The sequence below is a fragment of the Mesoplodon densirostris genome, chromosome 13, assembly GCF_025265405.1.
Source record: "Mesoplodon densirostris isolate mMesDen1 chromosome 13, mMesDen1 primary haplotype, whole genome shotgun sequence".
In the NCBI taxonomy this organism is placed as follows: Eukaryota; Metazoa; Chordata; class Mammalia; order Artiodactyla; family Ziphiidae; genus Mesoplodon; species Mesoplodon densirostris.
Genome location: NC_082673.1, coordinates 5,422,915 through 5,481,200, shown reverse-complemented (window position 1 = coordinate 5,481,200; position 58,286 = coordinate 5,422,915). Strand labels below are relative to the sequence as shown.

The 58,286-nt window shown below is 41.5% G+C and overlaps 1 non-coding gene across 1 annotated transcript; it reads right to left on the bottom strand.

Annotated features, from left to right (window-relative positions):
- Positions 1-42,661: 42,661 nt before the first annotated feature.
- LOC132501114 (U6 spliceosomal RNA) lies at positions 42,662-42,765 on the bottom strand. Its single transcript, XR_009534154.1, has one exon. It is a non-coding gene; the product is annotated as a U6 spliceosomal RNA (small nuclear RNA).
- Between the last annotated feature and the right edge of the window lie 15,521 nt (positions 42,766-58,286).

Below are 58,286 nucleotides of genomic sequence, written 5' to 3'. Positions count from 1 at the left end.
ATATAATTGCTTTACAATGATGTGTTAGTTTCTGCTGTATAACAAAGTGGATCAGCTATACATATACGTATGTTCCCATATTCCCTCCCTCTTGCGTCTCCCTCCCACCCTCCCTATCCCACCCCTCTATGTAGTCACAAAGCACCGAGCTGATCTCCCTGTGCTATGCGGCTGCTTCCCACTAGCTATCTATATTACATGTGGTGGTGTATATATGTCCATGCCACTCTCTCACTTCATCCCAGCTTACCCTTCCTCCTCCCCGTGTCCTCAAGTCCATTCTCTGCGCCTGCGTCTTTAGTGCTGTCCTGCCCCTACGTTAGTCAGAACCATTTATTTTTTTAGATTCCATATATATGTGTTAGCATACGGTATTTGTTTTTCTGTTTCTGACTTACTTCACTCTGTATGATAGACTCTAGGTCCATCCACCTCACTACAAATAACTCAATTTCGTTCCTTTTTATGGCTGGGTAGTATTCCATTGTATATATGTGACTGGATGGGTTTTAGTGCACCTGCAGTATTATTTGATTTTGCTGATGCTCTACAAGTTCTCTTATCCCCTCAGATGTCAGCCTATTCTCATCCAGAGCCATGTAGAAACAGGAGGTAAGGATTTGTCTGTGGCAAGCGCGTCTCTGGCCTCATAAGTTCACCGTTTTAGGGCAGTGGTTGCCAAGCAGGGCATCAGGATCTGCTGGGAACTTGAGTATGCATCAGAAGCAGTGGTGGTGGAGTGGTCCAGCAATCTGTGTTTCATGCTGATGCCTACTCACATCTGAGAAGCACCGGTTTGGAGTCCACGTTAAATATAAACCCCTAGGTCATCTTTTTTTCTCTTTAATATAACAGCTACATTGAGCTACTATTTACATGCCATACAGACCGCCCATTTAGAGTACATAATGCAGTGGATTTTAGTGTATCCACATAGTCGTACAACCATCAATACAATCGCCTTTAAAACATTACCATCACCCCCAAAAGAAACCCTCTAGTGGATCCTCCCCCATTTTCCCCTTCAACCCCCAGCTCTCAGCTCGAGGCAATGCCACTGATTTTTTAATCTCTGTGGATTTGCCTGTTCTGAACATTTCATATAAATGAGATCATACAATTCGCAGTCTTGTGATTAGCTTTTTTTCACTTAGCATAATGTTTTCAAGATCTATCCATGCTGTGGATGTATCAGTAATTCATTATTCTTATGACTGAATAATATTCCATTGTATGGATATGCCACATTTGCGTTATCCATTCCTCAGCTGATGCATATTTGGGTTTTAATTTGGTTTTATATTAAAACTCTGTAGTGCAAGCTCTTCCTCTCCTCACGGAAAAATATCTACACGTGACAATTTTGTATGTACACACAGTAGTATTCTGAATTAATATTTCAGTACCAAGTGGGCCACAAGTACTTATGAAGGCTCTAACTGCACAGCTTTCTCCCCTGACGGACTTAGAGTTTGTAAGGCTATTCTTAGTGCTACCGTCACTGCCACCAAAACAGAAATGAATTGAATGTGTGGTATTTAATCTGATGCTTGTTTTCTGAGTTTCCCGCTGTGGCCATCAGCAGGGGTAGCCCCATGGGTGCTGGGGGCTGGTGTCCAGCTGGTACTCAGCTCTGGGTCCTGGGCCAGTCTCACGTATGGAGAGCTTGCATGTCACTTTTCCAGGCCTTGGGATTCCTGATCTTTCACGACACACTGGAAGTTCTTGAGACATTGTGGCCCCAAATGTTGGACTCAAATAGTGCAATAAGGTCATGGCCGACTCCCCTGTTCAGTAGCGTGTCAACAAGGGGATTTGAAGATTGTGGGCAGGAGACGTATGTGCCTCACAGGTGGACAGGGAATTCTGAACTAAGACATATATACCTGAAGGGGATGCCAGATGTCAGGGAGAAAATATTCAGAGGACTTTCCTCTCTCAGCATTGCATGGCTGCCCTATGACACTGATACGAAGCCAGGTGACTAGTCTCTCCACAGGTTGACAAAAAAGGCCACAAAGGTATCTCTCCAAATGAAAAAAATATTAATTCCTAAGCAACAGATAATAAAGGATGTCTCCAATAATTTATTGGTTATGGACATGAAACTCAATGTAATATGCTTTTGCATTTTGGAGATTTATGTTCTTAGAAACAGCTGATACAGAAGTCAAAGACATTAAATAAGCAAATTCATAACTAGATTTTTTTAAAATAAATTTATTTATTTATTTTAGGCTGCGTCGGGTCTTCGTTGCTGCACATGGGCTTTCTCTAGTTGCAGAGCATGGGCTCTAGGTACATGGGCTTCAGTAGTTGTGGCACGTGGGATTAGTAGTTGTGGTGCACGGGCTTAGTTGCTCCACAGCATGTGGGATCTTCCCAGACCAGGGCTCGAACCCGTGTCCCCTGCATTGGTAGGTGTATTCTTAACCACTGCGCCACCAGGGAAGTCCTCTTACCTTCTTTTTTTTTTTTTTTTTGAATTTTTGAATTTTATTTTATTTATTTTTTTATACAACAGGTTCTTATTAGTTATTCGTTTTATACATATTAGTGTATATATGTCAATCCTAATCTCCAATTCATCATACCACCACCACCCTTCATAATTGAATTTTTTAAAATGCTTTTTATTTATTCATATAAGTAAATAATAGAGAGCTCTATTCTACATCCTAATTTAAAAATTGAGATGTAGACCATTATTTTTAAAACGACTTCTAGAATTTGAGTATTTTGAAAGCACAGAACCATTTTTAAAAGTCTCAGCACTTAATAACAGCAAGGACTATTTTCTTCCTCCCTTTTAAGTCTTTTGGGTGGCTCTTATCAAGAATATCATTTCAGAGTTTCCAAAGTGCTTCAACATGGATTCAAGTTTTCCTGAAAGAGGGGTGATCCTGTGACCAAGTGACATTTCAGAGGTCACATCTGATTTTTTATTTTTTGCCACTTGCACAAATATGAATTTGTCTTGCTGGAACACTTTGAAGCTTGGAGCAAACGAAGAGGAAACATGATTCACAGTGAATTCACTGGTGGAGTCCAGTACCTCCCGTGGTCTCCATCTACTCTCTAGAACTTCTGGGCCTTCCTCCCAGCCAGTGCTGTTGGCCCGCCAATCATGCCTTGGGGATTAACATGAGAACATCAGGAAACAATGGATCACATCTTGTTGAACAGAGAGCAGAGTGGTTTCTTTCCCAAACCAGATTTCCAATTGTGAAACACGATTTCCACAGCTCTGACGGGAGATCTTCCCAGATACGTCCTGGGTCACGTCTTATTTCACAGCAGGAATGCAAACAGCTCACATTTGAAAGTTTTTCTGTTTTCAGTGAATTCAGTTCTCTAGCTGGATTAAGATCTTTGGTTACATCCAATCTCCAACTGGCAGAGGACCAGACCTAATTTTTCAAAGAGAACATTGTCATGGAAAATGTTTTCAATAGTAGATATAGTTTTTCCCAAAGCTGCTCTTGGTAGGTAAGCAGTGGAGTGCCATGGGACAGGAGGACAAAGGATCTTTCTCCAATACACTTTTTATTCTCTGGGGAGAAGATAAAACATTCTTCAAACAGTTGTTTTGGACCGCAAGCCAAATAGTCTTGGAAAACCTCAGAGGATTAAATACACCAACAAGAGGAAACACTGACAATGGGAAGGTCTGTCAGACAACAAAAGGATACCGCACTAACAGCAAGAAGTGAATTTCCAGTAGTGACAGGTCACCATCAGCCCTGGACTCCTGGAGAGTGGCAGGGTGGATGTACTAAACCAGTGGTCTGTGTTTAACGCAAAAGTTCAAGAATAGTTGACCATCGAGGCAAGTCAGAGACAGGAGTTAGGAATCTCCAGAGAGAAGGGTGATGAGTATGAAAATTTGCCCCCAGAACTCGGGTGCAGCAGTGCCTGCATTTGAATACCCCTCTGCTTATTAGCTGCGTGATTTGGGGCAAGGTACCAACCATGGGGTTGTCATGAGGATGAAATGAGATAAAATATGGGAGGATTTTAGAACAGTCACACAGCGCCTAAGGATTCACATCTCCTCTCTTGAGCCCCTGTTTATGTCTGTCTGATCCGAAGGCTTTTACTCCATGCTGTATTTATTAGACAGGACTTTCTAGAGACAGAAATTAACTCAAATTCACCTAAACAGAAAACAATTCATTGGTTCAAGGGCCCAAGAAAGAAGGTTAGGGCTGAGAAGGTCAGCTGTTGAAATGATGTGGTCATCTCTCTCTCTCTCTCTCTCTCAATCCCTCCCTCTCCCCTTCAACCCCTCTTCCTCTCTGCTGGTGTGCTATTTCCTTCTCTCCTCTGATAGACCTTCTTTCTCCACAAAATGGGGAGCCCAGACTCACATTCTTCCAGCAGTGCCCACATGCATGGAACAATCTTCCATACTCACCGTACAGAAAGTCCCGGAAAGAAATGTGATTGATTTGGTTGGGTCATATGTCCTCACCTGTCCCAAACTCTCCTGTCCAAGGCACAAGACAGGATCTGTGAAGAAAAGAAGGAAGGAGGTTAGGCAGAGGAAAGCATAGCTACTAAAATCCAGTCAATAAGGACTTCCCTGGAGGTCCAGTGGTTAAGACTCTGCACTTCCACTGCAGGGGGCCTGGGTTCGATCCCTGGTCGGGGAACTAGGGTCGACCAAAAAAAAAAAAAAAAAAAATCCAATCAATAAGATTTATCTGTGAGAATGGGGTGAGGGGACCCATCCCAGGTCAGTGCCCGGCTGTCAAGGGCGCTGACAACTGTTGTGTCCTTGGGTTTCTCACTGTTCTCTCCTGGTCGGGGGCCCGGGTCTCAACAAGATGGAGCTCGGCAGACACAGGCACCTCCTCCATTGCCTGAAGCCCAGCCGGCCACTCTTCCCGGCACCTTGCTCTTCTGGGGGTGTTGGGTCGGCGAGGGGCAGGTGGGCCACAGATTGGACTGCACCCTGTTTTGATGCTTAAAACTCATATCCCTATCTAGTTCCCTGATCCTTCTTCTTCTGTAGATTTCCAGGAGTCCAGGCTAAAGCCATCACTACTCTGGTAGCATGAGGGGCAGATGGCCTGCTCCCTACTGGGTGTCCTTGGTATTTGAAAAGCTTCTGTGGACTTCCCTGGTGGCCTGGGAAGAATCTGACTGCTAATGCAGGGGACACGGGTTTGAGCCCTGGTCCGGGAAGATCCCACATGCAGCGGAGCAACTAAGCCTGTGCACCACAACTATTGAGCCTGCGCTATAGAGCTCGCTAGCCACAACTACTGAGCCCACGAGCCACAACTACTGAGCCTGCACGCCACAACTACTGAGCCTGCGTGCCACAACTACTGAAGCCTGAGCGCCTACAGCCCGTGCTGCACAACAAGAGGAGCCACTGCAATGAGAAGCCTGTGAACTGTGATGAAGAGTAGCCCCTGCTCGCTGCAACTAGAGAAAACCTGCCTGCAGCAACAAAGACCCAAAAACAGCCCAAAATAAAAATAAATAAATAAATAAATTTAAAAAATAAAATAAAAAGCTTCTGTGCTTTCAGAGTACTAACATTTAGAAATGATTTTTTTTAAAAATTGTCTAATCCTAAGAATTTTCTATTATAATGAGCAAGTAAAAAAGCATTTTAAAAAACCTGGTGATGAATTTGTTTATTTAACATCCTTGACCTCTGCATCAGCAATTTTTAGGATCACAAAATTATTTCACACCTAGGACCAAAAATTCCAGGGAGGTTCCCCTTATCCTCTGTTGCTTAGAAATGAGTATCTTGTTCAGTTTCCTGGCCTCAGTCATCATAGGCCAACCTGTACCCACAGCCCTGGCTGGTCTGAGTCTTTGCCCTGACTTCTCTGGTTAAAGTGAGTAAAATTACACCTACATTAGTTGGCTTTGGCTGCTGTAACAAAGTGCCACAGACTGGGTGTCTTCATAACAGAAATGTACTGTCTCCCAGTTCCGGAGCAGAGTTCCAAAACCAGTGTGTCATCAGGATTGCTTTCTCCCGAGGGCTGTGAAAAGGACTCTATTTTATGGTTCTCCCTAGTTTCTGGTGTTTTCTGGCAAACTTCAGCTTTCCTTGGCTTGTGGTACATCACTGACCTCTGCCTTCATCTCCAAATGGTGTTCTCTGTGTGTGTCCAAATTTCCCCCTTTATAAGGACATCAGTCATGTTGGATTAGGGGTCCACCCTTCACCACTCTGACCTCATCATAACTAATTACACCTACAAAGACTTTATTTCCAAACAAGGTCACATTATGAGAGACTGCGGGTTAGGACATAGAAATTTGGGGGGAAAACAACGTGACTCAATAATACGCCTAGGAAGAAATAGAATAAAGAGATGAAATGGAATAGAGATCATGAAAAAGTACTTTTGAATCCATGATAGTAGCATTTTCAGTGCAACTAAAGCATTTTTTAAAACTTTTGTAAGACTTAATGAGTGTTTTGTTTGCTTTTTAAGGAATTGCAATTATTTAAGAGCGTCTGATGCGTTTGACTTTTGAAAAGGCTATGTTTTCAATTAGTGTTTAAATGCTCTGAGATAGCCTATTTATTAAATGAATGGACTTTGCTGTATTTTTTGAGGGTAAGTCATACTGGCATATTTAGATGAATATCAATTAATTTAAAATGAGAGATTGAATATTAGAAAAATAGTAGTGAGTGTTCCTCTTTACGAAAGCCCGATGTGAACGCATCTGTGGACAGGAAGCCACAGCAAACACTCAGATCTGCAGGGTCCTTCAACTCTCACATGTTCCTGCCTCTTCCCCCAACTTGTTAGGAAAGACAAGCGCTGCCCCATGGAATTCCGTGTCCTGAGCTGAGCCCGGCAGGAGATGAGTCAGTTTTCAACATCTTTGAACTGCAGGACCTTTCGTGCAAATAGTATCTTACAATGTAAACTCAATCTACAAAACAGATTAAAGCCAACATCCTGCCCTGTCATTGGGAAGTTTTCCTTTGAATATTATCCTTGTACCCCTTGCCTCAGAACCACCCGGAAATCACAGTTTAGGAGGTAGATTCGGGGACCTACAGTAGACTCCCCGATTCAGAGGTTTAGCCTCGAGGCCCATGAATCTGCATGTTCGCACACTCCTAAGGATATTTCGTGTATACACTAAAGTGTAAGCGTTGCTTCGTTAGCTTAACCTATGTCCTGGCACACATTTCTCTACCTCTATCGTTGTTGAATATCCCGTTAAACAATGCACGAAGGCCTCAGCACAGGGCCTGGCGACTCAAAGTGTCACTGGGTTTGTCACCGTCAGAATTTCCATTGTTGTTGTTAGATGGCGGCTGTTCTTAATGGTGACACCTCCAGGTTGCCCTGTGGGGTGCCTCAGGAGCACCAGTGACCACCACTAAGTGACAAAGCCCTGCTTCTACTCCCCGGGAAGTCACCACATTGTCCCTAGGAAACCGACGCAAGCCGCCACCTGCCGTTCGGGTCCCTGTCTCCGGCGCTTCTAGTCTGGGGCTCACGTCGTCCCCACGGTTGCCCCCTCTGACCACCACACCTCCCTCCCAGTTGGCGGGTCCTGGTCATTTCAGTTATTCTAACCTCGTGGGTCTCGAACATTAATGTGCATGAACTCCCCCGGGATGCTGTTAAAATGAAGCCCCTGGCGCCGTAGGGTCCGGGGTGCGGCTGAGACACAGAAGGTCCCAGGGGACTCCTGGTGCAGGAAACACGCTCAGAGGAGCGAGGTCCCAGAAAAGGGTCTATCTCTCTGTGTGGTTCTCCCTGGGTCCCCGCCATGAGTGCTGTTCCAGCCACAGCGCCTGTACCTCAGGTTAGAGCATCCACGAGGCCCTGTCACCCACCCTCGGCCTCGGGGGCTCCAGACAAAGACTTCCCAGGGAGGTGACGCTGTCCCTACACCCAGGATCTTATCTAAACTTCAATTTTCTTCAGGCTGCGTACATCATTTTCTGATGAATAGGAATTTCACTTTATTCACATAGATATTATTATTTTAATTATATCTCTTGTTGCTTCCCACGTCAGTGTTGCATGAACTAAAAAGCAACCTTAAATAATGTTCTCTATTTCTACAGTCGTAGAAGGCTTTTGAAATTTAGAAGAAGGCTTTTGAAAATTTAGAACTAAAAAAAAAATTCTATAAGCATATTATAAAATAGCTGTTTGCTTTTTGACTCTAGCCTTTTGTTCGTAAAAGAAAATCAAGATATGGGTAATTTAAAAAAAAAAAAAAAAAAAAAAAGCCTCTTGGCAGTGCTTGCTTCTTCCTCCTTTTGTTTTGGCTATAAATCTGGTTTCTTTGGGGTGAAATACCGAACTTCGCCACACGAGGGCAGCAGAGCACCGCTGTCTGTGCTCAAGTAGACAAGCGCTGCTTTGAGTTTGGGGGTGAATTTCAAAACCTTGAAGTTAGAATTGAAAATAACAGAATGTAATAAACCTCTGCTGCTGGTTGAAATTCCGCAGGTATAACCTTCTAACTTAAAAGTTCATTTGAAGAATCCTGTTTTGAGTAAGCTGTATTGTTAAAGGAAACTGCTCATCTCTTTTCATCTGGTCCTACAAGCCTTGCAGGAGTGGGTAGTTAAGAGGGTGGAGATGAAGCAACACCAGCGGGGCACTGATTAACTTAACTCCAGTCCAGGATATCACGATGACCACGGCTTCTGGCAGCATATAGAGTAGGCAGGGGAAGAAAAAAGACAAGAAGCCTTTGAGGGAAGAAAACTGATTTGGATGAATGCTGTATCCAAGAGCTAAAGCAGAAGACGGTCTGAAAGAATCACTTTACAAAGAAAAACATTCTCTTGAAGAATCATTTTGGAGACCATTCAGATCATTTGAGCCTGTACCTAGAACACCAGCTGTTCCAGAAGGTGACAGGATTTATTTTCATTCTTTACTTGGTGTTGTGAGGTTAGCCTTTGAAGGCATGCAGTTTGGGACATGCTTCTATTTTGTCTCTGTGCAAACTGACAAAATCTTATTCATCTGTGTTCTCATGTGGAAAATGAGGCAAAAGTGTGACGATTTGAAATTCTGTAAGACACACACGCATGCAGGGTCAGTATTCTGTCCTGCAGCTGTGTAGCCTCACGTCACACGGAAATGGCTAAATGCTAAAGGATGACATGAGTTCTTCCTGCATCTCATTCCTCCTCTCCTTCTTTAGGCTGGAAGGTTGGACACGAGGAGGATTTTTCCAGCAGATGCTATAGTCCCTGAGTTGCTGTGAAGATGCCCTGTGGGTTGAGGGGTATGTTAACTCACCACACCGCCTGACCTGGCCTCAGGATATGGGGCTGGGCAAGGCACCCTCAGCCCTACAACACGGGTGAAAGCGCAGACCCAGCCCACAAGAGCGATCACAGAGACAAAGTCGGGAGGTGCTATGCCACTCGAGGGCCCTGTGGCATGCGGTAGTCAGCAGGTAAATCCATGAATGCCTCGTTTCCTTCCTGGGGTCATTAGTCCAGCCCTGACTCAGCTTCTGAGCTCCGGACCCATAAATGCCACTGCCGACCTGGGACGCCACGAAGGCGCTGCTTCCAGGTTAATGCTGTGGCTATGAGCACAAGGCCGTGTGCCCCACGCACCGTGAGGCCAAACAAAATGAAACGTCAGAGTTTGGAGCAGGGAGATGTTTATTGCAGGGCCACGCAAGGGTCGCTCATGCCCAGAAAACCCCGAGCTCCCCGCAGGGGTTCCTTAAAGCACTTTCAAATGCCGGGTGAGGGAGGAGGGGTCACAGGGTATGTGATCAGTCCGTGCACAGTCCTCTGAATGGCTGACGGTGAGGTCACAGGGGTTCACATGACCAGTCCTTAGGCTCCAGGAGGCCTGGGGGTTGTGTGCTCAGGGTCCTCAAGAGTTAACCTCTTCCATTTGCTGGGGGGTTCACATCTGAACCCTGAAGTCAAGGCTGTGACAACACAACTAAGAGTTACAGTTACGGGAGGTCCTCACAACCGTGGCACCGGGAGGGGTCCCCAGGGAAGCACTCGGGGTGGGGGGGGCAGGAGGCTGAGAACCCAACCTTTGGGGTGAACTGTATAAGGTGGACAAGGAAACAAAACAGGCCAAAGCAAAACAATAACAACAGAGACAAAACGCGGTCAGAAGAAGGAGAGAAATCGGAGGTATTGGTGCCATGAGATCCAAGAATGGAGGAGGAGGAAAGACCAGTGGTGTCCAACGTGGTAGAAAGATCAGGTAGGATAGCGGCCAAGAGGGCACTGGGGTGGCGTCCGTGCCCACCTGGAGCTCCAGGTGAGGAGGGAGCCTGCTTTCACCTCCGCCTCTGTCTCTGGTGTTTGTTGGCTTGAGGCAGCCATCCTCCCTGGGTCTTAGTTTTCTCCCCCGTGAGGGGAGACATTGTGTTAGTTTCCCAGGGCTGCTGAAACAAAGGACCACAAACTGTGTGACTTAAAACAGCACACGTATTCTCCCGTGGCTCTGGAAGCCAGAAGTGGTCGTCAGGGCCACGGTCCCTCGGACGCTCCAGAGGAGAAACTGTTCTTTGCCTCCTCCACCTTCTGGCGGTGGCTGGCTTTCCTTGGCTTGTGTCTGAACCACTGCAGTCTCTGCTTTGTGGTCACATCACCGCCTCCTCCTGTGTCTGTGAAAACTTCCTCTGCCTCCCTCTTGGAAGGACTTTGTCACTAAATTTAGGGACCACTCTGATGATCCAGGATAGACCCCTCTCAAAATCCTTAATCACATAGTTTGGACCCCAGAGGGTAATATTCATGCTTTCACCATATCCAGGAAATATTCACAGTTTCTGGGGACTAGGGCATGGATGGAGCTTTTGAGGTGCAGCCTTCTACCCACTACCAATGGACTGGTGGACACTCAGACCAAATAATCCCCTCAGTCCCTTCCGGTGGTGACCTTTAATGAATCGCCAAAAGACTGACAACATGGGAAACTCTACTATTATTTAACACAAGTTCAAAATAGTTGACAGAATAAACAAGTATTATTTTCAACAATTAGAATAGCTTACCTCTGGGTTGCATTCATTTTTTTACAAACCTCTCACATGCCGTCCTGTGGTTGGCGTGTCTCTAACCCCCACACACAGGAGAGACCTTTGGTGAGCTGTGCACTTTTTCACCTACTCACCTGATATCCATTTTCTCTCTATGGCCTCAACTGAAAATTCTTTGCAGAGTGAAGTTTGGCCACCGTCAGTGTGATAAGGGGAAAAAATTGATTTTGGAAACTTAAGAAATTTTATTCAATTCCTTTGAAATCCGCGACGTGCACCCTGTGAAGATGCCGGCGTGTGGGTGGATAGGGGGAACTCTGGGTAAGTGGATACGTTAATAAGTGGGTAATTTATGAGGATATTTAGTGTTCAGGAGCAAAATTTGCATATAAAGTGGTTTTCTAAATTCCCTAAAATAGTTTCAAGCTTTAAGCGTTACCCTTGCTCACATTTTTAGATTGCTTTGTAAGTTCTTATTTCACGGAGAGTACAAAGGTACAGCCCTGTGAGCTAGAGTTATTTCAAATTCTGATTTAGAGGATTCTCAGAAATAAATGGGGCTTCTGTCATACTTAAGAGAAACAAGGTTGCATTTTTATTTGGATTTGGGGCCAAACCAGGCGGGGATACCTTCTGTCTCTCTGTCAACTACCTCTTCCCCACTTTGAGTACGTTGAGAACGTTTGCTCTTCTCTTTAACCCTCATCTGGTCTAGTCTGCTTTCCCTTTGGCTAATATTGTGTATTTCTCAAGGGAAAGAGATGCGAAGGGAAAACTCCAAACATGCTAAGAGTCTCCAAGCACCTTGAAGCACACACACCACAGTTCATAAGTGTTTGTTTACGAGACGCAAGAACAGGACAAACTTTCCACCAGCACTTTTGACAATTTTCCAACTCATCTCTATTTTAGAGACTAGACATTTCTATCCACTGTGTTTCCAATATGTGGGATCTTTTCCCTACTCTGTAAAGAACGAGCAAGGCAAAACTTTAGAGTCTCAAAACCCCTCCAAGGCTAAGAAGTAGGTTGAAATCATTTAACGCTGAACACTAGATAAAACCAAAAAATACCACCAAATAAAACACACACACACACACCTGCATAATTTTTTCAATATAAATTGTAATCAACTAAATGTTCCTTAAAAAGGCCATTTCCGGGGGTTGCCGGGGAGAAAACAGGAGAGCAAGATCTCTCTGCAAAGAACTCATGCCCAGAGAGGTGAAAGGCAGGGTGGTGAGCGCACATTGGAGGCGGCGCTGCTTGCTGCAGAGGGGATGCTTCCTGCCCAGCCGCAGGGACCCGACGTGGAGCGGAGTGTAAGGGTGCCACTCACTTCCTTCTCGGCACTGCCCAGTGTTTGGCTTTCTCAGCCGCCTACTTAAAGTCTGCATCTCCTAAGACTGCACACTCCGACTTTGCTTCCTGGACCCCGACCCGCCTCTGTCACTCCATCCCAGCCTCCGCTGCTCCTTTGCTGCCTCTCAGTACTGTAAACGCTGGTTCTTCCTTTGGAAATGGGACCCCACTGCTCTTGCATTGGCTGGCTCACTACTAGCTGCCTTCTTTCTCTTCCCCTTCCTCCCGTTCTCTCTATAAAAATTTTTGTTTAAGAAAGCTTTGACAAAAATGGACCTATAACGTTGTCTCTGTTTTACCTACAGCTATATCTGTCCATCATTTGAAATAGTATTTATCGTTTTTCTCTCTTTTCCTTGATAATAGAAGTTCTTCCAGTTTATTTGGGATATTATCTTATTGTCTGTCCTGTATGTTACAAAGATTTTTTTCGAATTTGTCACTCAAGCATCAATTTTGTTTATGCTACTCTTTCATATAGAAGAAGAATTTTAAAATTTATATCTTTGTTTATATTTGTTCATTTTTAAGTGTTCATATATTCTCTAGTACTATTTGTTTATTATTTTCTTTTACTTATTTTGATACTACAAATGTATTTTTTCTTTTTAATTTTTTAATTGTTTTAATTTTTTATTTTTTATACAATTTTTGAAGGTTACACTCCATTTACAGTTATTACAAAATATTGGTTATATTCCCCATACTGTACAATACATCCTTGTATTGTTTAAACATTTAATATGTGCAAAGATTTTTCGATTTCTAGTTTATATTGGAAACTACGTATCTCCAATAACTTTTCCCAAATGTGTTGCCAGTGTTCCAACATTAATTATTGAATTTTTACTCCACTAATTGGAAAAGCTGGTTTATTAATCCCTAAACTCTATTTATGCTTGACTCTATCTATCTGAACTCATACATCTGTCCTACTGCTTTATTCTTTTAGCTAATAAGGGTTTAACTACCCTTTCTTTTGTGCTCAAATCGTACCCTCTTCTGTGGGAACTACCACTGTCCTCTATTTAATCTTCTACTAATCTCATTTCACTGATCTTCTTGAGGACACCAACTATGACACTTATTAGCTGCTCAAGAAATTTTCTTTTTTTTAAATATTTATTTATTTTGGCTGTACTAGGTCTTAGTTTCAGCCCTCGGGCTTCTTAGTTGTGGCATGTGAACTCTTAATTGCAGCATGTGGGATCTATTTTCCCCAACCAGGGATTGAACCCAGCCCCCCTGCATTGGGAGCGCGGATTCTTACCCACTGGACCACCAGGGAAGTCCCTGCTCAAGAAATATCTTGAATGAGGAAATAAAGGAAATAGTTGAGGCTTGCTGTGTGGTTTTGATGAGATAGAAATGCCACGAAAACCTGCTTTACTAAGGAAAGAGCTTTCTTATCTGATAGAGTCAGGTATGATTTCATGGACTAAAAACCTATCAGGGCAAACATAAAGCTTTTGTTGTTTTTTTGTGGCTGAACTTAATCTAACCCAGAAGCTTCCATTTCTTGGATGGCAAAACCTTACCACTTCAACATAACTCAGTCACTTCTGGTTTAAACTGGTGTCTCTTGGATAAATACCCAGTAAGTCCAAAGTCTCCCTCGCCACTTCCCCACCCTTTCGTGGGGGACCCAGGGTTAAAGGAGGACCCCTGGCCTCTGGCCTGTCCACCCCCCTCGGGGAAGGTCGCTGGTCTCTGTCTGGGCTCAGCCGCATGCCTGGCTCACACTGTGTGCTGACTTTCCCTGGCTCTGCTGTGCCCCATACCTGGACCCTGCCTGGGACTCCCAAATCTGTGGCTTCTGCTTCAGGGACTTGGCTTGTATACAAATATCTCTTGGATGAGTTTCTAACTGTCAGCTTCTAGCCACCTCCCCCACTGCCTCAGGCTGGTGGGAAGCATTTAGAACAACCCCTCATGCCTCATCCTTCATCTCTGGGAGCCCAGAGAAACCCAGGAAGTGTGGGCAGCTCTCTTGGGCTCCACCCCCCCAAACCTCTCCTCTCTCCTTGGCTCCCTCCCAAAGGATGCCTTCAGAGTGGGTACTGGCTGTGGAAGGTGAGCATGGGAAGGACTACTGTGCGTGGCCCAGACCTTGGCAGTCTCTGGTCTTGGGTGAGATTATGAGTCCCCACAGCTTTGGGCTTTCCGTGCGGTGGTCCTCAGGCTCCCCATGTGAGCTCAGCCTGCCCCTGGCTTCAATTCAGGGCTCACATCTCAGGGCTTGGCTTCTCTCTTTCGTGTCCAGTATAGCTGTGTTTGAACGAAGACCCTATATGGTTCTATACGGTCTGAAAAGGGGCCATGACTGCTGGACACAGAGTAGAGATTATCTATATACACTGCCCCATCCTCTATTTTAGACTGATTGGTTGCCAGGACCATAAAGGTATCCCATTTCCCTCTTCTTCTCCCCCACCAAGAGCAGGGTATGCGAGTCTCAGATCCTAAAGATCTAGTGAGGAAAGATGTGTTGAAAGGCTCTGGTACACAGAGGTGCTCAGTGATGTTAATTTCCTTCTTCATAGTGACAGAAACGGCGGGTATAAACAGCTGAGTAGACAAAACTTTCTTTTTCGAATAGAGTCACAGATGTAGAGAACAAACTTATGGTTACCAAGGGGAAAAGGGGGGTGGGATGAATTGTGAGATTGGGACTGACATATATACACTGCTATGTGTAAAATAGATAACTAAGGAGAACCTACTGTAGAGCACAGGGAAATCTACTCAGTGCTCTGTGGTGACCTAAATGAGAAGGAAATCTAAAAAAGAGGGGGTGTATGTATACATATAAGTGATTCACTTTGCTGCACAGCAGAAACTAACACAACATTGTAAAGCAACTATACTGCAATAAAAATTAATAATAAAAAAAGAACCTGACAAGGAAAAAACAATAAAACTTTCTTTTTCAAAGCTGGAGAGCTGCCTCCACCCTCAACCCACCAAAACTAAATTATGTAGTCTGACCCTATTCTTCTATGTGCTCCAGTTTTTTTTAATGTTTCAAAATTTCATTAATAATATTTTTAGATATGGAATTGATTAAAAAAATTAAATAACCCTCCCTAACTCAATTTCTTCCATGTTCATGGATTTGTCACTTTAGCTTTATTCTCTCTAAAAGAATGATCAGTTCTTCAAGCCCTTAAAGGTCAGGCTCTAGTGATTCTCATTAAAATATGATACACATGACGCAGTGTTCTTAAAAAATACAGATTCAACTCACATTGATTCTCATTAAAATATGATACATATAAAGCAGTGTTCTTAAAAAAATAGATTCAAATCACATTCACCCGGCAATTAGAGTTGGAGAAAAAAGAGAATACACAAATATAATTTGCCATGTATGAACATAAGACTAGTTCTTATTGAAGACAAACAGACTTTAATGCTTATTTATTCAATAAGCCAGTAGTATAATTGGGAACAGAATGCCAGTTGTTCCGAAGTGACTAAAAGACCTCTTCTTAATGGGCTGGAGCTACATTTTTTAAATTTTTAATTGATGTTCAGTGGCAATATTTGTGCTGCATATTTTCTGAGCACACACTCTAACTTTAAATTCTCTAAATGTAATTCTCTAAATTCACTAACTTTAAATTCCCAAGTTTCTCATGGTAGTAAATCTGCTGCATTAAGCTAGGCTTAACCCCATGTAAGAACTCAGGATACCCTTTATGTTTTCTGTTGGTTCTTTAAAGCAACGGATGAAGTTGCCAAATTATTTCATGTGACAAGAAGTTTGGTCTGACACTGTTACCCCTCCTGAACCAGAGATTGCTCTCCTAAGAGTGATAAAAATGTTTCCAGCTCACAGGACTATTGTTAGGATACGATGACTGCAGACATGGAACCATTAGGAGTAGTACTGGGCACACAGCAGAACTGAATACGAAGCTAGATTTGAACTGAGTGGCTGAAAAAGGATGGGACATCCCCCCAGCCAAGAGCCAAGCTCACCAGGCACCCCAAGACCCACTTAGTAAAGTCACAAAACCACCTGCAAATGAAAAATTGCCATGGCTGAATTTTGGCAATGTGAGATAAAAGATCAATTTCAAGTAATTTAATCAGGTGAGAATATATGTCAATAATTACTTGCAATTTGTTTAAAATTTTCCTTAATGAAAACAAGTACTTGGACCATGTATGAAAATGAGTGAAAACAAACAAACCAGCAAACAAAAGAAACAATTACATTTCCAATAGTTGGGAAAATATCAAATAAATATATATGGATAAATTTTACAGAAAACTTAAATGATATTTATGAAAAAAGCAACGAAACCTTATTAACAAACATAAAAGAGAAAATCTGAATGAATGAAAAAGACATTACTTTCCTGAACGTGAAAACTTAATATTGTAAAAACATTAGTCTGAATACATTTTTAGGTCAATATATTTGATGCAAATTAGATTAAGTTCTAAAAAGTTGGTTGGAATATAAAAATGATTATGAGGTGAGTCTGAATAAAAGACAACACGATGTTAAAAAAAGAAGAAAATAGGGCAGGGGGTCATTTTCCTTTCACTCATATGAAAAAATTATAAAATATAAAATAATAAAGCAGTAGGACAGATCTATGAATTCAAACAGATGTTGAGTCAAACATAAATAGAATTTAGGAAATAATAAGCTGGCTTTTCAAATTAGTGGAGTAAAAATTCAATAAATAATGTTAGAATACTGGTAACACACTGGGAAAAAGTTATTGGAGATCTGTAGTTTCCAATATAAACTAACTTTTAAAAAAATATTTATGTATACTAAATGTTTAAATAAATAGTGCTAGAGAATATATAAAAGTTTAAAAATAAACAAATACAAAGATATAAATTGAAAAATTCTTCTATATGAAAAAGCACCATAAACAAAATTGATGCTTGAGTGACAAATTAGAAAAAAATATTTGTAACACACAGGACAGATAAAAAGATAATATCCCAGATAAACTGGAAGAACTTCTATTATCAGGTAAAAGAGAGAAAAAGGATAAATAATATTTTGAATGGTGGACAGATATAGCTACAGATAAAACAAAGACAATGTTATAGGTCCATTTTTGTCAAAGCTTCAAAGAACAGATAATCCATTTCTTAAATAAAATATTTTATAGAGAAATGGGGAGGAACCACAGCTGAGTTAATTATGAGGTTAGTATAAGCTTCATACCCAAACCAGAAGATGAAAGCATAAGAAAAGATTTGTATAAGACAATTTCACTTACCAATATAGATGTAAGATCTTACATTAGACACTAATGACTCAAATCCTTTAACGGTTGTACATTTATATGTTATCTGTCTAAACCTTATAATTTATAAGTATATAAATACCTACAACTGTGGTATTAGTATCAAAAGCACTTGGGTCCAAGAACATGACTCCCTTTAGGCGGGAAGAAATTTGTATCTCAGATTGGAGGTAAACAAGGGCTTGACTTTACGGGTAATGTATTGTAGCTTGAAAAACAAAAAGACTGGAGAAAGTAAGTATTCTGAATTCTTGAGATTTAATAGAGCTGGATGGTAGATTTAAAGGTGTTATATATTAGTCTTTATGCTTTATTTGTGTGACCGTGCAGGACCCTATGGGGCCTTCTGGGGACAGACCCCTTCTGCTGTAGCGCCTCTCTCAAGTACCCGGATAACAGTATCTGATGCACATTTCCTGAGTTCTTTACAGGTCAAAACCCCCCAGCAAATGGAAGACGTTAACTACTTGAGGACCCTGAGCACAGAGCTCCAGGCCTCCTGGAGCCTCAGGACTGATCATATTAAAGCCTGTGACATCACCCTGTGACCTCACCAACAGCCAATCAGAGAACTGTGCACAAGCTGATCACTTACCTTGTGACTCCCCTCACCTGGCCTTTAAGAATGCTTTGCGGAGGGCTTCCCTGGTGGCGCAGTGGTTGAGAGTCTGCCTGCCAATGCAGGGGACACGGGTTTGAGCCCTGGTCTGGGAGGATCCCACGTGCCGTGGAGCAACTGGGCCTGTGCCCCACAACTACTGAGCCTGCGCGTCTGAAGCCTGTGTTCCGCAACAAGAGAGGCCGCGATAGTGACAGGCCCACGCATCGCGATGAACAGTGGTCCCCGCTTGCCGCAACTAGAGAAAGCCCTCGTACAGAAACGAAGACCCAACACAGCCATAAATTAATTAATTAATTAATTAATTTTAAAAAAGAATGCTTTGCGGAAACCCTTCAGGGAGCACTAGGCTTTCAGGGCATCAGCCACTGTAAAGGCGTGAGTCTCACATGCCCTGCAGTAAACCTTTCTCTGATCCAAACTCCGACGTTTCAGTTTGTCTGGCTCACTGTGCGTGGTGGGCACGAACGTGCCTTAACATTTGAAGTATTTAATGATAAGAAGAATATGAAAAGCTCTTCACATCAAAGAGGAAAAGAAAAATATTCCCAGTTGAAAAATGTTCAAATGATATGCAAACACGTTCACAAAAGAAAAAAACAAATGACGAGGAGCATATTAAATAACTCAGCCTTACCTATGAAGTATGTTTGCTGTTCATTATTCATAAAGTTGTGAGAATGCAGACCAACCCATGGAATGTCAGTATCAACGTAATTTTATCAAAAGATCTTGTGAAGAGTTTAACCATACTTATTAAAAGATTTAATATCTTGTATGTCTCTGGTCTTGAAATTCCACACAGAGGAATGTACATTAATGGAATAAAAAAATAGTGTCCATATAAAATTAAGTGTAAGTCTCCTTTCAAAGCACTATTTATAACAGTGAAGGACTGAAAACATTCTGAGTATAGCACAATAATGAAATGGATAACTAAGCTATTAAAAATGTTACAGAAGTATACTTAACAACATAGGAACATGTGTGTGGCATATTGTCAAAAAATAAAGAAGTTAAAAATATTATGTGCATTACGATCAAAATTTTATTATACACACAGAAAAATATATGACCTTACACACACATACACACACACACACACACACAGGGCAAAGAAAAACCATGACTGGAAATCTCTAAAACAAAATGTAAACAGTGATTTTCTCTGGGAGGTGTGATTACTGTTAGTTCCATTTTCATAGTTTAACTTGCTTGAGCTATACAAAATTTCTACTGAAAAAGCTGGCTTTTGTTTTGTTTTGTTTTGTTTTTTAATTAGTTTTATTGGAGTACAGTTGATTTACAATGCTGTGTTTCTGCTGTACAGCAAAGTGAATCAGTTATACATATAAATATATCCACTCTTTTTTAGATTCTATTCTATTTAGGTCATGACAGGGTATTGAGTAGAGTTCCCTGTGCTATACAGTAGGTTCTTTCTATCTTATATGTAGTAGTGTGTATATGTCAATCCCAATCTCCCAATTCATCCTCCCCCCCTTCCCACTTGCTAACCATAAGGGCTTTTTTTTTTTATCAAATAAGAAAAACTCAAATTTAACAAAAAGAGGAACACCTTTTATTACAAAGGTCATCTCTAAATCCTTAGATTGTTGAATTATCATTGCACGTTATCTGTGTTTTCTTACATGAAAGCACATTATTCCTCCTTTACCCTAACCTTTCCTTGTCTTGTATTAGAAGGATAATATAATTAGTTGCTTGTCTCATTAAGGCTGGTTTAGTGATCAAGGCATTTCTTGAGACAAGGCAGATGTTTCTGATTAATTTACTCTGCTTGATTAGACTAAAACTCTGAAATGGAAATATTCATCCAGGTTGAAATTAGCTTTGCGAGTTTGTCATGCTAAATGGTTGTAAAGCTTAGAATTATACTGAGCTAAGTAGATTTACCTGAATTGACTACTGCTCTTTGGTTATTGCTTTTACTGTTCTGAAGTTAAAATTGTCATCTTTTGACATAAACTATGATACCCTTTATATACACTTTCCTTTTGTCCATTTTAAGTTCAACTGAATAAACATCTACTAATGTTCTCCTTCATATACTGCCCAAGGAGTACCAGAGAGGGCACGGAGTCAAGGTGGAATGGCTACCTGCTAGTGCTTTGTGCTCAAGTGGTGCATTCAGATGCACGTATATTGGGAGACGGGGGTGGTCTTCTAGGGAGAAAGAAGAATGGAGATGAGAAACGGAATATTGCCTGCCACATCAGTAAACAAAGAATGTCACAGTCATCAGCCATTGCAGTCACCTCCGTTGGTGAGCTGTTGAGCCTCAGGGAACTCAGGAAGGAAACAAAGAATACCTGCCATCTAGCAGCCATCAGACTGCAGCCACTCCTTAGGTGAGCCCTGAGGGAACTCAGGATGTAAAAACACAGGATACTGGCCCCAGAGAGCTGGGATGCATGTCAAAGGAATGATTTCAGTGAGTCCCGATGCTTGCATCTTCCCATACAGAGAAAAGCGCTAAGTTCCTTAACTTGAGATGTCCGGTTTTCTTTTATTGACGGTTGTCTTTTGTTCTTACTACCTGCGCTTTGTCGCAAAACTCCTATATATCTTAGCTGCCCCCCCTCACCTCCTCAGAGCAGTTTTCTCAGGGTTACTTGAGTTGCTACCTCCTGGGCTTGAAGTCCTAAAAATTCCCACCGAAGAAAACACAGCTTCTAGGTTGTGAATATATTTTTTTAGGCGACAGACGTCACCTTCAGGTTCTCCTTCTGCTTTACAGCAGATCCAAGTTGGGTCCAAGTTTTGCTGACGCTGCTCGTGCCACTCCAGAAGCATCTGCTTCACCTCCACTTGGCCACTACCCTGGCCTAGACCTTCCGTAAGTCTTGCTGGTACAAACACACTAGCCTCCCAACCAGTCTCTACTGTCTCTTGTCTTTCCCTTCCCTATTCTAATAGCTACATTTCTTTCTAAAACATTCCCTTGGCTAAAGTATACGACTGATGCACCAGGCATTCTTCCTCATGCTGGGAATAGAGCAGTGTATAAGGTAATGGGCTCCCTGATGTGCTGGGACTGACCACCTAGTACTTTATCTTATTTTACTTTTTTTAAAATTTTTTGGCTTGCGAGATCTTAGCTCCCCGACCAAGGATTGAACCCACGCCCTCGGCAGTGAAAGCACGGAGTCCTAACCACTGGACCACCAGGGAATTCCCCATTTATTTTAAAATCAGAAGAAAAACAACTTTTAACTCAAAGACAATGTTTTATATTTGTCTTTATACCAATGAAGTTGTAAAATATAATGTTTAAGTATACTTTTATGGGGGAAGGAACCACAGAGGCAAAAGTGCCCAGGGCTCATAAAAGCCATGATACAGCCTTGGGACAGAGCTTGAGGGCTGCTTTAGAGTGAAATCAGGGACCATCTCCTGAAGGGATACCTTGAATTTGAGGAGACAGAAAGCTAGAGAACAGAAGAGTGGAATCGAATAAGGATAGAAGTAGAAGAAATAGAGTCCATCAACCCCTGTCTGAGAGCGGTCGTCCCATCCGGTGGTTTGCAGGTCCCTGGTACCCTTCAGTAATAGACAACAGCAGGGTATTAAGAATGAGACGGCAATGGATTTGGAGGGGATGGAAGGAAAGGCTAGGAGACTTCCTTAAAACTACAATGTTGGGGCAAGATTGATGGGATAATCGCTGAAGGAGGAAACCGGGTTGAATATCTCCTGTGTTCATGTTCCTTCACACTAACTTCTTCTGTGCGCCACAATTTCCACATCTCTAAATGCTGTTCACGTTGTCAGGGGAAAAATTTGTGGAATTGAACAAATAATTGAATCCTGTCCAAATGGTACTTCAGTCTTCATTGTGCTCTATAGAGCCCAAGCCCACGCCTGCTAATGTTGGAGAGAAGGCTCGTGAGCTAACAAAGTCTAATGAAATGACTTTGCATTCCCTCCTCTTTTTGGACTTTTCCAGTCCTTAGGATGAGTTAATGTGACAGTCCCTATCTCATGTCACATTTGCCTAAATAATTTCCCTCTTCTCATCCTTCCCCTGATATTATTTAAACTCTAGTGAAGGAGATTATTAGACATCTAGCTCCTGACTCACTGTCACTGTAGTCAGCCTCATTAATCTTCGAGAACGTTTTCATTTACCAAAGAGTCTGTGACTCATGCAGACACACAGAGCAGTCAGCGGTAAATTGAATTGGGATCTGTCTCCTACTGCTTGGCCTTTCCTTTTTTCCAGCTGTACTGCTCAAAAATGTTGCTTAGACCAAAGTTCTGAGAACTAAAACAGTGATTTCTTTCTCAGATGTTATGGTGCTAGCCTGTGGAATACTTACACACTCGTATTTCAGGAGTGCACTTGAGGGCTTCTTATCCTATGGAGGATTTTTCTCACTGTCCCTCAACCTCTTTCTCTAGTTGGAATTAACTCTTTCCTATTTTATACCACCCCATTCTGAACATCCATCATAATGGCTAAAGAGTCTGTATTCTCAAGTGAGATCTGCCTGGGTTACTTCACTTCCTTTTGTCTCAGTTTCCTCACTTATAAAATGAGTACAATGTCTTTTCCTAGCATCATCCTTCGAAGAATATTTTAAGAATCAAATGAGTTAATACATGGAAAGCTCTAAGAACTTATTAAGAGTCAATACATGTTTAACGACTTTTTAATATATGTCCTTCCTAGACTGTAAGCTACTAACTTGAATAAGTAGTATGATCCCCTGTTATTTCCCCAGGTATGGTCCTGGGGAAATAACAAGATCCCAGAGGAGAAACGGTTGCATAATGTTGCTAGGAAGCCTCGCAGTTTCCTGAAGCATGGTATGTGAGCAGCAGAGTAAATCACAAGTATCCAAGAGTAGCAAAAGTTATCCTGGAGATCTCTACCCCAAAGGATTCCGTGGGGCTTTCTGTACTGTCACTGCTGACAGAGGACCAGATGGGAGATGAACAGGTCACAGGGGCTGATGTGGCTGAAAGATAGGGAGGAGGAGATAGACCATAAGGTTGCCCATGCCCAATGTCAGTACTATTTACATCCCAGAAACTTAAACCCAGCCCTAAGAGAAGGGCAGAAATGAGATCAGAATTCTTAAAATAATTACGATCCAGTTTTTGTCACTCCTGCAGATTAGGAGGAGGTCAAAATAATATGTAAGTTGAATTATATAAAAATAACAAAAAATATGTTTCTTGCTTGCTTGACTAGTAGGCTGAGACTATTCCTGGTGTCAATAGCCCTGCAACTACGGTCCAGGCAAGGTCAAAATAGTCAAGAGAGGAATGAATCATTCTCTCTTACCCTCTTCCTGGGACAGGGAAGAGGATGAGGTGAGCTGCCTTCTGCTTTTTTATCTTGTCCCTCTGTCTTCCATCGCGAAGACAAAGTGTGTAGCTAGGCATGATGTTCTTAAAGCCACTGTGGAGCTCCTGCTGGCAGCCATGGTTTTTCCCAAAATAGTATTTCAAGAGTCACCGTACTTTTAGTCACTATTTGAATATCCCATTGCAGAACCAAGAGCTGACATTCATGCTGGTTTTGTTCATCTGTGTAGTCAAGCTGAGAAAGTTATGTCACCTCAATGTGTCCTAAAATAATGCCAATTATTTGTCTGACTAACTAGCTGGGTAGAGTGGACAGTTCTAGAAGAAGAAATGCACAGGCTTTGGAACCAGTCAGACCTAATTCTAATCGTTCTTTTACTTAATAGCTATGTTGTCTGGAATGTCGTTTAACATGAGTCCCAATATTCTCATATATATACTCTAAGGTATAAAATTAATTTACTAATACCTGTTTGGTAAGGTTGTTGTAAAAATGTAGAATAATATATGTAAACTACTTAAAGTAGTTCCAGGCTCACTGATGCTTCTCAATAATAATCTATCAATGGCTGATCAAATGTTCTTCAAATTAAAACAAGAAGCCAGGAAGAAAAATGCCAACAAAATTCTAATGTCATGTACCATGAAAAACAACACATAGGGAGAACTTGTGAAAAAAATATTAGGTCATTTTCAGGAAAAATCAGGAGATGTGGAATTAATTTAAGGCTTCAAGTGTTTATATATCTATGCACAGTACCTGGGCGAAAGTCAAACCTGTAACTTTAAGACAAGTATAAATTCAGCTTAATGAATTCATGTTGGGTATATTTCAGGACTGTTCTAGCCTCTGTATTTTACAGAGATGACTATTACATGGCTTCGGGCAAGTAATTTACAACCCAGAAATTAAATATCTCCAACTATGGATGGCGTGAAATTCACGACTGAAACAACTAGAAGGTAAATTGCATTCAAAAGAAACAGCTCCAATAGAATGGACTAATCATGTTTCTCCAAAATCACATATAACATATAAAATGTCATGAAGGTAAGGAATGGTAGAAAACATTCAGATGAGGGCAAAAGGAAGAGAAACAAGTGACACTATTATGATTGTATAAAACAGGTTTCCTGGCCAGGTAGAAGGTATCGAGGATGGCTCTTACTGGAGGATGTAAACTGGCTCAGAGGGAAGACGTAACTGTGCAGAAGGGTTTCAACTCTCAAAACCTTCTGCAGAAAGCAGAACATCTGACTCTCTTTATTGACAATTCCGTCTGGTAGCAGGTAGAGGAAGTAGCAAGGAAAATTGCTATTCTGTACTTAATTCTAACCAACAAGAAAGAGCTTACTGTTGGAGTAAAAGTTATATGAACCTTGGGAGAAATCAAGTCATCCTGGAATTCATAACAGGATGAAGAAAGGAAGCAGTGGGCTCCGTCAGACCAGCGCTCTAGACTTTAGAAAAACAGATTTTTCAGAAGTTCATAAAAAGGTTGGCATAGTTCCATGGCTAGAGAGTCCAAAAGGAAATACAAAAGTAAAAAGAGTCAGAAAAAAATATTATTTAAAGGACTATAGAAATAAAAGTATGGATATTAAACAGTCAAGAGAGAAAGGGACAGAAACAGGGACAGAAACAGAGAGAGAAGAGAGTCGACGGAGGAGACTGACATGGACAATGATGCAGAGACACAGAGCCGGGGAGGGAGAGGGATCGGCTAGGGAAGCAGACAGCAAGCTTAGGTACATCCCAAGGTTCTGGGAGGGTGGTTCCAGCTTCCTGTGGTGTGGAATCCTCTCGCAAGCAGAAGGTCAGGGGAGCCGAGAGCAAGTGACACCCACACTCACAGGTGACCCTCGATTCTCACCCTCTCAGGCTCACCTTAAGCCCAGAGGCTGCTTTCCCCAGGAAGACTTCTCTGCCTAGGGGTGTATAATGTAGTGGTGTGACCCCTAACTGGTGTCTCCCAAAGAGCACAAACAATAGCTCAGCTCAGACATTTCCCAGGCATAGACTCAGCAGAAAATATCATCTATGAGGAATGTGAAGTTTTAAAAATGAAACTATACAATCACAAATGTTCCCCATTGGGAAGAAAAGGTATAGACAGCCAAAGAAATTCACATTTAGCTGCACAGGAAGCTCTCAGATGATCTTAGATTTAAAATACATAGACAAAAGTAGGAGGAAACATTACATAACCAAAAGTGGAGAGAAAAATGAAATACTAAATATGGCATAAAATATTCTTAAAAATAGACTCAAGTAGGCAATCCAGAATGAGTCGAAACTTTGGAAAAATGCTGAGAAGGACAAGAAATCAAAACTTCTAGATCAGTTCTTATACTTTAGATAACTCAACAAAATTCTAGAACATCATTCACTTCTTCAGTTGTTCAATAAATTTATTCAGGATGCTATGATAAGCAGGGCAAGACAGAGGTATTAAAATGAATGGTGCAACGTCTATTTCCATGAGCCTGTGTTCTAATTCGGAGGTTGTGAAGAGACTCCTACCCAAATAAGTATAATGCACAGCAGTGGTGTGTGTTGGAGAATGTGTATACCCCACTCTGGAAGCACAGAATAAATAAAATTGGGTAATGTGTCATCATGAAAGATTGTGAGCTAGGCTTCAATATGGAGAGGACTATAAATAGCGATGGGAAGTGATTATTAAACTACTTTATGGTTGCATTAGTTAAGGGTCGCTAGGCTGAAGGAATGAACGTACTCAAACATGTAAATGGCTCAGGACCATTTGGAAAAGAATACGAGCTCTAGGAGTCAGCGTTCATGCCCAATTAACTGTCGACATGCAGTGTGGTATAAACCAAGGGTATTTTAATGTCAAAAGGTATTTATGAAGGATACCTAATACATATTGAGTATCCAGTGGGTCCCAGGCTGCTACCGTTGGTATGCCCATCTTATCCATGAGAAGCCTGAGCCCTGGACCATTTAAACACATTCCCCAACATCTCAGAGCCGGTGATAGAGCTGGAATTTGAACCTGCTGTATCTGACTCAAGGGCTTAAACCCTTAAACATTCTTTTTTTAAGTTTACCATATTACCTACATGGGTAAGGTGCATGAAAATAAAGTCAGGTCAGAATAGTAGTAATTAAACAACATACCTAAAATGTTGACTGAATATTCATTGTTAACCTGAGAGTGCCAAGCGGCATTGTATTTGGTCCTTCGTCATTCAGTAGATAAGTAATTTAAATAAAAACACCAAGAACATAATTTAAAAAACCTATAGTTTTAAAAAACCTGGGGTATACACTTAATGTATCTCCACATTAGTTATTTTTACAGTAGGATTTCACAGTATTTACTACCTGTTTTTAAACAGATAAAGAAACTGAAGCTCAGACATCAAACTTGACCTAAGTCACTCAGCTTTACACAGGGGAGCCTGGATTCGAAGCCGGATTCTATCTGACTCCAAAGCCTGTGCTGTTCCACACGTGAGAGAGACCACATCACCACACTGGTGTTCAGTTCTGTTCAGTTCTGGCCCCTATATTTTAAGATGTCCCTAGTAAATGATAGTGCATAGGAGGAGAACAGGAAGGGCTCATAAAATCACAACAATAGAATTCCATCATCATCTCTCAGGTTCTTTTCTTTGGCTCTCTGCCCCCAAGTAGCAGTGTTATTGAGTCCTAGCTTTGGATGACTATAAAATGTTTTGAAGCAACTGAACACTCAGAATATGTAATTTTACTTATTTTAATGACTCAGCCTCCCACACTTGGCCATGTTGTTCCTACAACGGTGCAGACCCAGGGGTAGAGTTCTGAACTAGAGTCAGGGGCCAGGGATAGTGATGTTTGCTACAGGTTGCTCTATTCTGTTACATTCAGAGCTGAGCCCTTGATTATCATGAACAGTGGGGAACTTTTTATCTTTACTGAGAAAGGAAGGGAGAATTCTGAGGGGCGTCAAGAGCAAGAATGAACCCAACCATGACAGAGCATACACTATGTGCATATTACCTCTCTGTATTCCCATCCACCTAATTCTTCACTGAATACTGAGATACCTATTTGTGTTTTCTACAATAATAACCAATTTCTGAATTAGTGAAATTCGGAAATTCAAATTCTGAATTTGCTACTACTTGCTGCTTTCTGCTTCTAGTACTAGCGTTTTCTGATGTTTTATCTGAACGTAGCCATAAAACAGTCTATTTTGGTGATAGTCGGAAGAAGCACATTTTAACCAATATGTGCTACAGCCTCGGTATAAAATAGCACTTGCTTTCTTTCCCATTACGGTTTTCTGTGATCCTAGACTCATTGATAAAATATTATTCACCACAGATATAAAGGTAATCATAAAAAATATTATGAAAGAAAACTCTACCTAAATGCCAACAGGTTTAAGATAAAGGGTACCACCTAGAAATTATACCATTTCACTTAAGCTATGATGATGGTGACAGTGGTGATAATAACTTGGGGATGGCAATCTGAAGGGCAGGCTGCCCTTGGTTGAACCGTGAACCAGCCATAGAGCCCAGCACAGGGCCTGGCATGGAGTAGGTATGTACTGAGTAATGAATTCATAATAATGAATTCATTGGATGAAAAATGATGCCTCTTGTGGAGGCCCACATGAAGTAAGGTCTCGCTCGGAATAGAGATCAAGCAAGTAAGTCTCAGTGCTAATAACAAAAGACAGTCTAGGAACAGAATGATTCTAAACCACAGAGGACACACTTTGTTATTGAAACTGAGGGTGGCAGTGAGGATGGATGGAATTAATTATAGTAAATTTAGTAAATTTAATATGATAAATTTTTGTATCCCATGGGTGATGATAAAAGATAACATTGATTGAAGGACTAACAGAAGTCAGGTATTATGTTAATGATTTACATATAAAATTCGACTGACTTCTCAAATCAGTTGTGAGCTACATATTAAACCTAGGTTATTAGTAAGTAAATTAGAGATCAGGGAAGTAAAGGTATTTACATAAGACCACTGGCTCAGGACTTCCTTGGTGGTCCAGTGGCTACGACTCCACCCTCTCAATGCAGGAGGCCTGGGTTCGATCCCTGTCCGGGAACTAGATCCCACATGACTCAACTAAGAGTTTGCATGCCACAACTAAGGATCCCGCATGCTGCAATAAAGATCCAGCATGCTGAAACAAAGGCCTGGCGCAGGGACTTCCCTGGTGGCGCAGTGGTTAAGAATCTACCTGCCAATGCAGAGACACAGGTTCAAGCCCTGGTCCGGGAAGATCCCACATGCCACGGAGCAACTAACTACTACTACGTGCGCCACAACTACTGAGGCCACATGCCACAACTACTGAAGCCCACGCACCTAGAGCCTGTGCTCCACAACAAGAGAAGCCACCACAGTGAGAAGCCCACCACCAAAACAAAGAGTAGCCCCCTCTTGCTGCAACTAGAGAAAGCCCACGTGCAGCAACAAAGACCTAATGCAGCCATAAATAAATAAATAAATAAATAAATATATTAAGAAAAATAAAAAGACCTGGCACAGACAAATAAATAAATAAATGTTAAACCAACCAACCAACCACTGGCTCTTACGAGGTATTAGAATCAAATCCAATACTTGTCCCTGTGCTATGATGTGGTACCTTCCAAAGAACTTTTTAACTTACTAATCAAAAGACCAGCTGACTGACTGACACATTCCCTGTTTATGAGCCCATTCCTGCTATCTTGGGCCTTTTCACAAAGGGCCCGCCTTATACCTTTTCCACAGACCCAGCGGAACAGTGGGTGGTACATCCTCTCCAGAAGCCTTGGCCACAGGAAGAGGCGGCTCGAGCACAGGGAAGGGCTGGGAAGTGCTGTGTCTTCTAAGGCGGAAACCACATTCACCGCCCACTTCCTCCAGGTTCAAGTTCAAACTACAGTTAAGGAAGAGGAAAGTGGCTGGCATTGGTCCAAAAGAGAACTCGACAGAGGAGAAGCGCTCAGGTATTTCCATCTTTTTCGGACTCTTTGTAGGTCTGTCTCCACTTTGGCCTCGATTGCATTATTCACCATCGCTGGCATCTGCAGAATGCGGCTTCGAATCTTGTTCCCTCATTACCTGGGTTTTTATCTTCACAGCCTGTTCAATAAAGCTCTGAGCACAACATTAGCAAGAGACCTTGATAATCTATTTATTTAGGACATATTCGAAGGCATCAGAACCTCTGATCTGTCCTTTAAGGGTATCAATATCCAGAGGGGTCTGATTAAACTCTGAGAAACTAGAAATGACAAGGCTGAAGCTGAGACTAAAACAAAATACAAGTTAATGAGGATGAATTCATCACACAGATGAGGATATTTTTGTGGGTAGGCAGGCTGTTGTTCTAAGATCTATACTCTGATGTTTTTCACCCAATTGTGTAAAAAGGTATTAAAAAACTTTTTTGATAAGGGGAAAATAAGTTAATCTCTAATAATTTGTAGGGTATAATAATGAAAAGTATAGATTCAAAATTTAAACCCCACAAATTATTAATCTAGTATATTCTAGTACAAAACCACATTCTAACAACTACCTGAAGCTTCAGAATAACACGCAGAAGCCAGTAAAGAAACTGTTTTTTTTAAAAAATCCATGAGGATAACTAATATTTGTATAGCAAATGATTGTTTGAAAAGTGACCTTTCTTTATCATTTAGATTCTGAAGTGCTGAGGTCAAGTATGCCCTGGAGTTGAAATGACTACTTACATGAAAGAACCTGAGAACCTTGAAAATCTGAATTTTTCTGATAGTCCTGTGTCTCATTTATGAGTTTCCTCTGATGCTCCCTAACCAGTGCAAATCTTTCCTCTTTACTTCTTTACACCCAATTCTCCATCTAACTTTAAGAGCAGCTGCAGCTGGCATCTGACACAGAGCCTAGTGGCACTTGCAGTGGGGTGGGGTCCCCTAGGGACTTTCCATATCCCCCCAAGAGCACTAAGTTAGCTCTTAACTTAGTGAGTTCAACTCTGCCCAAAGTTTGCCCTTAATATCATAGCCTGAAGAGTATGATATTTGTCAACATTCCACCAATGAACTGATTAAGAGGTGCTAGTTCATACTAATAAAACTCACCAGCCTGTAATGTATTTATTTCCAATGAGAATTATTGTTATCAAGGGAAGTGGATGATTGCCCTGACCTGCCTTGTACAGGAGAAAGCATACTTCGGTCCTCTGCTTGGTGCTGGCCTGGCTCAAACGTGGACTAGCGTCAGGTTTGGAAGCCTGCTGAGCCCTTAGAGAGGGTCAGTTTAGGATCCCCGTGTTGACATGGGAGGTCATCTTCTCCCCTGTCCTGTGTCTGAACGGAATCTGTGGGTTACTGTCTCTAACCAGCTAGTTTCTTGGCATGTGTATAGTCTTTCTTCAAAAAGGATGGAATATGATTAATTAAATTCCTTTTCAATAATCACATCTCAGTTTTGTCTCCCAGAAGTTAAATCCAGGATACACTGAGGTTTGAGATGTTCCTACACTTGTTAGAGACGCACTTATGAACACAAAGCATTAAGGACATCTGTTTTATGTGGAGATTTACAGTTTAAAGTTCAAAGGGTGACTGAAGTCCCAGGTTCTTAAGGCTTCTCATGCATACAGACACTGAGAGGAAAACTGAACAGGAGCTCTCTAGCTGCCACTGTCCCTTTTTTTTCATTGAATTTTTGTTACCTTTCTGTCAGTGATGTATTTACTTATATCTGTCAATTACCTGTTACCTGGAAAGGTGAGTGGACCCGCAGCTGATCCAGGAATATGCTGGAGACTTCCCTGTGTGCGTTCTCTGAAGCTGGAACCCAGACACTGTATGTAGGTCCCTTGTTCCAATGAGGCATCTGATGTGTACTTTCAATTGGTATTAACAAAAAGTTGCCCAACTGTATTTATAACTCTTTGTTTGGTCTTATGGGAATTTAGTCATACCACTCTTCAGCCTTGCAATTATCTGAATATTCATGTTCTCAAATTATCTTTTCTGTATACTGTTGTGACTGAAATCATGACTTTATTCCATTAAGTCACCAAAAATCAAATAGAAAAGTCTATCAACACACAGCTGTCAGCTACAGTTTTATTCTGTGGAAGGCTAAAAGCTATCCTATTTTAATAATTTTAATTCATTTCTGCTGCAAAGATCCATTTGTGACAGTTTCCTTTTAAATTTAAAAATATTTCGTATTCTTCTTCTGACTGATGCTGTTATCTGCTGTCACATAGATGGTGGAGCCTAGGAAATATGAAGCCAGCTCCGACCATATCACATCTGAGCTCTCTTCCTTATTCTGTCTCTGACTTATTTTATGAAAACTGGTAAGTCACTTAACCACTTTCTGCCTACGCATCTGAAAACTAAGTTGGATCACTATTGTCTACAAACAATGCATGCTCTTTATCTGCTGTGCATCAATTCTATCACTGCCACGGCTCACAGATGCTCTTTGCTCAGTCGGGGAGGCAACCAACAAAAGGCAGAGAACAACTCAGAGGCTGATGATATTCTTGATGTCAATACACTTTCTGTGAGTCGTGTCTTTAAAATGATGATATAAATGCCAATGGTTTTCTAAATGCCGTTAAAAATGAGGTTCAACTTTATTGTTTATTTTATTGGTTTTCAGACAGATGTTGGGGGAGCTTATTAGATTATTCCAGTTTTACATTAGTCCCTAGAATCCACCTACACTGATGCTCTGTGTCCTATAAATTTCCCAGAGAGTGAAGGAAGCATCTCCACCTCCACCTTGCCCACCTCTGCATCCCTTGAAAAAGCCTCTCCTCAACTTCCCTCCTGTTTCCCACATGCACAGCATCCAGGTTTTTGTCTAAAAATGATTAAAAATTGTTCTCTCTTCCGCGTCTTTAATCCCCTGTCCCACCTACCCTGCCCTGTTTTTCTCGACTTGCTGGGAGTCCAGATGAGGAACATAAAATTGACTTTCACTTGTAATGTCAAGTCATCATTGGTGAAGATAAATTTATACAGAAGAAATTACCAGGAAGAAAAAGAGCTTTTACTGACCTTCCAAAAGTTGGAGAGAGCTGATTAAATAACTAGTTCACAATGTCCTTTCTCATTTAGCTGGAAATTGAACTGATGTAGATTTTTCTTGGCACATAATAACAGTAATATTTTGGGATAAAATGGGGTGAGGGAATCATTTTATAAAATAAAGCAGAGAAGAATGTTGTCCCTGGTTTGCTTTACTCTGTAATGTCTCTTCACCATGGCCTCAGTTTAGATGGGGATTCAGGGAATAGGCAAGGATTCCTGAAACCGAATACAAAGGCTTTCAGTGGGGATTCATATCAAAGCAGAGAAAATCAGACTTGCAGCTAAGGAACCTAGTGTCCTTTCCAGGTAAACCCTCATATGCTCATCAGTGTTAATTAGAAGAATATTTTTACTTCTCTGCTGTGTTTCCCCATGTAAAAACTATATTTCTCCCATGGAAAAAATCAGTACTTTATTCCATTAAACTCCTACCTGTGGAAATAAACAAAAACCAACCAACTGAGAACAAGCAAAGCTTATTTGTTCCAAGCTTGCCTTCTCAAGGGAGTCAACCACCATCTCTCTTTCTTCACAGAGACTCAAAAGCAGGCAGAGGAGAGGGAAAGCTCTATAGTGGAAAGAAAGGAAGGCTTCAGGTCTGCCCCAGTTGGAAGTTAGAGGGCGCTAACTAGAAGTGAGGCATCCTATATGATTGGTTTGGGGTGCATCTTTGTCTTTTTCCTATTGTTCCCAAGTTGGAAGTGGGAACAACAGTTATGAAAGGTATCAATTATTAATCAGGTCTTGGCCAGTTGGGGGCCAGTTTCATGGGGGTGATTGTTTGGCTTCCTGGATTGTTACTAGATCTAATGGTCTGACTTCCTACGAGTCTGAATTGCGGATAGGAGGCTGACTCCTTGGCCTTGTTGTTATAGTTATTGGGGTGGTTTCCTAAACTGTTTGCTGAAGACTTGGGGTTAGAGTTCTATTTCTATATATGGCCTGGCCATTGTTCATTCATATATTCATTGTTTCATAGGATGATGCTGCATCTTTGGGGAACCAGACGGAGAGAAGGGGGCTTGGGTTATCTTATTCTGAAACCATTTTACGTTCCCTGGAAGCCAGATGCACGTAAACCATCCTTTCTGCCCGTGACTTGGGGAAGCAGAGCATGAAGTTTAGACCGAGATCCAGGGCCCAGGAAGAGCATCCCGTCTATACCTACAGGTCATAATCATGGATCAAAGGGAGACATAAAAAGTTGAGAATGTGTTTCTACAGCAGAAAGAGACTTGAGATATAACTGGTATTTTCACATATTTAGAAGACTGTCGTGAGGGAGAAACCTCTACCATAACACACTGAGACCAGTCAAAAGAAATAACAGGGACATAAACTTAGTGCAGATAGAAGGAAGATCTTTCCAAATGTCAGAGCTCCCTGACGATGCCGTGAAGAGCATCCTCAAGAAAGAAATTCCTCCCCATTCACGGGCTCTGGCAGAGATGACCATCTAAGGCTGCTGTATAGGAGGTCACACAGAGAACAAAGGGTGGCTGCTGATTCTGGGATTTTAGGAATTTAAATGTTAAGGCAAGTCCTGCCATTCCCAGTAGATAATGAATGGGATATTGAGGGAAGAGTGGCGATTAGGTGATGAAGTGGTGTAAGTGACCGACACATTACCAAATGATAAATGGCAGGAGAGAAAACTTGGGAAATATATCTAATAAGAGACAAGGGAAAAGGAGGAGGTAATCAGAAGAGGCAGAGAGATAAAGAGATGAAGTAGAGAGAGGAAGAATGAATGAATATGAACATTGTGTGAGAAAGAGAAAAGAACGAGGCATAGGAAAAGTCAGTGGCTACGGGGAGATAAACACCAGGTGTTTCTTCCTGTGAGTTCTGGGTGCTTGGTCACCTCTTATACATAAAGGACGGGGAAATCTGAGTAGGTGATACCCGTCCCTGACTCGTGAGCTGGACCTTCCTGTGGGTTGCCATTTGTGTGGATTTCTGGGGAGATGTAGTTAAAGAATTCTAGAGATAATCATCATAGGGAATTTACAAGAATTAATTTCTGGATTGAATTACTGCCATTCTGCAAACCAACTCTCTTCAGGAATTTTATTTATTCTGCTCTTACATTCCCTAATTCCTCATTATTCTCTATGATTAGTTGAAAGAAGAAAGGCACATTTTAGCTATCCTATTTCAGGATGAAATCTGAACCAGGCAGCACAGACTTACTTAAGCAAAATGGAAGGTTTGAGAGGAAGTCCTAGTATTTACTGCGTCTTGAGCCAGACACTGTGCCAGGCATTTTATACACAAACATTGCTTCATTTAATCCTCTCAAACCCCCCTAGGAGAGTATAATTATCCCAGCCGTTTAAGTGAAGAAAATGAGAGTCGGTGTGGCCTCATAACTTACAAAGGTAACTTTGTTCTAAATGAGCAGAACCAGGATTTAAAATCAGATTTATATGGCTCTAAATCCATAGTATAGACAATCTCTACCAAGCAACAAACCACAAACAAATAAACAATATATATTTATACATATCTTAACTAATACTTAGAAATAAAGCATGATGAGTTAAGGAAGTCTAAAATATAAATTTCATTTTTTCATTTCACTGGTAAGATGAGAAATATTTTTTAATTAAAGCTTGCTCCTATGTTCTGATATTGATAACTGGTAACCTTCATATGACATTTTATGCATTTTTTATAGCAATGTCTAAAAGGTTATTGAGAATCTAGTATGGCAGAATATTCCATTACGACATTATTTACATTTGCTTTCTAATTTACAGGTTAGTCATGAAAGAATGAAAAGGATCTTTCTCGCTTGCGACAGCCCCAACTTCCGGTAAAGATGGTCTGTTTCCTGACTGCCACAGAGAGCTGACATCTTTTGGTATTGTTTTAGGATGAAAACAAAAGGTTTCTAGGCAGAGTGGACTAGGTGGAAAGTGGAAAATAAGAGTCTTTGTTGTAGAAAACATAGGTCCAGGAGGAAATTAAGCAAGATCATCCCAGAATGTGCTTCAAAATTTGACAAGAGAAATGACCTCAGCCCTGTGTGGTAGTTATTAGCTTTCCCCAGACACTTCTAATTCTCCTTGGAGGCATATGGAGGGTTCCCTTCCTGCCCTGGAGTTAGGTGTGGTCATATGACTTGTCTGACCAATGACGTGTGAGTGGACATGGGATTGCATCGCTCTCTTCCTCGTCTGATTCTGACCAATACCTTTCAAGGTAGTGGCTAAGGAAGCAACTTAGGTCCTACAGGGAGGGCTCTGCATGGACATAAAGCACAAGTGAGAAATAAACATTGCTGGTTTTAAGTTGATGAAATTTTGTTGCTACCCCAGCATAACCTAACCAATCATGATTGATAGACTCTGGAAGGATGGATGCCCCTGCCAAGGAGATGGACAGGCACACTTCAGTGTGCACGTGTGCATGGTTGTGAGTGTGCACAAATATCTTTGTCATCACCATCAAGCCACGATCAAATGATGACGAATTCTTGCTAAGCTAGGCTGGGGGAACAAGAAGAATCTTACACAGAAAATATTCAAATAAAGTATGAGAAACAGGATACGAAATCTAAATAGCAACATGAAGTGAATGAAAAATCAATAACAGAAAACTGTCTACAATTGTTTGTCAAAAAGGTTGTGATGTTAATCCTGTCATTTTCTAGATGAAAGAACTAAGGTTCAGAGATGCAGCCAACCTCCCGATTCCAAATCTGGCCTGTCCCCTTTCCCTTCTTTCTTTTCAATTTTGTAAAAGTTGTACATGCTGTTTTATTGCTCTTCTTCTATTCCACATTGCCTTTCTGGTTTATTTTTCCTTCTCACAGAGGTACAACTCTTAGTGGTGTTCTCAGAAAATACCTGCAGGCAGTACACATTTAAAGTCCTTTTATGTTTTAAGTTGGTGAAATACAATTCCAGGTTGGATAATTTATCTGTCTAGCATGGGTATTTTTGTAGGTAGCACCAGGAAAAGTACTGGGGATGACTCTCAATTGGCCTGAACTTGCTCACATGACAACCCCTCCTGAAGAACAATCATCTCATTGTGTGGCTAGGCCCAGGTCAGGAGCTCATGGCCAGAGTTTGGGAGAGGGGTCCAAGTGGGCAGATGTATCCCTCCTGAAATAAATAGAATGAAGACAGGTAAGGGGTTCTGAGGTTTTGTTATCAGAACAAAAAGGGGAATAGATGCTGGTAATGTGAACATTTACCATCACCTATGACTGGTACCTAGTACAAGTCCATCAAATGAGCATTGCTATTATTATTGCTTTTGTCATGAACATTTACTGTTAGTCAGAGATGCTTGCGTGCAGCTGGCTTTATAGCTCCAGGTCCTGATGCCATCATGCTTGAAACAGAAATATTTGACATACTGTGCAGCCTAATGAGGGGATTTTATACTAATTTAGGATTTGTAAGCCCAAGGGTGAATCCTTCATCTGCCATGTGCAAGCTTGAACAAGTTATTAAACCTCATTTATGTTTTCTCATCTAGAAAATAGGGCCAATGATAATAATCTCACAGGGAGTCCTAAGTTTTAGAAATAATACATGATAAATTCCTAGCATAGTGTCTAACCATGAGGTAAAATAGTGCTTTTAGAGCATGTAACCTAACTCCTGATATATAACTAGGGCTTAATAATTAACAATCATTGTGGTTGGCAATTCCATAACTAGTGATTATCACTATTCTTATTGTATCTGTAGAAAATGACTTCGTTGGGCTCAGAGTTAAGGGTTAAGATCACAGGGCTACTATGTTGCTGCCAATAGTCTGGGTATGAATGGTCTGGCTGACGATCAGACATGAGTGTGAGTATGACTAGGTCTCCACAGGGTGGCTTTTCATGGTCCGTCCCCTGATCTGTGGTCGGCCAGGCTTGTGAGAAGACTTCTGTCTTGGTCTCCATGCCTTAATTTGAACCAATTTATTTATCATAGTGCTCATCACACTAAGTTATAATGGCTCATTTTCTCTCCCATTAGACTGAAATCTTCCAAAGACGGTATGGTTCTATCCCCCAGGCAGCGTTTCCCAGCACCCAGCAGAAAGTCTGGCAAGTGGTAGGCTTCCAAATGACATCTGCTGAATGAATGAGTGAATGGCTCAATCAACGGGTTAATAGGTGATTATTATTATTATTATTATTATTATTATTTTTTGCGGTACGCAGGCCTCTCAGTGCTGTGGCCTCTCCCGTTGCGGAGCACAGGCTGCAGATGCGCAGGCTCAGCAGCCATGGCTCACGGGCCCAGCCGCTCCGCGGCATGTAGAATCCTCCCAGTCTGGGGCACGAACCCACGTCCCCTGCATCGGCAGGCGGACTCTCAACCGCTGCGCCACCAAGGAAGCCCAATAGGTGATTCTTGAGTGCTGCGAACAGCAGGATTTTCTGCTGCTGGGGAGCCACATAAGTTTTCCATCTCCTGGGGCCCACAGTTACCTACATCACACTTGATTTTGCAGCATCCTTTGAGTACCAAGTGTCCTGTGGTTGTATCCCTTGGCTCTTTTACTGATCGGTCCCAGGGAGTTGAGCTGGGACAGTGCTCATTATCTCTTCCCTGAATGGAGAAGACTCGTTCCCCACATCAAGTTACAGCCGTATGTGCATGTCAGCTTTATTTGTTTTAGAAACCACTTTGACAAAAGACTTTCCCAGTACAATGTTTAATACCACAGGAATTTGACACTATGCCAAAATATTAAACATAATCAGAGTAGCTCTTACATGTTTAGTATTGGACAAAGAACATTTTTTCCTCAAAGGTATTTTGACTACAATCAATGCCCTTCTGCACAAGAATAATTGACCTCAACATTATGTCTGATGTACTCAAAATCATTTAAATTATTAATTCCTTATTAAGACTTACTTTTAGGGTAGGCTTTGGATCAATGATCCTGAATGTAACTTATGAATAATGCATAGGTAAATTAAGGAAGTTTTCAACAAGCTGAAAAATGATATCGAAGCATGTTTTAGAAAGGATGATCTGCTACATTGGAGTCTATACATTTGAACTGTGTTCTTTTAAGTGGCATTAATTATATCTATATATGCCATGTACAGTTGGCTTCAATTGTGAATATCCAAAGTCCTGTAAGTTTAGTTTTGAAGGTTTGATAAAATCATCACAGATTAGTTCTATATTTTTATATACTTATGTGGCCTGATTTTGAATTTATTTACGAGTTAATTTTACTGTTATTCCATTTTATATACATGTAGTAGGCTTCTCCTCAATTCTTTGTAGAAAATGCTCATTCCCATAAATGCAACTAAGACAAGGAATCGTAGACTAAGAAAAATAGGCAAGGTCCAGTAAAATTTGTTCATGTCAAGTCAGTAATACCTGTAAAATAATACTTTTTATTCAGTTATATTTTGTCTTCTTGACAATGCCCCATCAATGACTTCTCCTGTCGCACACGTAGTTTAGAGGTGGTGTAAGTTGAGAGTCCGCCTGCCGATGCAGGGGATATGGGTTCGTGCCCCGGTCTGGGAGGATCCCATATGCCGCGGAGCGGCTGGGCCCGTGAGCCATGGCCGCTGAGCCTGCGCATCCGGAGCCTGCGCGTCTGGAGCCTGTGCTCCGCAACGGGGGAGGCCACAACAGTGAGAGGCCCGCATACCGCAAAAAAAAAAAAAAAAAAAGAAGGCTTGTTCTCTGAGCCACAAAGAAGGTACTCTCTCGAGACACCCAGTGGGGGCCTGCTGGGGTTCACGTGGATTTATCGAAAGACAGGCAACATCCTTAACAAGACAGGCAGAGCTGGGACGCTTGCCAGTGACCACAGAAGGAGGCCAGGCTGCACTTCCTGACCAAAGTCACTGCTCCCATGTTAGTAACTGCCTGTTTCCTCCCCCCCTGCTCTTCCTGATTATATGGTCTCAGCTCAGCCTGGGGTATGACCTTCTGATTCCCCACAACTTCCCAGTGCAGGCACTGCGGCCCAGATTTCACAGGGAGCTAGCTGATTGCAAACACCTGAGGACTCTTGTCTGATTTACCCTGTATGTGTCTCCTGAGGGATGGCTATGGATTATGGCTCCCTAATCAGACCTGAAATGAATCTTCAAATCTAAAGTTTCAGAGGGGAAAATAAGAGAATTACCGGGAATGAAACCAGTACTGGAGAACTGAACCTTTGCAGTTTTCTTTGACAGTTAAACTTAAGGCATATGTGCGCTAACGTGTCCTATGAAGATATGTACGTGTGTGTGTGAGTGTGTGCCCAAAATATTACAGAAACACAAAACAGATTACTATTAGAGGTGTGCCTTATAATAAAAATAATCCTTGATCTTTGATAAAAGGACCCTTTGAAAATCTGGTGAATGATGGGAACTTGTGTGTAGAAAGACTTTTATTTACACACAATTTGACAGAGGATTCCCAGAATCCTTGACGCTGAGAAATGAAATAATAATTATATGCATATGCATATGATCATATATTCAGTGTCCCCAGAGGAAGAAACAATCCCCAAACTAAACACCAAGGTAAAGGTCAAAAATGTCCTCTCCGTTTATTTTCCTGTCAGTAGTCCGTGTTGCGATTGTATGAAGCGGATTGTTTGTGGTCTCGTAAGAAATAAGAGAGGGAATTGGATATCTATTCATTGTGGAGAGAGCTTGGATTATACAAAATTTTGCATAAGCTTGATTGTGAGCTGATTTTGAGGCATTTCAATCCCCAAATGCATGTCAGCAGGCATCATGATGTCAGAAAATTCTGATTAGATTCTTCTATCCAAACAGGCTTCTGACTTTATTCCTTCACCCTAGATCTCAAAGACTTGCTGAGCAGATGCTAAGGGAACTCCTATATCAGGAGAATCCATTGGTCAACAGCTTACCTGGTGGATCAGAAGATTCTGGCCAGAGACACATACAAGGGACTTTTTTCATCCAATTTCCTAATCCTATTGGAGATGATGTTATAAGAAACTCACATTAAAGTGCGCATCTGAGATTAATTTAAGATTTTTGAGAATTTTGTTTCTTCCCATATGCGAAAAGAAGATGCAAGGCTTTATCTCTTATGTATGTTGGTCCAACCATGGTGCACTGATGGGATAACTGCATTATAGACCTCTGATAGCCTGTGGGCAGCAAAGCAAACACAATGATTTTCCAGTACAGAAGGCAGTGATTGCACCTCGGGGGAAATGGCAGATCAGAAAATCATCTTCCTCACGACTTTCCATTTTTTAATCATTGCCCAATTCCAAAGCAGCTCTGAAACAGAAGTGGTGAGAAGGGAGGCTTTCTGACGTATGTCCTAGTCCCTAGATAATAGCTGTTATCTATTTTCTTTGCAGGAAATCAAAGCTGCCCTTTAATTTCCCCTCTGGGTAATACACTGATATATTTTGATCCTATAGCTTATCGGAGAGTACTAATCAGTTGATGATGTTAAGAAGACTTCAGGAGCATAAAACTCAATATGTATTTAAAAGGAGTTGCCTGGTGGATGAAGAAAGTTTCCTAAGTTGTGAGTTGCTTTCTTGTGGCAAAGTGAAGTAAAGATTGTTGACACTCCCAAATATATATGAATGCCATCGGATTGTGAATGTGACTCTCTCTTTTACAGTAGTTGCCTATAGAAAAAACTCAATGTAATTCAAATTCTTCTACTTTCACCCTAGGAAGATATTTATCTTATACCTATTCAAGTTTCATGAAAAATGTAAATGCATTTTTGCAAAGCGTGAGGGAAAATGAAGATAGACATTTCCATTTTGAAAGAGGGCACCATGGTAAGCAACTACCAAATTATTCCATGTCTTAGTCCTGCATTATGAAAAATACATGCTCTGCCCGATGACTTCTTTACCTTGAAATGTCATGAAACTCAACCACTGCCTGGCATTGCTGCAGAATTTACCATTACAAAGAGCTAATCTCACGAGGATCACCCAATTTTGATTCAATTTTCCTTTCTCTTTTCATCTTAAATCCTCCCTCTATGAAACTGAGTTATTTTTCATTTTCTGATCAAGGCCTATATCTTTCACCTTTCAATGTCTCAGGCCCATAATTTCATTTGAGCAAGCAATTCCCAACTTCTAAATGTTCCAAATCACCTGTTATAAATGGATGGTTCAGGATTTGAGATGCACTTGCAGAGAGAAATAGTGCAATCAAATGGTGCTTATTTTCCTAAACCTACATAGATTACTTTGTTAATGTGTGAGAATGTGTAATGCTATGTTAAGGTGCCCAGGAAGCTAAATTTGCAGCTGTTTCTAGAGAAAGAGTTTCTCTAGTTCCAGCTGCAGAATCACATCCTGTCCAGTAGCCTCTGTGGGAGCAGAAGCTGAACCCCTGGCTCTCTCTACCTCTAGGACATCAGTAGTGGCTCTCAAGGGAAGAGGCTGGGCCATGTGCACAGTGGACATGTACCTCCAGGGAATTAGAGTCAAGACATTGGCGAAGGTGAGCTGGGAGGCATATCAGGACAGGACTGAGATCCTTGTTGGAGCATCCCAGTTTGCCATCCCTCCTTCCTTCTCCTTCCTGTCATTCCAGCCTACTTTTGTCCTGTGAGGGTCTCTGGAAGGATGGCGGGAGTCCTCTGGCCAGAACGGGTTCTGCTCTTGTCTTCTGACCGCTAGCCTTTATCAGCAGTGCTGTCGCCCTGGGGAGAGAGCTATTCATAACCAGAATGCATGAAAATGTTTTAAAATCAAAAGTTCCTTCAGCTCTTTAGGTTTGCCCTCCAGTCTCATGCCTGGGCATACCTTAGCTGCTTGAAGATGATCAACAGCTATTTGCTTGAACAAGCATTTTGACTTTAAAAGGCATACAAAGAATGAAAACTCTAGACATCAAAATGCCATGTTGCAAAATGAGTCAAGTATGGGGAAGGGGAATCTAATTTTGAATTAGATTACTGAATATACCAAAAAACATAGCCCTAATTACCTACTCTTTTCTTAGGGAGAAAAAATTTTTTTTTCTTTTTTTTGGGCGGGGGGTAAAAATATGGACTGCTTCATGAATTTATGAGTCATCCTTGTGCAGGGGCCATGATAATCTTTGTATCGTTCCAATTTTAGTATATGTGCTGCTGAAGTGAACACCAAACAATTTTTTTAAACAACATTATTTTGGAATAATTTTGGATTTGCAGAAAGGTTGCAAAGATAGTACAGACTTTCTGTGTCCCCCTCACCTGGTTTTTCTCCCTCTGTCAACATCTAACGCTGCCATGGTACTTTCACAAAACTAAGAACCTGATATTGGAACTTAGGTATTAAGTAAACTGCAGAGTTTCACCCGATTTTCCAGGATCCCACTTGGGGGACGACACCACATTTTGTTCACACATCTGCTTAGTTTAAGCTGGGCTGTGATATTTTCTCAGTCTTTCATGACCTCGACCACCGTGAGGGGGATGGCTGTGTCTCCAATCTGGTTCATCTGATGTTTTCTTCATGGTGAGACTGGGATTATGGGTTTTGGAACAAATACCGTAGAGGTGAAGTCCCGTTCTTGTCACTTTTACCAGGAGGTACATGACATCCAGGTGGCATCTCTGGTGATGGGACCCTTCCTCACTTGGCTGAGTGTCTGCAGTTCTCTTACTGCAAAGTTACTCTTTTTCCCTTCGCTACTCTATTATTTGGAAACAGGGCATGATGTCTAGCGGTCCCGCAGAAGGAGGGAGGGAGAGAATGAAGCTCCATCTCCTGGAGGGGTGAGTGGTATTTGGAATTTTTCTATAAGGAAGAGCTGTCTCCTCTCTCCCAATTATTTGTTTATTCATTTCTTTATATCAGTTTGGATCATGTATATTTGTTTCAGACTTTGGGTCACACGCGAACTTAGTTTAAGAGGCCTAAGACTCAACCCTGTCTGCTGGACAGAGCACACAGTGCCCTGAAGTGAGTATGGGAGCCGTAGTGTACACACAGGGGTCCCCAGTGGGCCCAGTGATCCATCGGTGAGAGGGGACTCAGTCACAGCCTCTCCCCAGACACTGCGTGCCGCTAGCCCATATAGCGGTGCTTTTATTACTTGCAGCCGTGCGGCTGTCCAGAGCTGTGTTCCTCAGGGAAATGTTCTCTGCTCTTATTTCTGTTTCCTAAGTGCTCCTGGACACATGCCTAATAAAGAATCAGCCCCCTTGCTGTCCTTTTTATTGAGAAATGAAGCATCATATCCTTAGCTTTTATTCCAGAGGTAACAGGGAATTTGACAAATATAGTCCCACAAATCCAGAAATATATCTGTTCTCCAAAGAAACACTAGTTTGTCAAATAATGGCTGAAGGGTTCAACTATACATGGGAAAAATTTGAAATGAGTTGTTGTTGTTGCTGTTTTTTAATAATTGAAAGGACATAGGTTTGTTTGTATTTCAGGGTTTTTTCTTTTTCTTTTTTTCCCCCCATCTAAGAGGTTTTCATTTTATAACTTGAACTTTAGAATGTTGCCACATTCTAAAAGATTATATTTAGTGCTGACAATCAGAGACATTCATTAGGCCCTCAAAACTTGCTCTGTAAGTGTCTGTTATGTGAGTCAGAGCACACGGTTTCCCAGGCAGAGAGCCTAAGATTAAGTGCGGAATGATTGTGTTTAGGTAGAATTAGGCTGAGCAAAACTTTTTTGCTTTTGCTTATATATATAAAGCATCTGAGATGAAGAAATGGATTAAAGTACAGGCTCCACTGTGCTTCCCTCTGCAGGAGGGGAGGGAGCCCCCAGTAGAGCCTCCAGTTTCCCTGCCCTCTTCCCTCGTTTACTATCTCATCTCCAAACCCACAGGTGAGAGTAAAGTCCACCCTGGAACACAGGAGTGGGAGGGATTTTGTCTGAATCCTGCCCCCCTCTTATGACAGCAGAGCTTGGGCAAGTCACTTAAACATCTGAAAGCCTCAGCTGCTCTATCTGTACAGTGGGGTTAACAGTACCCCTCTGATAGGAGCTTTTGTGGAGATTAAAAGAAATGATGTACAGTGCTTTGCAGGGGGCCTGGGACATAATATGGACGAAACAAATGGCAGCTGAGATGAGTTTGGAAGAAACCCCAGGCTGTCTCTGGATGTCAGTAAAGAATCATCTTGGGGGACTTCCTTGGTGACGCAGTGGTTAAGGATCCGCCTGCCAATGCAAGGGACATGGGTTCGAGCTCTAGTCCAGGAAGATCCCACATGCCGCGGAACAGCTAAGCCCGTGCGCCACAACTACTGAGCCTGCGCTCTAGAGCCCGCAAGCCGCAACTACTGAGCCCACGAGCCACAGCTACTGAAGCCCGCGTGCCTAGAGCCCGTGCTCCACAATAAGAGAAGCCACCGCAATGAGAAGCCCGCACACCACCACAAAGACCCAACGCAGCCATAAATAAATAAATAAACAAACAAACAAATGAAAGAGTCATCTTGAGGGAATTCCCTGGTGGTCCAGTGGCTAGGACTCCACACTTTCACTGCCTTGGCCCGGGTTCAATCCCTGGTTGGGGAACTAAGATCCCACAAGCTGCGTGGCAAAAAACAAACAAACAAACAAAAAAACAAACAGAATATTCTTGGGCATCTATACATTGCAAAGAAGGAACACTCACAGGGTCAGTCAACAAACTCAGTACTCAATTAGCATAGTTTGCAGATTCGCAGGCTCAACTGAAATATTCTATGCGGCAAAACGGAGTCTTTTCTGCTGTGAGTAAGCTGACTTCCTCTTATGAAATCTTCAATGTTGAAGAAAATGAAATTTACAGAAAAGGACAATAGCAAGAAAACTATGTCAGAGACTGTGGGGTCATATTTCAGATGACAAATTCACGGCAGAGAAAACTCCAGGCTCCATCCCATGTCCCCTTTCTGAGGAGGAGGGTCTCTATTGTAAGAAGATATTAGAGGCTGGGGAGATGCATGGAGAGCTGTCCAGGGAGGGGAGGGGGATTCAAGCGGAGAGCTGGCAGGCCTGGAGATGCGATGAGAGGGGAAGCGCACACTTGGGGAGAGGGAGAAAGAGAGCTTCAGGCCTGTGTATGCTTATGGGCTCACCGAATGCTGTAATTCTAATTTCCTTTAAATCAGAAGAAAAAAATAAATAGAAAAGTAATTACTGTAATACACACTAATAAACACAGACTGATTATATTAGCATATCTACCAACACAGTTGTAAAATGTATTAATGTGTCTATTACTACAGGGCCTTCCTGGTGACCTCAGTAAGGTTCCCTGACTTCGAATGCATCAATGTTAATTTCCTGAGGGAGACAAGTTTCCTGCTGTTACACAGGAAGACATCCTTGTTCTTAGGATACAGGCTGAAGTACTTAGATGTGAACTATTGCAATGTCTGGAGCAAATGATCAGGGAGACAAAGAGATATTAGTGAACCTAGATGATGGGTATCTTAGTTCACATCATGCTGAAATTTCTGTAGGATGGAATTTTCAAAATTAAAGCTGGAAGAAAATTAAATGAGAAGATTTGGGCTAGAAAAAAAAAGAAATTTTAGAGTTGTGTGGAATGCTGTGAGGGCTAACACTGCTCAAGAGAGCTGCAGTCACCTCCTGCTTGACTCTTCAATGCTTTTGGAGTTGAGTATATGGAGTTTCTTTTCAGAGCAGCCATTGGTGTTAAAGCAAGAGCAGCGTAACTCTAAAAGGCTCTAGTTCATTTGGGTTGTGGCCACACTGAGCTGTCTACCAAAAGCAAGGTGCATACTTACTGGGGCACCTGGACCAGGAGTTATGTTCCAGACCAGGCAGGGTCCGAACATCATGTTGAGGGTGATGAATATGTTGCCTGAAGAACTGCTTCTTGGGACCCCTAGGATATGGAACTGTAGGGTGAAGAGGCCTCTTGGCCCCAGGGAAAGACAAAATGGAAGCCTTTGCATCTTTGGAAGAAGATGCCCCAGATGATACTATTCCATGAGATGCAAAGGGAAGGAAGTGCTTTCTGAAAAGGAAGGGATCTGCCCTAACTGCTGTTCCCTGAGATCTGAAGTCAGGTAACCATACTGGGGTCACCAGGAAGGTCCTGTAGTAACAGACACCAAGAGGGCAGAGGAAAACTAAGCTGAAGATCCTGGCTCAGGATCAGGCCTTAAGGCTTTGAGGGTGAGGGCTGGCTTCAGATAGGATGCCACTGAGTCTTATGTTCCGAGGGTCTAGCTACCCTGGTGTGGTACAGTCGTTTGGGGAAACAATGCTGAGCACCTGAGTGTGGACAAAGATCCAAGTGAGGGTCACTATTCTCGACCACACAGGGCATCAGGGCAGGGGCGAGCTTTTGCAAGACTGCACAGGAAGAGTTGAAAACAGCAACACCCTGTGGCAGCAAGAAGCTGCAGAGAATCAGAAGCCTGTGTTAGAGACAGGATTGCATCTGTTCCTCCTCACCTGCAGCTAGCAAGGTGTGAACCCCTGGAATTTTTTTTCTGCTTGCTTGTTTCTTTCTTACAATTTGGGTGTGGTCTTAGGGTAGAAAAGGTCTCAAAAAGGATTCTCCATTTTCTACTAACAATTTAGGGGATTTGAACAATAAGCTGGGGGAGTACGAGGTGATGGCATCATAGTACCCTGAGCTGGCAAAGTCATTTATACAAGTTACAGGTCACATTAATATTTGAAATGGTGACTTCCCTGGCGGTCCAGTGTTTAAGACTTCGCCTTCCAATTCAGGGGGTATGAGTTCGATCCCTGATCTGGGAGCTAAGATCCCACAAAAGCAAAACATAAAACAGAAGCAATATTGTAACAAATTCAATAAAGACTTTATAAATATATATATTTGAAATGGCGTCATGACTTTTGGAAACTACCATCCTCCTTTCTTAGCAACTGCGTTTGCTTTTGTCCAACCTCTGCAGTATCTGTCTTTCTGTCAATCCTAATCTACTTTCTCCACCTCTGTTGATGAAGCAGACATGGTTCTGAATCAATCTTCAATATCAATTCCAGATTGTAATCAGAAAATATCGAGACAGAATGGAAATGAGAATAAAATTGATATAAGCCAAAGATAAGTGCTGTCACAAAAAGGGGAAGAACTAGGGTAAGCTGTGACAAAGTGAAAGAGCGGCATGGACATATATACACTACCAAACGTAAGGTAGATAGCTAGTGGGAAGCAGCCGCATAGCACAGGGAGATCAGCTCGGTGCTTTGTGACCGCCTGGAAGGGTGGGATAGGGAGGGTGGGAGGGAGACGCAAAAGGGAGGGGATATGGGAACATATGTATATGTATAACTGATTAAATTTGTTATAAAGCAAAAAATTAAAAAAAAATAATTAAAAAAAAAGGGGGGGAAGAACTGATATTGTTTCCTGGAGCAAAGCAGTTCAGCATCTTAGGTCAACTTAACTCACTTCCATCAGCTCTGCTTAATTCAGAGTATCTATGATAACTTATGGAAATACAATGACAAATAAACAGGACTCTGCTTTTCTACTCAAGAAAAATCCCAGTCTATGAAATAAGAGACAGTATAAAAGTCCGGTTTAAAACTAAGGGCAGTGGGGCTGTCAGCAGGAATGAAACATACCTGTTAGAGAGCTTGTCACCTCAACTTCAGTTTTAGTTGAATAATTCAAAGTTTTGCAAAGTTATTTCTCATGATGAGCAAAATTCTGCCTCCCTGAAATGGTTCTTGTTTGCCAACCTGGAAGCTCTCTGAACCCCTTCCAGGAGAGTTTTTATGGAGGTTCCATTACGTAGACATGATTGATTAAGTCATTGGCCAATGGGGATTGAGCTCAATCTCCAGTCCCTCTCCCCTCCTCAGAGGAAGTGGAGGAGGGGTGGGGCTGAAAGTTCCAACCCCCTAATCTGGAGGTTGGTTCCCTTGGCAACCATCTTCCATCCTTAGGGGCTTTGCACAAGTTTATTAACATAAACTCAAGTGCGGTTGAAGGGGCTTGCTGTGGATAACATAAGATGTTTGTCAACGTCATTGCCCCATTCCAGAACTATTTCAGAAACTGGGGACGAAAACCAAATATCAAAACTAAAGATGTTCCTGTCTCTGTTACCACTTAGGAAACGACAAGGGTTTTAGGAGCTCTGGCCGGGAGGTGGGGATGAAGACCGAAATACATATTTCTTATTATCTCACAATATCACATGTGAGATATTCTAACATATAGGTAATGTTTGAAAGATAGTAATAAAGGACACATATATCTACCGCCAAATTTAATAAACAGAACAGTGCCAGTACTTTATAATAATGTTCCTTGAGCACTGTTTTATAATTATTTCCTAACTTTTCTCAAAAGTAATTGCTGTCTCAAATTTTGTTTATCATTAACTTTCCTTGTTTTACATTTTTACCACATACGTATATGTATATATGCATCAGAGACAATAGTTGAATTTTTGAAAATTTATATAAATGGGATCTTAATACCCTATGTGTTTTTATGTGAATTACTCTCTTTTCCTCAGCATAATATTTTTAGATCCATCACATGTATGTTTATGGCTACTACTGGTTCATTATCACATTCGACTTTTTTAATATTAATATAACTTTTTCCTTGCATCCAGTTTTTTTCTGTGATGCCTAATACTAGGACCATTCTTCCATATGTGTTCTATTAGACAAGTGCAAGGGTTTCTTTAAGGAACATAACTGGGGGTAGAGTTGCTGGTTATTGCATGTTTTCATGTTCAAATTTAATAAGTCATATCAGAGGATTTTCAAAATGATTGCATCAATTTACACTCTGATAGCAGAGCTTAAAAGTTCCTGTTACCCTACAACCTAGCCAAACTTTGTTATTTTAAATTTATGCCATGTGGCTGAAGTAAAATGGTATTTCAGGGTGGTTTTAATTTGGTTACTAATGAGACTGAGATTTTGTTGATCAACATTTTGGGGAATGCCTGTTTACGTGCTTTTCTAAGTTTTCAGTTGGGTTGTTTATTGTTTTCTTATTAATTTTTAGAGTTCATACATTCTGGATATTGATCTTTTGACAATCATAAGTCTTAAAAATACCATTTTTTTCCAGTTTGTGCCTTGTTGTAGTGTGCTGTTCTTGTTGCAATGTCTTTTTTAATAAACAGAGATCTTAATTCACATTTAATTAAGATCATGTTTAATTCTTAAATCTTAAGAATTCTTAAATCACATTTAAATCTTAATAAAAGGTTCACATTTAATTAATTAAGATTTAATTAATTCACATCTTAATTCCTTTAAGAGGTTCTTGAAAACCTCTAAGATCTAAGTTATAAAGAGATTCTCTTAAATTTTTTTCTTAATAAATAACCAAGTGCCTCAGTACCATTTAACGAATATTATTTCCTTTCTTAACTGAACCGTGACAGCAGCTCTGCAGATATCAGAGCTCAACATCTGTGCACATCTGTTTCTGGGCTTTCTATTCTCTTCTGTTGGCTTTATATATCCATGCACCGGCATCGCACTGTCTTGATTACTAGTTATCGATTTCTAGAAGTCCAAATCTTTCTACCCCGGCTACCACCTTATATGTCCCATGAAAGAATAGATTGGCTATTTGGGGTCCCTGCTTTTCCGTAAAATAAAATCAGCTTATCAAGTTTCATGCAAAATCCTACTGAGATTATGCTTGGAAATTTCCTTGATTCAGTTTATCATTTTGGGGAGAATTAACATCTTTACAATATTGAGTCTTCCCATCTGTGACAATGCAATGTCTTCAAATGTCTTTCAAGAAAGGTATATACTTTATTTTCATAAAGGACTTGAACATCTTTTGCTGGACTTATTCCCAGATATGAATCTTTCGATGATCTTTAAGCCAGCAGTCCCCAACTTTTTGGCACCAGGGACCGGTTTTGTGGAAGACAATTTTTCAGCGGATGGGGGTGGGGGTGGGGGGTGGTTCAGGTGGTTGTGCGGGTGACGGGGAGCCGCGGGTGATGGGGAGCCGCGGGTGATGGGGAGCTGCAGATGAAGCTTTGCTTGCTCACCCGCTGCTCACCTCCTGCTGTGCAGCCCAGTCCACGGCCGGGGGTTGGGGACCCCTGTTTTAAACGGTATCTTTTTCAATGTTGCATTTTCTAAGTGTTCTTAGATCGCCATCTCTGAGCATTCCTGTGCTTTTATGTTTAGAATTGCTCCCAGTGAGAAATGTGTCCTGCCAGCACATGGGGCCACTACCAACCTGGAGCCACTTTACAGTAGATTTTCAGTTTGGGGGCTTTCAGGTTACACAGGTAGTTGGGATTCTGGTTGCAAATTGTGCACCTGCTGGCTTGTGATTAAAAGACTTCTTCACCTCTCCCCAGAGTCCCAAGGCAGCATGTGGCAGATCTGATCAGACGTCCTGGGCTTTGTCTGGGTACCCACCCATGGATGCTTCTTACAGACCAGGTTGGACCACCAAACTCAGGCAGATGTCCTCGGACGAACACAGTTCCCGCCCTACCCAGCCATGTGCAGTCCTGCTTCTGGCTTATATTGTTTGTCTTCCTTTACCCTCAGCTCTACCAAGTTTTAAAAGGATAATATTTTTTAAATTTTAGTTAAATTAAGCATTTTTAGGCATTTTATCCTAGGAAGAGTTTTTCTGTCCATCTACTCTGCCATACTGCCAGAAATAGAAGTTACTCCCCACCTCCTTCTTTTTACTTAGAAAAGAAAAAGGAATTGATTATTTGGCATAATTTTCTTAATGAATTCCTGTTGATTCCACATTCTCTTTAACTGCTCACACAGTTTTGTTTGATTATCATTTTAAACGTTGTGTGCTAACGTCATCAACCTATACGTTCCATTTCGATGCTTTTCCCCTTAAAAATGGAGACATGTGCTTTCTTCCAGTCCTGGAATCTCCCCAAGGATTCAAGCTTTTCAAATAATTCCCCAGGGTGACTCTGATGTCACAGCTGCAATCTCTTACAATATCCTCAACATAATGTATTTGAGCCTGGAAATTGGAAATCCGAACAATCCTCTCATTATCTTCTCAGATAATCTGAGCATTTCCCTCTACTTTTCCACTTTGCAGCCTGGTATTAGGGCTCAGGGCAAGCCTGAGGAAGTATAGTGAGGACTGAAATGTGAGCAGAATTTCAGTTCCAGGACAGGTATATATGACCACCCAGAGTTTTAGATTCTAGGACAAACCCTAGGTGGTCTTTAATGCAGAAGCCCTGAGAGAGTAGGGTCTGGGGATCTGCATTGTAATAGACTCCCCATGTGTTTCTTAGAGCACAAAACTTGAAGACCCCTGTTTTAAAAGGATAAATACAGAAATTCCAGGGATAATAAAATTGAAGGAAAATTTGCCTGTATCTCTGAAAGGACTCCATCTCTCAGTGGACAGCTCTGTAGTCCTCCACACTTTCTTGTCTTTTAGGGCAAGAGAGAGAGGTGAGGGAGAGAGAGAGAGAGAATACCATGCATCGGGCCAAGTAGTTTACCCAAATCACGGGGCTAGTATCAAGGTAAGAAAACGGTTTGATTCTCTCCACCACACTTCCTGTTCCTGACATTCTGAGGTAGAACAAAACCTTATAAGCCTTTTTTTTTTTTTTTTTTTTTTTGCTAATCAAACTGTATTTTTTTCTTTCAGCTGAGAGACAAATTTCTTCTGATACTACCAAAAATCTCCACTAGGCAGTGGAGGTTTATGCATCTAAAATACCTCTCTTCAAGCTTTTTTTTCCTATTCTTTTTCTCCTTTGGGCAGAAATACTGAAGTAATGATAGGAAAATTGGTAAAAGTGGGCCTTTTCAAATGACGCTTGAAATGGACAGTGGCATCTCTAACCAGCAAAGGAGTCCTGTCTGGAAAACTAACTCATGCAGCCTCTCACATCCCCATTGCTTCACCTCTCACACCCCCATTGCTTCACCTGGGCCCAAGTAGGCACTGCCCCTTGCTTGCTTCATCTGAAGCAACTGGAACTAAATTCTTCATCACCCACTCAGAGTTTTAAACCATTCCTTTTGGAAGATTCCTAATGCTTGTATTAGAAAAATGAAATGTCTCACAGCTATTCATTATTACTCAGTTTAATTCACATTTAAGCTCTTTTGATATTGAGGTTTTTCTAGTAACACGCCAAAGGACGTTACTATATTAAATGACACAAATTCTGTTGCACAGGCCATGATACACATGGGACACAGAACACAACAGAATAATGGGAGGAGCTAAATTTTAACCTAAGGCCATAATGTCATCATTTATATTTCATTTCAAGTGGCTTTCTCATCTTTTACTGCAGGAATTCATATCCTTGGTTTGCAGCACCATAAATTTCTTCTCATTAATATTTTATTTTCTTTCTAATTTAATAAAAACTAAAACATTTTAGGCCAAATTGATTTGAGTTAATATAATTTTTTAATGAAATGTATATTATTATCATTTATAATGCATAAATTGTTATATTTATAAAATATTGTGCAGTGCTGCAATATTAAAGCAACAGATGTGACAATCCCCTTATTATTCAAAACAATTGTGTCTTTGGGTTTCATCCCTAGTTTATAATAAAGGCTGATAAATAACTGGTAGGGGGTTTTCTTCTATTAAGTGACTTGCTTCTCTGTTCCGTTTTGTATTGGTTTTACCATAATATGTTGGGATTAAATAGATCAAGATTCATTATAGTTGTGCTTTAACTTTATTAAAGCATTAATGTTCTACATAGATCTTCTTATGTTCTTTTGTAAAATTAGCTACCAGGTATAATTTTGTTGTCCTTGTTATTTCCTTAATAGACTTACTTTATGCCTTTATCACTGAGACGTTCTCTTTCTTTTTTCTGTACAAAATACTCAGAAAATAAGTGGAATCCTTTCAGTTATGCCACTTTTGGGGGTAAATTCAACTCCTGTGTTTTTATTTGGATCTGTTAAATTTATTTTTTAATCTATATTTTGTTTTTTAATTAATTTTTGATGCCGTATAGTTGATTTACAATGTTGCATTCGTTTCTGCTGTACAGCAAAGTGAATCAGTTACACATATACATATATCCACTCTTTTTTAGATTCTATTCCCATATAGGTCATTACAGAGTATTGAGTAGAGTTCCCTGTGCTATACAGTAGGTCCTTATTAATTATCTATTTCAAATGTAGTCGTGCGTCTATGCCAGTCCCACTCTCCCAACTTATCCCTCCCCCACCCCCTTTTCCCCTTGGTAAGCATAAGTTTGTTTCCTACATCTGTGGCTCTATTTCTGTTTTGTAAATAGGTTCATTTGTACCATTTTTTAAAAATTCCTCATATAAGCGATATCATATGATATTTGTCTTTCTCTGTCTGACTTACTTCACTCAGTATGACAATCTCTAGGTCCATCCATGTTGCTGCAAATGGCATTATTTCATTCTCTTTATGGCTGAGTAATATTCCATTGTATTTATGTACCACATCTTCTTTATCCACTCCTCCATCAATGGACATTTAGGTTGCTTCCATGTCCAATCTGAATGCACCCAATCTCGTCTGATCTCAGAAGCTAAGCAGGGTCAGGCCTGGTTAGTACTTGGATGGATCTGTTAACTTTAATTGCTTGGTTCTAAAGACTCTGACTTGACTCCCATTGTACTAAAATCTTAGGCCAGGGTAGAATCAAAGAGAAGCTTAAATTTCCAAGAAGAAGTCCGTGCTTTAAGAGGAAACCTACTAGTTGAATCCCCATGTCCAGTCCCCGAATCTTATCAGAGGTTACTTTGGCTGCATCCTTTCACCTCTGCAAATTTTCCTGAGGACTCTACACAGCAAGCCTCTTCTGGCAGCTCTTGTTAGGTAGAGCCTTTTCTCTCCTATCTGTGGATGCCTGGGAAAGGGACTGTGATGAAACTCCCCACACAGTCCCTCCCACACTGTGTATTTGGCCTTCTTACCAGGCATAGTACTCATACATATTACATATTACTCATTTCTGTGACAGTTGGAAGAGTGTTCAACAACAGTGAAATAACCTAAGGTGTGTATGATGAGTAGAGACTTTCACTTGTCAAATTATTTATAATGCCTTGTGAAAAATAAAGGCTTACATTGAGAATGAATAAGCCATATTCTAGGATACACTTACACTGTTTTGTTTTTGTCTTTGCTTTTTGCCCCAGCTGGTGGACAGCTCTGTTCAGGTATGCAGTGATCCAGGGGCCCCCTTCTTCCCATCCCCTCTTTCCTCTGACTCCCAGAGAAGGGACCCCAGTCCCCACCTGTACAGACTCTGAGATGGATCTGACTTGGAGAGACGTAACAGCACACGTTCTCAACCTCTGAATCACAATAGCCTTGTCCTGTGACCCAACAATGCTGTGTCCTCAGTTGTAGCAAATGAGTCTGTCCTTGGGTCTCTCACTGACCCTAGTGTGTGGCCTGGCCTTTCCTTCCTTTCACAACCCACTTCCCCACCCTAGCAAGTCAACTTCCATTTATCACAGTTCCCTCAGCTTTTTTATTCCTGATCCATCCTAAGTAGCTGAATGGCCCAAAACACGATGATTGTTTACCTGAGTGTCCACCAAGAACTGAACTCCCCACGTGAGAGACTGACATAATAAAACAAGTATTATATACTATCATTAAGTACATGCACACACACTTGAACATAAAGCGTGTTCAATAAATGTGGTGGATTTTAGTTCATGTTTAAAGAGTCAGCGTGCTTCAAGCCCATGGATCTGTCTGCTCAGCTTGGAATTTCGTCTTTATTGAATCATGACTTAACTCTTTCAACAAAAACGATTTGTTCTGAGCCAGTTATGACATGGTTTCCCTGAAGATGGTTCCTTAGAGCCTTTAACTGGAGGACATGTTCAATGAATGAAAGAAGAATATTACTCAGACACCTTGTACTACTCCACATTGAGAGCAGAAAGTGTGACCTTTCTGGGCACATGTGATAGCCATGGAGATGCGCCACCCAGATTTCCCTCCAAGAGGACCTGCTGCGAGGCTCCCTGTTGGCTGTCGTACCTCCAGATCCTCTGTGGGGGTTGTGTCAAAGCCACACTCCCCTGCCTGCTCCCAGCAAGAGCCTGAGCACTGTGGGGAGTGACTCCAATGGCTCTTCCTGCGACTTGGGACCCCTCTTTTTACCGAGTCCAAGTTCGCTCTGCTCGCTGCACGACAGGCCCATGCATGGGAGATGAGATGTTGAGGCAGGAAATACGACTTTATTTGGAAAGCCAGCAGACCCAGAAGATGGCAGACTAGTGTCTCAAAATAACCATCTTATGGGGGTTTGGATGCCAGTTTCTTTTATAGCACAGAGGTGGGGAGGAGGTGAGGAAGTAAAGTAAAAAGGCCGTAAGTTTTGTAAATATCACCTGGAATGGCCAGCCTCGGGGAGGGGATGTGTTAATTTCTTCTTTCTTGTAGCCATCCATAGGTGGACAGGGTCCTGGTGTTTCCCTGAGCAAAGACACTTCGCTTTAACATTCAGGCAGAGGGGCAGGGTGCCCGAGGCAGGCCATTCTGTATAGACAGTATCCTTTTAGTGAACCAAAGCAGCAGGGGAAAGCAAAGGTTAAAGTAAAAGGAACAGATCCAACATGGAGTCAGATCTGGCCCTTCCCTGTTACACCCTGACCAGCATCCTTCACCCAGGGACCGACCCCCATCAGCCCTGCTGGGACCTTCTCAGGGAGCACTGCATCTGATGCTTCTCCAACTCTGCTTCCTTCTCCCTCTCCTTTTATGGGTGTCAGACCCACGTCACCCTCCCTCCCTGCTCCGTTCCTCTCTCCCCTTCATAGGCTCTCCCCCGTAGCCTGTGTGTCTGTCTAACTTTGCCTTTGTGTCTTTCTCAGAGGACCTGAGCTGACACACTGCATTTAGTCTTTACTCGCGAAAACACTTGTAAAACCAGTTCTATCATCACAAGAAACAAAGCCTGCTAGAAAGGAATCCCATGCACTTGGATGGAAATCAGTTGAAGACAAACAAACAGGGTGAGGGGGTGAGGGAGGGATGGATTGGGAGTTTGGGGTTAGCAGATGCAAACTATTATATACAGAATGGATAAACAACAAAGTCCTACTGTAGAGCACAGGGAACTGTATTCAATATCCTGTGATGAACCATAATGGAGAAGAATATGAAAAAGAATATGTATATATATATCTATATATATATATAGATAGATAGATATAGATATAGATAGATAGATATGTATAATGGAATCACTTTGCTGTTCAGTAGAAATTAATACAACATTGTAAATCAACTATACTCCAATAAAATAAATTTAAGAAAAAGACAAACAAAACTCCAAAAGCCAAATTCATCAGAAGGCTGGTTGTACTTTGATAAGCCAACTCACGTGTAATTAGAAATTGACCTATTTTAAAATTTCAAAATGCTGTTAAAAGGAAAATTATTTTCTCTAGTCTGTAAATAAAGTTATTAACAAGATGCAACCTAAGTCTAGGAAAGCAGAGCCTTGAAGGACATCTACTTTTGTGTTTATAATCTTTTGTTTCTGGTGGACAGGAGAAAAAGTTGGGGCTATATGTCATGATATTAATTCAGAGTGATCTCAGTTTGGGTAACTCTCGAGGCAGTGTTATCTCCCACTAAGCAAGGCTTTCACAACGGTTGAAAGAACAATCAGGGAAAAGGGGAAAATCAGGATGGCATCCTACTCGTAAATCACAACAACTGATTCAGAAAAGACAGCCCAAGAGAGGTCAGAGGATTAATAAACACTGTCATTTCTGGTTAATGTAACTGTCAAAGGTTGGGGGGTGGGTTCTCAACTTCATTTTGTCCAGAAAATTGCTTTGAGAAATAAACATCCAGAAAAAGAGGCTTCCCTGGTGGCACAGTGGTTAAGAATCCACCTGCCAACGTAGGGGACACAGGTTCAAACCCTGGTCCAGAAAGATCCCACATGCCACGGAGCAACTAAGCCTGTGCACCACATCTACTGAGCTTGCACTCTACAGCCTGCGAGCCACAACTACTGAGCCCATATGCCACAACTACTGAAGCCCGTGCGCCTAGAGCCCATGCTCTGCAACAAGAGAAGCCACTGCAATAAGAAGCCTGAGTACTGCAATGAAGAGTAGCCCCTTCTTGCTGCAACTGGAGGAAGCCTAAGCACAGCAACGAAGACCCAGCACAGCCAAAATATAAATTAATTAATTTTTTTAAAAAAAGATGCACTTCAAACACCCAGAAAAAAGAAAGTCTCCCCTAAACTGTTATTTTAGGAAAGACATTTTCCTAAGGGCAGTTGCAAAAAGGGCTAGCTTTCTTGGTTAGGGTCTAATAATGCAATTTACTTTTGTTGTCTACTAAACCTTAATTTTTTAGAAAAGCAGCACATCATTTGGCAGTTAAAAAGAACTGCTGCCTTAAAAGCTCTCTCAGTTTCTTCACGACAAGAAAAAGTGCCCAGTTGTCCTAGTTAGGACTACAAAATTGATGCTTCATCTTGAATTTGGTGACTACTATGAGAAATTACTTGGGCGAAGAAGTGCTTAAGATTTATTAAATCAGTCCTGTGATTTTCTTCAGAGCAAATGTTTCTATAAAGGGCTCCTGGAAGACAGGTCATGGATATGAAATCCAAAGTCTCGAGACTGGGCTGAAACACTGCTGAAATTCATGTTAATTTTATGTATGTTGTGTATTTTAAAAATTCTTGAAACCCTGAGAGTCAGAG